This window comes from Anguilla rostrata, chromosome 9 (genome assembly GCF_018555375.3).
Source record: "Anguilla rostrata isolate EN2019 chromosome 9, ASM1855537v3, whole genome shotgun sequence".
Taxonomy (NCBI): Eukaryota; Metazoa; Chordata; class Actinopteri; order Anguilliformes; family Anguillidae; genus Anguilla; species Anguilla rostrata.
The window spans coordinates 46,641,968-46,713,215 of record NC_057941.1 but is presented as its reverse complement, the minus strand read 5'-3'; the positions used below and the strand labels follow the sequence as shown (position 1 = coordinate 46,713,215).

The 71,248-nt window shown below is 48.6% G+C and overlaps 2 protein-coding genes and 3 long non-coding RNA genes across 7 annotated transcripts; 1 reads left to right on the top strand and 4 right to left on the bottom strand.

The window, feature by feature from the left end:
* Positions 1-348: 348 nt before the first annotated feature.
* On the bottom strand, positions 349-7,388 carry LOC135263989 (uncharacterized). The gene is made up of 2 exons (XR_010332573.1): positions 7,126-7,388; positions 349-612 (listed from the first exon to the last, which is right to left on the bottom strand). It is a non-coding gene; the product is annotated as an uncharacterized LOC135263989 (long non-coding RNA).
* Positions 7,389-12,882: 5,494 nt separating this feature from the next.
* LOC135263987 (probable ATP-dependent RNA helicase ddx6) lies at positions 12,883-19,865 on the bottom strand. Its single transcript, XM_064352532.1, has 12 exons — positions 19,758-19,865; positions 19,392-19,496; positions 18,848-18,977; positions 18,530-18,676; positions 18,128-18,222; positions 17,900-18,022; positions 17,213-17,341; positions 16,588-16,704; positions 16,396-16,459; positions 16,065-16,166; positions 15,000-15,187; positions 12,883-14,561 (listed from the first exon to the last, which is right to left on the bottom strand). The coding sequence occupies exons 1-11, from the start codon at positions 19,773-19,775 to the stop codon at positions 15,012-15,014; spliced, it is 1,206 nt and encodes a 401-aa protein (XP_064208602.1). The 5' UTR covers positions 19,776-19,865; the 3' UTR covers positions 12,883-14,561; positions 15,000-15,011.
* Positions 19,866-21,426: 1,561 nt separating this feature from the next.
* Positions 21,427-23,925, bottom strand: LOC135263988 (uncharacterized). Its single transcript, XR_010332572.1, has 3 exons — positions 23,314-23,925; positions 21,864-21,947; positions 21,427-21,694 (listed from the first exon to the last, which is right to left on the bottom strand). It is a non-coding gene; the product is annotated as an uncharacterized LOC135263988 (long non-coding RNA).
* A 2,554-nt stretch (positions 23,926-26,479) lies between these two features.
* LOC135263986 (B-cell CLL/lymphoma 9-like protein) lies at positions 26,480-68,072 on the bottom strand. 3 transcript variants are annotated; one of them, XM_064352529.1, is made up of 8 exons: positions 67,282-68,072; positions 39,500-39,915; positions 36,936-37,061; positions 35,136-35,301; positions 34,273-34,357; positions 30,228-32,676; positions 29,538-29,792; positions 26,480-28,335 (listed from the first exon to the last, which is right to left on the bottom strand). In XM_064352529.1, exons 2-8 carry the CDS (start codon positions 39,810-39,812, stop codon positions 27,074-27,076), a joined length of 4,656 nt encoding a protein of 1,551 aa, XP_064208599.1. In that variant the 5' UTR covers positions 39,813-39,915; positions 67,282-68,072; the 3' UTR covers positions 26,480-27,073. The 3 variants fall into 3 exon arrangements, with proteins under 3 accessions (XP_064208599.1, XP_064208601.1, XP_064208600.1); XM_064352531.1 differs by having other exon boundaries at positions 36,936-37,058; positions 67,282-68,071; XM_064352530.1 differs by lacking the exon at positions 67,282-68,072 and adding an exon at positions 54,633-54,949.
* LOC135263985 (uncharacterized) lies at positions 43,782-49,403 on the top strand. Its single transcript, XR_010332571.1, has 2 exons — positions 43,782-44,678; positions 47,876-49,403. It is a non-coding gene; the product is annotated as an uncharacterized LOC135263985 (long non-coding RNA).
* Positions 68,073-71,248: the final 3,176 nt, after the last annotated feature.

The following is a 71,248-nucleotide window of genomic DNA, read 5'->3' as shown; positions in this document are numbered from 1 at the left end:
CTCCTTTGCTGATCCAGTGATGTCCTCCTACTCCCCAGAACAAACCCACCGCTACACTGACCTCCTTCAAGATACTGGAGGACACGGATATACTCCAACTCATGACAACTCATTGTGCAACCACCTGTCTGCTAGACCCCATTCCATCAGCGGTACTCCACTATATATCCAGTGAGCTCCTTCCTTACCTGTTCCACATCGTTAATGACTTCCACACCTGTGGCTATGTTCCCTCTGTCTTCAAGATGGCTCATGTTACCCCCACTCAAGAAACCTACCTTAGACCCCTCTGATGTCAAGAACTATCGACCTACATCGCTTTCACCATTTCTGTCCAAAACTCTCGAATGAGCAGTGCTTAACAAATTTATTATCTTTCATCCATCAGAACAACCAGCTTGACCTGCTCTTTATAATCAACGTGTCGCAGTTCATGGCCAGGGCTCATCCAAGATCCTGTGTTGCGGTGACCTGACCCAAGGATGCCATGTGGAGGCGCTGTGGTACTCTCGATGTGTCGCGGTGTCCAGGTCTGTCCAGTCCTTTTGACCCCTCCTCCAGGTATGCCCACGGCCTGGTCTTCCAGCCACCGTTTGTTCCGCCATATATAACCTGTGTCACCAATAACGGCACTCACCTGTGGCACCGGCCTACAGCAATAGAATTATGGAAGTCCAAGAACACTGAAAATTGCACCTTGCGGCAGATTTTTTGTGAGATTTGATGGATTATGCCCAACGTTGTCCTCACACAAAACGAACATTTGTCAGCAAAGAAAGTACTATATTTCACACAGTGCATGCTTTTATTATATATGTATATGTTTTCATTTTATGAATGAACATGAATAAACACAAATACATTAGGAGAAAATAATGACAGTTAGTGAATTTTGTTTCCAATGTATGCAGAATACTTTGGAACACAATTCTGGACTATTTTTGGATGGTAACATATTTTTGGATTGTAACATATGCAGTCACACATTTTCTTTACTAAATTTAATTAGCTACAGCACAACAACTGAGAACGCCTTTTTGTCAATAGAGAAACCTGCTTTTAAATATAATTGTTTTATGGATGGGAAGAGAATGCCCAGAGTCGTAACGGACACCACACAGGCTTTGCCGTGTTACGCACTGCACAGAGTCCTAACGTGCTCTCCTCTTCACCTCCTCACTCCTCTGTCTCTCTCTCACTCCCCCCCCCCCCCCCGCGGTCCTTCAGACGCCAGCTCCGTATGGTCCTACGTGTCCCTCCCCACCTGGCCACATGATTCACACCTCACAGCCACATCCACAGCCATGCGTCTTCCGGACGATTCCGTGGGAACGTTCCCCGACCGGGCTAGGAACAATTAATATCACAGATGGAGGTCTCCTCCCCCCTCCCCTTTCTAATGTACACTGCCATGCCCTCGAAGTCCCACCTTCCCTCTCAGAGACTAAACTATGGCTCCAATCTGGCCTCCCGCGTCATCACTGCCGTGAAGAATGTTCCTCGTCCTCCATCTGCTCTCTCTCCCTCACAGGTTCTTTCCTCCTCCCTTCTCTCTCACCCTCCCGCTCTTTCCTTCTCTCTCTCTCTCTCTCTCTCTCCCTACCTGCTTCGTCTCATCCTCCTCCTCCTCCTCCTCCTCCTCGCGTGGTTGACGGGCGCGTCTGTACGCCGCGGCGAAGGTCGCGGACTGTGCGGGCAGGGTCAATCCGAGTTCACGACCACACATCCGCCAGAGCCACCCGCGGTTTTCCTGACTGCCGTTATTGATTTTGAATGTGCACTACGCAGAGATTGAACCCTTAGATAATACAAAAGTCTAGATGAGAAAAAAAAAACTAAGATGGAATGTGTGCTGCTGGTCATGCAATGCAGATACTCAACTGCGTATGTGACCTAATGTCTACTGATAGCCCTCCTACCTCACCCATGTTCAATTACATTTATTTTCCCCAATACGGTGCATTTGATGGGCGAATAGTCACTGCATTAAACAGAGCATTTGAGTGGCCCAAGTGGTCTAAAATCTGACAGCACTATGATGAGAGCCAGTGACAATGCAAAGTCTGTCTGCTTAAAGCATCACCAATACTACGGGGATATTCCTTGAAAATGTGCTCTGTTTTTCAAAGGTTTTTTCCAAAGCAAGAGCATGCCTTCACAGAATAGCCACACTACTGCAATAACCACAGGTTATATTATTTTGAGGCATGAGGCGATTAGTTTGATCTCTGGTCCTCCTCAGGACCTTGACATCCAAGACAGCAATCTGTTATGGGCTGAAAGAAAAACACTAATGTGATCCACAATGGTCCGAGGGTATACACAGCGAGAACCACTCAATGTTTATTCATATTCTGGGAGTTAGTTCATGCACATCTCTCAAGGGTCACCGAATGCATAAATCAAAGTAGGAAAGTGAGGCCGGGCAAGTTTGATGTCTCTCGCATCGTTATTGCTACAGTCTCACTGGAACATATTGGTAACATAAAGGCATCACTAGAAGAGAAGAGAAGAATCTCACAGAGAGCATTACTGCCCCCGTGTGGATTACTACTGCGTAGCATTTTATTGAAAAATCATGGGATACACCCTTACCCGTCCAGGGGTCTGGCACCACTGACATGCTAGTTAAATCCAAATTAATTTACTGTCGATTTGCTTGGATTACAAGCAAACGTACAAAGAAAAAAGAAACAATTATTACAATAATACTAATAATAATAATGATTATCATTATTATTGTTATTATTATTATTATTGTTATTATTATTAATAATTATTATTATTATTATTATTATTACCATAATCAGCAACATCATCATCATCATGTCATCATGTCTGGTTTGTCACCTGCAAAATAGCAGTTTGGCAGCCGTTTACAAACCATTTTCTGAAACTGCCCCAGTACAGTTCCCAACATTAATCTTATATGACTACTGTAGCTGCTGTACCTCATTTCTTTAGATATCGTCCCTCCTGTGTCACCACTTAAATGTGGATTTTACTATGTTAATGGTCCTAGGAATCCTATATGAAAGCCATTTCAGTTTAGCTATGTATCAAATCTGTAACATCACACAGATGGATACTATGAACCACATCAAACATACATCATGCTCGCAAATATTTTCAATATTTACATAGCAAAGAGAGTCCATACCAAGCCAAACTCAATCATTCAGACTTAATGCCATATTGTAGAAGAAACATGTTACTTCAGACCCAAGCATGAACTCCTGTTTCCATGGTTACAGCAAGTTATAGCATCGCGTCTCTGTGCCTTTGTTCATAGGAGTGAGTGTGTAAGATGGAGCTAGATAGAGATTTTTCTACTATAGCACCACCATATAACATTTATGAGGCTATCTGAGTTTGAGTCTTCATTGAGAAAGGATGTCTTTCATATTTATTTATAATTGTGCATCAGTAACTTCAGTCCATCAACTTGTAAATTAAATGCAATGCAAAGGCAGCAGAACTTGAACTTGAGCTACACAAAAATTCTATGCATTTAGTATTGAATATTGTACTGTATATTATAATACAGTATTGGCTGATGACATACAGACAGACAAACAGACAGACATACATAGACCTGCATCAGGGTTGTTCAATTAGTGACCTCGGGGCCAAAAGTGACCCACCACCAATTTCCTCTTGGCCCTTTGATCCGGAGGAATAAATTCAAAAATTTTTAATGGTCACAACACCCAGGTCTGGATCACCACAGTGTCATCCTACCTCCCACCAGCGACAGAAAATTAACCCTTTGAGAATAGGCGCTTTAGTATGCTCTTTCAAAATGCTAAGTCAGTGTTCTAGAACTCCATTGCACTTTCAGTCACTAGCAGCAATTGCTACATCAGCATTAGAATGTTCAATTAAGAACAATCTAACCACATGTGTGATCCTACACCTTAAAGGGTTAAATAACACATGAATATGCAAAGAACACCTCAATGGTGTGTGTACACGTGTGCTTAGGCCTCACAGGAAATGTTTGGGCATTATGACTCATTTTTAAAAGGAGTCGGTCCTAGAGAAAGCAGCGTGAGGGAAATGGTTAAACCGGAATTGTACAGTCCCAGGACACCCAATCCTCTGGAGGCAAAAACGATATCCATATCTGACCCCGCTGATTATATAATAAAAGGCAGGGGAAACGTTTCTGCAGACGAATGACAGGGGGGAAGAAAAAAAAAAAAAAAAACTTTATAATGTATGATACCAGCGAAAACGAATAGATCCAAACGGCTGATCTCGCCAGCGGTCCGTTCCCCGAGCCGGGCGTTTGTGAAATGATGCGGGGAGCGCACACGGCTCGGCCGGCCCGTCTCCGGCGGCACCGGGATGCGCTCGCCATTTCTGGTCCCGCGTCCGCGCCTCTCGCCCGATCTGAAGCGATTAGCCGCGCGGCTCCGGGCGCAGGGGGGCGGGATTAGCCACGGCGCGGAGGGCGCGTCTGCGCCGGCGGGCCGGGGGGGGGGGTTCCTGAAGGCGACGAGCCGGGTTTATGAGGCGGAGTCGCGAAAAGGCGGGGAGTCAGCGGAGGGAAGGATTAATGAACCGGGGGATCCTTTTCCCGCTCTGGGCTTCTCCGGAGAGCGGCTAATTTACCTCGTCTTCCCCCCGCGAGTTTTCCCATCTCCGTGAAGTCATTTTCTGTGCCCGTGACTCCGGGGTTCGCCTCTTCTTTGTCATTTCCCCCAGCCATCTCTTTGAGCGGCTCTCTGGCCTCAAACCCGCTCACCAAGACAGACAAATAGGCTATTTGTGAATAAAAGTAGCCGGAAGGGTTGAATCTCAGATCGAACTTCATGGCCGTGCCCTCAAATAAAGTGCTAAAACATAAATGTTGTTGCCTAAAGCCGTGTAAGTGTAATATAGCGTTAAACAATGCAAGCAAGAGCACAGTGTGGCCATTTAGGAAATTAATATAAACATACAACATGCGGTATCATTGCCTATGTCCATATGTATGATACCATTCCTAGCAGAGCTAGGGTTCATGTTTACCTAGCCTCACTTGTCAGGCTCATTACCTACAGTAGCCTACTGTGAGCCTGACCAGGGTTTGAATTACGGGGGGAGCCAGGGGGAGCTCAGCCCCCCCGAAGAGAGACCTGAAACCCCTGGTCCCCAACACAGACCCCCCCCTCACCCCAAAAAAACAGAGCCAGAGAGCAATTCGAACCCTGAGCCTGACCAGGTCCACTGTGCCACTCCAATGTGAGGCGTCTTATCTGCCTGGCCTCCACGGATGTGCCTTGCTAATTAACCACATGGTCAGCTATTCCAGATGAATCAGAACCCTGCGTAGGCGGGCACCAATGGGAGTGGTGACTGAGGCCAATGGCCTATAGCATAAACACAGACTAAAACCTAGCAGAACTTTTCCTTTCCAGATGCCACATAAACAGAATGCCCTCATCTTGGTCAAGACTAATCTTCATCAGATTCTCTCTCAAAATTCATGGCGCACAACAGAAACAATAAGAGCACATAAATTGCATTTTGCCTATTAACCCGGGCAGTGTTGGTGTATGATAAAAAAAAACTATCAAAATGGATTTAAAGAGACTGTGATTAAAATGGCCCGTTCCATGCAATTAGAGGCAGATGAAGGCATGCAAATGCACTCCGCTCATCGCGGGAATGACAGGAAGCCGACACTGACACTGAAATTCAAATTAAGCTCGTCTTAATTTGCACACGGACCATTTAGAGCACACTCACATACCGCTAATGGAAACAGCCAATAGCAATGCATTTTCACCTTGCACAAGACTTCAGACTATTCTTTAGCCACACTGTTAAACCTCCATCAAAAAGCTCAATTTTTAGGGTTTATCTGCATTGTTATTTCCGACACAGTGAGCCCTTTTGAAAAGAAGCTATTACCAAACAGTAGACATGTGGAATCTGTAAAATCAGTTTATTTTCATCATCTTTGTGTCTACTTAGGTATAGAGCTTATGTGTTCACCTCTGTGTGTGTGTGTGTGTGTGTGTGTGTGTGTGTGACTGAACAAGGTAAGCAGGAAAAGCAATGGATGCTTTTGAAGCTTGGAGAAATGGCTGTCTTTGGTATAATGAAGGAAAACTGATAAGATTTTAGGGCTACTATGACAACATTTCAGAGGGGCATAGGTTTGCACTCTAATGAGTGCCACTCATTCCCTTGATGCAGCCGGGGCAAAGCACCCTTTTGAAATAATTGGACTCCGGGGACTATTTGTATCAGTTATCAAAGTGGTTACTAATCAAGTGTAGAGTGAATGTGCATGGAACTCATCCTGTTTTGCTTGGGTTACGGGGTTATTTGACTTCAATGACTGTTGAAGATGACCAAGCTTCCTGCTGTGGTCTGATGTAGACACACAAGTGGACTCAAATGCCTTTCATAAACATCATATTAAAACCCTCAATGAAACTGAAAAAAGTTTTTTTTTTTTTTGTCATTCATAAAGCAAGTTGTGCACTAATTTATGTTGTAGACTTCAAATATTATTTTAGCTGCATATCTTCTTTCGCTGGGCTTACAACTTCCTTCTGTCTTAAATTAATACATTAGATATATATGAAATAAAAAATATATTATGTAACAAGGAAGTCATTTGTTACCAGTGTTTCACAGTCTGGCCGCAGTCGTGAGCTCTACCATACTCATACCGGCAGGCACTCATACACAGAAATGAAGGCTCGCAATTCTATTTTGCATTCATTAGGTTCTAATTTTTTTTTTTTAAACTCCTTTGCAGACTGATGTACAGATAGTGAAAATTGATCATTGGCAAACTAGCCATTCAACCTACAAAACATTATGCACATTAAAAATCACTGACTCAATAGGAGTAACAACCTGACAGCCCACTAGCTATGAGAATACCAAAAAGGTACTCTCTTCACACTGATTCAAAATTTGCTTTACTGCTTTGTAGCGGCGATGATCAATGCCATGTAAGCTAGATAGTTGTTTGTGGACGTTAGATACAGTGAAATAAAAACATACACAACGTTAAATAAATAAAAAAAACTTGGTCTGTGAAATAACTTCACCTGTAGTGCAGATGAGAGTAAGCTTATATTCACTACCACGCGTAGTGTCAGCTGTACTGTGACTTACCAAGACGGGTAGTTATCCAACAGACCACATCGCGCCGATCCCCGTTAATTGTCCTCCAGGTTGCATGGATGCGTAGTAGAATCAAAATGGCAAAGCTGCGGTCCTTCGTGTCCACAAGTCATTGTACATTCTATCTTGTCTGTCCACTATGAGGCTTTTAGCTTTCTAGTTGTGCGCGGCGTTGTAGCAAGGCCTTATATTATGTACATTACTTCCGGGTTTTCGCCACAATCAAGTTGGGCGTGGCAAATGGCAATTATGGATTCTAGCTGCAATTATATTGTATTTAGAATCAGTAATTATTTATTTATTTGAAATCCAGTTCCTACGTTTTACCATACATGAATTTACTTGAGGTTCTAGGCTAAAAGTAGCACTTAAGCATTTTTGTCTGAACATAAGTGTGTCTGTCAATATGACAATGTCCCTCTGTCCACAGAGTAATTGCTCGTTGTTCGACGTTGATATTACGTCACGAAGAGTTGGAGGAATGCCATTTTAATTTAGTCAGTTAAGATGAACTGAAATTCAGTTCATGCGTTGAAAATTGCGTAATGTGTATATTTTTTCAATTGATAAAGTGACTTTCATGTCTTGAATTGACTGAAATAAAATAAAATTGACCCAAACCCTGGTATAATCTGTTTCCTCAGTCACCAGATGAACTCAATAGGCTATTTATGGAATATTCTAGAATGATGTACGAGGTGCCATTTTCCACTTAAATCAACAAAGCAGCGTTTCTCATGGAAGAGTGGTCTTGTATTGCGCCTGTCGAATTCCAAAAGCTCGTCGATGCCGCCGTGCATACACGTTACACTGGCCGCACAAGGTAGCAAAACAGCCTATAAACTGACTGCACATTAGCGTTTCCATTTTTCGTTCACTAGATATAGTGGAGAGTAGTTGGGAGAAGGTTGATAAATGAATTTGAAAGATGAACGTATTGTTATATAAGATTGTATTTGTCTGTACCTGGGTTAACCTGATACCAATCTGCTCTTAAAATGAGGAGTGCTTTAGATTTGTACACACTGAGACAGGCACGTTAGTCTCTAAATGTAATCCATGCCTTGGTAGTAGTGCTAAAATAAAGTAATACCATTTAGATCGTATATTTTACTCTCAATAAGCTGCAAATCACCTCTGGTAAGGGAATCTCCAGATAAACATTTAAATTACTACACTGCAAAGTTTAGTGGAGTGCCCAAGGAATTTCATTTTCCCATATTTAGTTTTATTTGTTCATTCATTCATTTTACATGATGGGAAAGAGTGGTTTGGCCATCAAATACAGGTCACTGACTGACACTGAATGAAATAAAATAAATAAAAATGTATAATACATTTTCAGCGTATTTCATGTTTCTTTGAATACCGTTGCAGATTGCACTGCTGTGATTTCATTCACAGTAAACTCAAAGTGGGAGTGCATTTAGTTAGCAAGCCCGCATGGGGAATTGCTCCCGATACGTTCATAATATTGCACACCACTGCTGTTCTGCAATGGCTGCCGTGATAACCTCGATCCCACAGGTGTGCTCAACACCTCTTCTATGCACTAATGATGCATGTCAAAACTTGAGAACCTGCTCTCACCTTCAAGAGCCAGTCACAGACCAGCTCTAGCTAGCAGAGGCATTTCCGGACCTCTTGATTGGTGCGACTCTACCTCCCAGCTGCAGTGATGGACAGCCAGCCAATCAAGCAGCCAATCAGTGCAGCAAATTGAGTGCAAGGCGGCACCAGGCTGACTGACGGCTGCCAAAGCAGTTGAGTCATCTGGAAATCCAACAGGCTCGAAAACAGGAACTCTTAATCCACCATTTTGCTCAAGGTATTGGTCAGCCGGTTAAAAGGCACCTCTAAACTCCCCAAAATGATCGGTTTGGGACTGGAGTGCACCCCACTCTGCTGGAGGGCTGTCTTTACTGAACCTGCATGTGACAGGTCAACCTTAAAAAGAATAATGGGAACGAAAGCTCTCCACCCATTTATAATCCTTCTCATCCATTATCTACATTGCTGCACCGATAAGAAATTTCCTTGTTCGATTCCACGTTGTTTCTTACCAGTGACACACTGACATTCCTACTGTTCTTTTCAAAAATGAAACCTTAAATGTAAAGAAAAAGGACATTCTCAATGTCTGCCAGACTTGGGTTAAAATAATTAATTTATACACAAAGCTTTTAGACATTTTTTTAAAGAACCATCTATTGTCATCAACACTCAGAACAAAATTGGAAGCACAAAAATAATTTTTTGACCCTTAACATGATCTGGATGGCTTGATCTGGATGTTGAGTTTTCTGAGTTCAGATTAATCAAAGGACTAACTCAAGGGCAAAATGCTAACTTAATTCTATGGTCTGACCACACATAAACCTGATACAGAGGGAGAGAGCTTAGGAAGAAATAGGAGTCCAAATGGAAGGAACCGGAATAAAAGTTAGCGTACGTGCAGCATACAATCTGAAAATTGGAGATGGTCTAAATGGGTAAGTGCACTTCAGTGTAATTGCCTTTATTTTATTCGTGCATTCAGATGGTCCCAGGAGTATCAGGGGTCTTCCCAGAATAGAAACTCCGCACCCGACTGCTAATTACAGACGCAAAGGCACTGTGCCCTGCAACAGAGCCGGTCTGCTTCGGCACAGCATCCTGCGCCAGCCATGTACCCCCTGGCAGGGGGGGGGGAGGCGGGCACTGCCCAGTCCGCCGTTAGACACAGCCACCAACTCTTTAATGGGCCCTTTAAAAGCAGGGTGGCTAACGGCTACTGCGGCTCCACCTCTGCCACAGTTATATACAAGAAGGCAGGGAGAGGGAAGCGCATGCGACCGCGGTGATGTATCCTTACTACACGCTGCCACCTGCTGGAGAGTCCCTGCGATTGTACACGCGGGACAAAGTTTGGATGCTGAAATGGAAATTATGCAAGGCAGGGCTTCTGTGCAAATTCCGGTGGCGTATGCAATTGTTCTTAAGACACTTTTAGTGTCCAATATCTGGCGGTATTACAGCCCCCTCATGGTGAAACCCCCTCTCCTGCTTTATTAACCAAAGAATGGGTGGAGCTAATGTGTGCCAATCACCAACTCAGGAACCAATCAATTTTCCCCTCCACTGATGAGGTCATGATGCATGATGAGGGGGTAGTGATATCAGGAAGTTGTACTTCAGAAACAGGATTATGTACATCATTGGGAAGTTGTAAACAGAACATTCCTTCACTGAACTTTTCATTTTTAACCTCATCCAAGTTTTATCCTTAAGTGGAACAACACATTTCCCCCCTAATGACCTCAAATAACATCAACTAGTGAATTTTAAAACAAAACAGTTCCCATTTAGTTGTAAACAAGTCGCTCACAAAATGAAAGCTCAAACCATGTTGGCTCCACCAGAAACCAAAAAAAAGAACCACAAGGTAGAATTCTAGTGAGCTTTATTTCCATACAAACTTCCAGTCACTTCAGATAGAAACCATTGCACTTACAAACCCATTTCTTAATAAGCGTCACTAAAAAACAGCCAATTCAAAAAAGAAAAGAAAAAACAGATCTTAAAATAAAAATCTGTGAGGAGTAAGCCTCACCTTAATTTTGGTTTGAATGTCAAGTTAAATTGAAACAAACTTGCCCTTTTGCTTGTTTTTAGACATTTTCTTCTGTTAACAGATAACACCAAATTGCCACATTTCAAACAAAAAATCTTCCCAAATCTTTTATGGGCATCATTTTTTTTTTTTTTTTTAGGTGTTTGTTTCCCAATGCCAGATTGTGCAGTGGATGCACACCCAGGTGTATTCAGATTAAAGTCCACTGCTCCAATCTCCCAAAAAATAAAGAAAAATCCGATGCATCAACATCAGAGGTTTGAGACTCAGCTTAAGGTCTTAACGGTACTCTCCATACAATAACTGCAGTCTGGACATGAATGCATCGAGGCAGATATCCCATAACCCCCCACCCCCCAAAATAAATAAAGAATGAGATGTATCTATAAAAGCTCATGTCAGGCTCAAAGCCGAATTTTTAACACTAATAAAGTGTAAGATGCTCCCCATCTCATTCTTCAAAATTGAAAAAAAAAAAAAAGAACTCTCCCACAGAAATGGAGACCGCTTCAGCTCCTTCCACGATATACAGACGACGGTCATGTTCCCCAAATGAGGACGATGCTTCCTGCTTCCCATTTACACAGGAAGGAGCACAGTGTTCCCATTTACACTGTGGGGGGTATTTAAAATAAAAAATAAAAAACAGGCAACTGCCAATCTGCCTGTAGTGTCGACCTCCGTTCTGCCTCCTGTGAACCACACAATTCCCCAATTTATCCCACCCCCACCCCCACAATTCCCCCACTTACAAGTGCGTGTGTGTGTGTATATATGTACTAGGGCCACTGAACACAGCAGGAGGAAGAGAGGTCTGCATGGTTCACTGAGGGTGGGGTCGGTGATTACACGAGCAGCCCACACCAAGGACTCAACCTTCACCTTCTCGTTTAACGACTCAAAGCTAGGAGTACAAGCTGCTGAACCAAACTTTTACCGATTTATACGACACCGTAGCAGAGGGCTGCTCAGAATAACCACTTCAAAACAACCCTCAGTGAACCAACCAAAAGAGAACCAAAAAAAACAAAAACCTAAAAGGAGCATCTTACCCAGTTAATTTGTTCAGGGGCTCCACCCAAAAAACCAAGCCAACCACACAGCCGTAGAGCAAGTGGCCACTGGCCAGTTAAGGTGGAGAGAATAGTAATACCGCAATATAACCGCTCCCAATCCCAGCCCAACCCACCCTCACCCACCCTCCCACCAACCCCTAGCCCACCCCAACCCACCCTCACACCAACCCCTAGCCCACCCCAACCCACCCACCCCCCTCCAGAGGGATCGGAGAAGCAGAGACGTCCCAGCTGTACCATCCCGACTTTTTCATTTAAATCCCAAGACCCTCCATTCCTTCTGAAAGTCATTTTCAAAACATTGCGTAATAGCCACATATTTACAACAGTCGCTCACCTGCTGGGCCTCCCACACTCTCGATCCCTCCGAAATCTCTCAGGAGAAACAGGCTCCTCCCCTTTTGGTTATCAGCCCCGCCCCCAAAACTCATTGCAAACAGAATACAATAAAAAAATAAAATAAAACCCTCCTTCAGTACCCCAACCCACCCCACCCAAAAACATTCCTCTGCCCCTCCCACCCCCCCCCCCTCCAGCTGACCCAAATGCAGGGGCAGCAGTGCAGCCAGCAATAATCGCCCAAACCCCCGTTACTCAAGTCTGCACTCGAGAGCAGCTCCGGCTGCTAACGCTATGTAGATTTTTTTTCTTCTTTTATGTGCAGCGCCGTCTGTAAACTGGTTAAAATTAAAAGCCAGCCGACTTACGACGCACCGAAGACGGCGCTCCCTTCCGCGCCGTCGGGAGGCGGCGTTTAAGCCACGGGCGAAGGCCGAGACGCCATTTTCTCACGGGACCAGGGGAAGAGAAGAAAGAAAAAAAAAAAAAGAAAAAAGCGAGCTCCCGTCCGTTTGCCAGCTCTGGTTGGGGCGAGAACTCGGGAGCCGCTGACTCGGGGCTTTGTCGAAGCGCTTCGCGGTTCGGTAGCGCGCCGCTAATTCCCCACCCGTCGCTAAACGAGCTGCGCTACGACGTGCTAACGGCGCTAAGCGCGCCGGTTTAGAGGCCCTTCCTTCCGTCTCGCGGGCCGCGCGTCCTTCGGTTTGTACTTCATAACAGGCGGAGATACTGGCCCGCGCCTCGCAAGTCAGACACACAAGCAAAGGCTGGATAATTCAAAGAAAATTCTCGTCCTCGCAGTTTACATATATAATTAGGCTTCACTTGACAGCCACCTCTGAGGGTTAAGACGTCGAGCGAACACTGGTTATGAGAAAGAGGGGGGGGTTACAGGTTCCACGATAAATGCGCTCATCAAATTTCTAAAGAAACCAAACTCTTTCAGTGGCACCAATAGCGCGAGTTTTCCCCCCGCTATATTAGCATCGCGGTTTTATGAGCTACGGGCAAACCTTAATCCAGTCCATTGTTTTTCCATCAGTAATAAATAAGAGAGTCCATTAAACTGCACTTGGACTTAAAGTGCAGTATTCAAAGTGGAATACTGCCAAAGCTTTCAGTTTTCACTGGGGTGGAAACAAACTAAAAATATCATGATCGCAAAATTGAAAATTTTGCTACATTCCCTCCACAGTGTTGACTAGAATCTTAACCCTCCCAGGGGCTGCCAGAACACATCACTGTCATTACGATAACCAGCCTCCTGACGCTTGTTTAAAAGAATCTTTAAAAATGAAACAAAGTATGTACAAAGTTTACATCGTGCCAAATAACAGCAGTCTACGGCACACGTAGGACAGACAGGGGTGGTGATTGAAAATAAAAAATTAAAATAAGATGACAAAGGGGACAAAATACTGATCTCCCCCCCTCCTCTCCTCCAAATGTTTCCTCTGAGTCGGAGAGACACAGCTCCCAAAAGTTCTGTTGAAGTTTCTTCTTCGCGTTTCGATGAGAGGAGGTGAGAGTCTGCGTCCTTTAAAAGCGAGCGCTCCTTGACGGGACAGGAAGAGGAAAAAGGGCGTCCAGTCGCTTCCGAAACCGGGGGCGAGCGACGCAAGTCTTTGCTGACTTCGGAGCTGGAGCGTTGCTGCGCACCAGCCAGGCCCATCCGTGCTGGTTTGTGTGTGTGCTACCATTTCAACACCTCTGGTACTTCTCTCTTACACAAACCTATACGTGGACCTATGTCTTTTTAAATGACGGGTGGAGCAAAGGGGGTGGGGGGCAAAAAAAAAAAAACTGATTCCTGGAAACCAGTGATGTGAATGGGACAGATCAGATGAAACTAAAAGAGAGTTATTACTTTGAACAAGGTCAACTGCTTCTTAAGGCACTTGATACAAATAGCAAAAAGCCTTAAATGAAATCCACAGAGAAGAGGGTAAGAGGAGGGGAAGCGAGGGGGGGGGCGGAAGGGTGGCTCACTGGGGACAGGTAGGTGCAAATGAAGGGGGAGGGGGAATGGGTGGGGCAGCAAGACGTGGGGGTGTGTTCTCTCCCAAGTCAGCCCCGCCCCCGTGAGTGTCTATATCCTGTGGAGATGGTAGTGCAGCAGTGTCCACCTATTTTCACGTGGACTCACAAGAGCTGTGGTCTCGCACTACGTCCTGCTCACACACGCACATGCAGACATACAAACGCACGAGCACGCATACACACACACACAGACAAACACACACACACACACACACACACTCCAAAGGTAGGTGGGGAGTAACAGATGAAAAGTACACATTTCAAAAATAAAGTCTTCCAGACATGAAAGGTGAGGTGGGACGGGGGGGGAGACACTGAACATACAGGGAGGAGGGGACGGGAATATTCTGACTGATGACCTGAAAAGAAAGGAAAGGCAAAGATCAGCCGTACAGCCAATGGAGAAACGTTCCACATGTGATCGCGTCATACAGACACGCCCATACAGTGCAGTGAGTAAGTATTTGCCCCTTTCCTGATTTCCTAAATTATTGCATGGGGCACGCTGAATGGTTTCAAATCTCTATAAACAAAATATTAGAAGAAAGGGAAGCAGAGCACACACAAAACAATTGTTTCTAAAGACACCCATATCACTCATGTGAAGAAGAAATGGCCCCTTTAAACTCATCAGCTTTAGCAGAAATAACCATGACCAAAGGCTTCAATTTCTCATTTCACATCAGCCTTTCACTCTGTCACTCTGGTGGAATTTTAGCCCACTCTTCTTAGCAGAACTGCTCTGAATTCTGACAATTTGGTACGTCCTCAAGCACGAACCGCTCATTTCACCTCACCTGCGGGCGCGCTCACAGCTTGGCCTCCTCCCCGCTCTCGCTGTGGTACTCGGCCACGTACAGGCTCTTGTCGATGCTGCCGGGGATGGGCTTGATCTCGGTGCCCAGCTGCTCCTCGATGCCCTTCAGGTTGAAGCGGTCGTCGTAGGTGATCAGGTTGATGGCCAGGCCCAGGTGACCGAAACGTCCTGGGAGAGAGCACGGGGGGAGACCGGGTTAGGGACCGAGGAGGGGGGCGGGGACACGCAAATGACAGGACACCAAATAAAAGCAAGAGGACGGAGAACACCAAGGCCAAATGAAAGATGGAAAGCAGCGTGGCCAAAAAAAATCAAGGAGCCATAACAATATCAAGAGCAAAAAACAATGACCAACCAAAGAACCAAAATCAAGGGGAGGAGAATAATAAAATATATATATAATGGCAATAAAAGGAGCCCAAAGTGAAAATCAAATGAACAATTGCCATTACAGCAGGGCCAAAGGAAAACATGAAAGGAGGACAGAATGATTTCAGGAGGAGGAAAACAGAACAGGAGGTTGGAAGGAAAGAGCTCAGCGTATGGGTGGGGGGGGGGGTGAGGGAGGAGAGAGCTCTGTGCATGGGTGAGGGGGGGGGAGGGGGGAGCAGAGAGCTGTGTGTATGGGGGAGGGGGGGGTGGGGGAGGAGAGCTCTGTGTATGGGTGGGTGGGCGTGGGAGCGGAGAAACCCAAATGCCAACAGAGCTTAATTACAGTAATCTCACCGCTGCCTAACAGTGACGCGTGAGTCAAGCGAATGGAACACTCACACTTTAATACGCGCAACACGCACTTATAGTAACACGCCAGGCAGCCAATCCTGGCAGCGGAAGACCATCTGAGGCTCAAAGGTTCTGAAGCATTAAACGGTTATCGCATCGAAAAGCCTGGAAACCAATTACTGGCTCCGCTCTCCAACCCATTTAAAACAAAAAAAAAAACATTTAAATTCAGTGGATTACTCTGGAGGTGCCATGGAAATGGCGGACGGCGCGCGACGCGCTAGCTGAAAGGGCGGGAGATCAGCGCGGGGAGGCCGCGTACCTGATCGGCCGATGCGGTGGAGGTACGTCTCGGCCAGCCTGGGGAAGTCGAAGTTGATCACCACGTTCACAGCTTGTATGTCGATGCCTCTGGTGAAGAGGTCTGCACAGAGACAAAAACACACAGGCAGGCGGAGTCACCTCTCTCGGTAGCGTCATGGTGGCGCGGGACTCGCTTGACTAATTACAACGCGACACGCACGCAATGCTCTTTTCCTTCCTCGTTATGCGACGGTTTGACTGTGTTAGCTCGTTTTACTCCACCCTGAGGCGTTTCGCGCCTGCGGGGCGGAGGAGCTTTTCCCCGAAACGAAAAACAAAATCAGGCGTACCGGTGCTGACGAGGTTCCTGCAGAGGCCGTTTCTGAAGTCGTGGAACACGCGGTTACGATGCTCCTGGAAACCAATTAAACAAAACAAAAAACAAACAAAACCCATAAACAAAGCACTCGGTCTGGATGGGTCTACCCAGACAGCCAATGATCAAAGCCGGTTCCGGGGCGGAGGCGGGGCCTCGGTCTGACCTGTCGCATCTTGGCGTGGATGTAGAAGCAGGAGTAGCCCAGCTGGGAGATCTTCTTGGCCAGCAGCTCCACGCGTTGGGACGAGTTGCAGAAGATTATGGACTGGTTAATCTGGAGCTGGAGCGGACAATGAACAGAAGAGGGGGGAAAAAAAACTAGGGTTTCACTCACAGATCACAAACAAAATCTGTAGTGTCTAAATATCCATTTCAGCACTCCTTAGCGATTGGCTTAAGTCGATGACTGGATAGAGGACATGAATCTTGTTTCCAAGGCCTAGAATTGGCTGCAAACTGAACAGAACCCACAATAACCAGCAGCTACTGGACTTCCAGGACTAGAGTTTAAAATCCCTTGTTTGAACAGGAAATGGTTGGAAACATGCAGGACAAACAGGTACAGGGAGGACAGTTGCTTGTGAGAAACCAGGGACATCTGCCTTCCATTATGGGCGGCGCAACAGAAAGCATGCACCTGTTTACACAGGGCTCACAGGTAACGGTCTAATGGGGCGTGATGGAAAAGCAGCCAAGATGGCCGCCATCCAACCGAGCGCAGTTTTTACAGAAAACTTATACAGAAACCGCCCGGCTCTGGGGCCCCCGCGGCCCGCGGCTTCACTCACCCGGGAGAAGAGCGTGTTAAGGCAGTGGACCTTCTGTCTCTCGGTCACGTAGGCGTAATACTGGGTCACCCCCTTCAGAGTGAGCTCCTCCATCAGGTTAATCTCGTAGGGTTTCTGCAGATGGGCGTTCTGCAGGGGAGAGAGAGAGAGGGAGGGAGGGAGGGAGAGCGCTAGCATTAGCGTTAGCTCATCCTTTGGACCGCTTCCCGACAGCTTCGACCTCGCCGCAGGAGTAAGCCCATTAGGGCCCATGTGATCCGCCCGCACGCGCTCGCGTAGGAGAGAAACAAACAGCAGGGATGCCCGTTCGCTCGCTTTGATTCCCCGAGCAGTGCAGCCCCAGGCATCTTGTGTAGGCCGAGGCTCTGTAACACTAGCCTAAAGAATTCTCTGGAAAGAGACGATCTGCCAAATAAATGTAATGTAATAGATGAGCTGCTCAGGGTTACTTTTAGGTAGGAAAACAGAGCAAAACCACTTCACAAAAGATTTAACATTCATAACAAGGACTACTTTGGCTTTCGTTATTCTTCGTCATGCTTTGACACTTAGAGACCCTTGCTCCAAAGAGCAACTCAGCCAAAACAAAAAAAATTCCCTCTTCATTTCTTATCTAAAAAAACGGAAATAAAAAAGACAAGTTTTTCCTTTACCGGTGACTGTGGTCGGTCTGGCGGGGGAACGTACCATGAACTTCTGCACGCTGAGGGGGAAGGTGGCCGAGTAGAGGAGGATCTGCCTGTATTTGGGCATGGTGCTCAACGTCTCCTCCATCATCTGCACAAAGTCCTGGGACAGCAGCTTGTCTGCCTGCTCAGCAAAGGGGGGGGGGGGGGTTAAAACAAGGCGTGGTGGTCACACAGCTGAAAGCTCCCAGCAATACTGAACAAGAAAATGCACCCGGGTTTCACTCACCTCATCCAATACAATCATCTGAATGTGGTTCACTTTGGCCACGCCCTTTTTGATGAGGTCCAAAATCCTCCCAGGGGTGGCAATTATTACGTGCACTGAAACAAAAACAATAACATTATCCATGAGGCCAGATCACCCACCGCATTCAAAATCGTTACCAGGGCCATTACACTTATTAGCTTTGCTCAACTCCTTAAGCCCAGCTATTCACATAGCTCACCCAGCAGATGAGCGGTTAGCATACAGCAGTGACACGGCTAAAGGCACATGTGTAACGGGGAAACAGGACTACTCGAACCTCCAGCACTTCCTGTCAAATATAAACTCCGGCCTACCATCACATGGTATTTTGGTAAGCTGACGTTACAGGAAATGCCAGCGTGCGCGTGAGGCCAAACTCACCCGTCTCGTCGAGCCTCATGATGTCATCGCGGAGGTTGGTGCCCCCCGTGGTCGCCATGACTTTGACCCCGCCCATGTGTTTGCTGACCTGGATGCAGATCTGGCTCACCTGGAGAGCCAGTTCCCTGGTGGGCACGATGACCAGAGCTGGCACATAGAACGGAGGAGAAGGTGAGGTTACCCCACGCCAACAACGCCACAATGCTCACCAAGAGACTTACTACAAACACACAATCTGCATGACTTACTTAAATTATACTAATTTCCTCAATTTCCCAGCAGCCCCGCTAACAAAGCTGAACGGCAACGGCTTCTCACCTTGTATATAGTCCTTCTTCAGGTCGATGCGTTCAAGTAAGGGTATGAGGTAGGCGCCGCTCTTGCCAGTCCCGTTCTTCGCCCGGGCCAGAATATCCCTCCCGGACAGTGCGATGGGAATGCTCTCCTCCTGCACGGGGGGGGGGGGGGACACACACGCCACACGAGCAGCTATCGTTAGCACGCGCGCGGAGGGTCAATTCACCAACCGGTTACTCAAACGGAACATGCGCGCGGGAGACCGCCGCGCTACTCTAATTGCTCTCGGCCGAGTTGCAGCGTTGCGAGCTAAAATGGAATCGTATTGAGTTTCAGGAGCAGATTAAACCGGGCTGCCCGAAGATGATGGTAGCCAGCAGCATTGCGAATGAGAATCATTGATTGCACATCTTCAAAATGGACTCGCGAGGACTAAGTGCTCGCTGGGTCAGAGCTCTCGTGTGATAGGGCGGGGGATATCAACCAGACTAAACTCCTCCCCCCCCAATCCCTTGGCGACCTCATGTCTACACAGAGCAGGACCATGAAAAACAGGCACACTGACCTGGATGGGTGACGGCTTCTCCCAGCCCATCTCGAAGATGCCCATCAGCAGCTCGCGTTTCAGGCAGTAATCCTCAAACTCGTTGCCCTTGGTTGCGGTCACATCCTGAAAACACCAGCCGCCAGGGATGCAACTCAGAACACATTTGAGAACGCGAGAAAAATGTGCAAGCACCATTTCAGCTTTCCTCAGAAGATCATGTAACCACAATTCTCTGTAACGCTTTGCATGTTTATCAAGTTTAATGACCTTAAGCGGGGTTCACAAATTATTTCCAACGTCACGTCAATGTAGCCTACAGCTTGCAGGTCACTCAAAAGGCGCACGTTTGACCATGTTAATTTTTAAAGAGCATAAAAATCTTACCGAAGTCCTCATTCTCATGTCTTTTGGAGGAAGTTTTAAATTCTTCTTCCAGTCATCACCAGGCCTGAGTGTGCAGGGGGGAAAATAAATAAATAAAAATAAATAAACAAACAAACACTGGTTTACATGATTCAGTACCAGCCACTTGCATAGCTGACACCAATGCACAGCCATATAACCAGTTATATAAGCATCCCAGGTTAGAATTAAACATTAAGTACACTGGAAATGCTTTAACTCTTGAGTTGTAAAATCAGAAATTACTTCTCCAGGGGTGTAAACCTCAGGATTCACTACAATAGGATACAATTCCAATTCTTGAGGCAACTGTTCGATATTTGGCAACGTCACAAATTTTGCTAGAACAACCCAAAACTGATATAGTAGTAAACTCAATCAATACACACGATTTAGCTGACAATCCTGTTACAACACACGTACAACCAAAATGCGGTGATTATGTAAAAACTTCCGCATTTGTGAAAATGCATTTGACCCAGGTCTGCAGAGAAGTGAAGCCATGGAATTTTAGTTAGCAGCCCACAGCCCTCAACTGCTTGATGCTGATGCCCAAACAGGCAAAGGTGAACCAAACCACGAGTGACCGATACCTACAAAATCTGTGCATTCAGTAAAGCACTATTCACCATCTTCATCCCAAAGTCTACGGTCCACAAATTTTATTTCACACGAAGACTCATTTTCTGGACTTCAACAGCGGCATATGTACACTAGTGAGCGATCACCTAATTAAGGTTTACAAATGAGCGATTCTGAGAACGCACTTCCCGGACAGCTGTTGTGGGGTTGCTGCTCCTTTTAGCATGGTCTTGCCACAACGTTGCCGTTTCAGAAATAACCAGGAAGACAGCAAAGAGCTGAATAACCGAGTCGAGAAGAGTTTGAGCAGAAGGGTGAAAAACTGTCGGTCAATTATGAACTACATTCTGAAGTGTCAAAAGCAAGTAAACGAGCCTATAAAACATGGAAAGGGTTCTGGCAGCAAAAGAATGCAGAAACCTCCAAATTGTCAGGTGAAATGTCGGGTGGAATGTTGGGTGGAATGTCGGAAGGAATGTCGGATGGAATGTTTGGAGGACCATGAATGTTTGGAGGAACGTCAGGTGGAACGTTGGGAGGAATGTCAGGTGGAACGTTTAGAGGAATGTCAGGTTTGTCGGTGGGCTGGCCAGAGTGGGTGGGAGTAGAGGACTCACTTTTGGCGGTGGCTGGCCATGGTCTGGGAGCTGCGTTTTTATTTGCGGCGTGACTGGCCGGTCTGGGGCTGTTCGACATTGGCCTGGCTCGCCTGCTGCAGGGCGGGGCCGCCCACTCCCCCGCCGGGGCCCACGGCCGGCTTCACCGACCCCCGGAGCTGCCCGTTCTGATTGGACAGGCCCAGGATCACTGGGTTCTCCGTTCTAGCGGTGCTCATGGCTGTGCCAAGTCTATTATAATTAATCCTTTTCTTTTTATTTTTTTCCCCTTTTCTCCCGCCTCCCCTCCTTAATTTTTTAACCCCCCCAATCCAGTGGAAAACAAAACGCCCCTACCCCCAAAAGTTTTGCAGGGAAATCCGTTTGCAAGAAAGAAAAAAAAAAAAAAAAAAAAAAAGAAGTCTTCCTCGATAGGTTCCACAGCGTCCGAGGCAGCAAGCCCAAGTGTGCAACGTCAACAGCTTTATATTTTCTCAAGCCACTTCTGCTGAGACTTAAAAACTCCTTCGAGGAATATTATTCCGAGTGTCGCTCAGCAAATGAGTCAGTGCTGCAATGCAGGAAAAAGTCGAGGGGGTACAGCCTGTCCTGCTTTCCTCATTCGTACAGGTATGGTCTTAAGTGGCCCGGGGCTGTCTCGCAACAGTCATTTAATATTGCATGTTCTAAAATCCACCCGTTTCTTCATCCTAATCATCTTCCAGATTGATGTTTTTCCTCCTGGGGAGAAAAAATAATTAATGCATCAGAGTTCCCTTGTTATAGAGGACATTGGGATTAACACATGACATTAATCTACATACAAGACGATCCAAGTGGTTGCCAACAGTCTCCCTCTCGTGTGGGTGTGTGTGTGCGTGCTTTGAGCATTAAGGTTAACATTAAGTACCTTGGTCAAGGGTAAAACGTAGTGCTGCTCGTGGGATTCGGATGTTTAAGTCCAACTCTCTGACCACAACTCCACACTGCCGCCCTGCCGCGGAATAAGAAATCATTTCTGTAAACCAAATCGGATAGCTACACCTCAATGTCCTAAACGATATGCATAAAGCGGAGAACCTGCAGATATTTCAACATGAGTCAAAGTTAAAACGAACAAGCTAAAGCGGGAATAAACCTTTACCACCCCCTCCTCATTATAGCTTAATGGGACCATCGGGTAAATTATCACAATCCCGCTATGTTTAAAGGGCGGCCGCTCAGAACAACTATTTTCAGTTAAACTGATAAACATACAGTAAACAAAACGCCACAAAGTTCGTTTAAATGCATGCCAAGATTGCCGTACATCTAGCGCCTTCCCCAAGCTGCTTTTAACTTCAAACTGCTAACGTCACCATTACTGACCACAAGTAAACAAACAGCGCTAGTCTAGACAGCTATACCTACTTCTCTAGCCAATTTGGCAACTAGCTAGGCGAATACGACCAGCCGTTATTGACTAGTAGGTTATAATTTGTTCACAACTCGAAAGTTGCCATAACCGAAAGGCCGCAGTGTTAACTGGTCTAGTTATAAATGTTTAAAAGCTTAGGTCTACTAACTAGCTAAATTCGCCAAATATTTGCATTTATGCCAAGCAGCAAACGGCCAGTCCACTAGTAACCTAATAGACTAGACTAAGCAAAAACACAAGTAAATTAGCCAGCTATTATGTTACTGGTAAGGTGGTAAATTAATTTACTTGGGTACATTGCGGAGTACGTTACTGTAGCAAACCAACTGAAAACTACCGGTAACTTAGTTACCTAACGTCAGGCAAGTTGGACATCATAGCGTAATGTGGGCAAGCTAACGACGTTACGTTAGCATGTCCCGAATAGCACGTTAACCTGGAAACCTAATGTTATTTCGACCCTTCATTAAAACAAAATGTTTCAAGTTACCCGACCATACACTCAAATGAAAATTAAATCATGACATGTCACGACGGAACTAAACTAACACTAGCTGACTAGCCAAACATCCTATTGGTAAAACCGGGCCATTGCTATGTTTAGCAAGATAACTCGATAGCCATGTAGCTGGATATAGCCGGCCAAATACTGCCGACTCAAACTAGATAGCCAATCTTACCTCATGCTTAAAACTTGTAACACATGGCTAGGTAAGCAAATTATAATGACACGTGTTAAAAACACAAGATCTTAATTAGTCCAATGGAAACATTAGAAAATAGGTAAGACTAAAGCGAGCTAACACTGGCTTGCTAGCCAGAAGCGTCAGTGTGTTAAGCGTACCAGTTAAAAAATAATAATTTAAAATGTCGGGACATACTGGCCTGCAAAAACATGCATAGGGAACCGAAGGTGAAATTTACAAAACAGTTGTGAACTTACCTCGGATGGTTGAGATAATCAGTACAATTTTGGTTGTATCTCTGGTATTTTCCCTATTTTGTTGGCTATACAGAAACCCCAAGATGGCTTCCTTCTGTCTTTAAACCCTCCCCCATATCGTCAGCTGACGAAGTCTAATAATTAATCAAAAATCAAATGTCGTGAAAGATATAAAGCAATTCGTTTACTTTCAGCTATAAATGCCCAACCAGAGTTACTAATAAATGTTACTACCTGACCGATACGATACTGCAGCAAATTTGTAACCGCAGAACTTGTTTTAAATTGATTGACGTGATACTCAAACGCTTTCAAGAACGACGTCAGCTGGTACAGCTGTAGACTGAAGTAGATGGCCAGCGCTACTGGTCACGATGTCAACCTTCTACCGGTTGAAGACTATTAATTTAGCAGACGCTCTTATCTAGAGTGATTTACGGTAGACTAGGTGAACACAAATGTATTCACCTGATTTCTATGGGCAACAGTTCCAGACCTGTGTAAACAACGTTCCCAGCGAGTAACATCACTTGGATGAAACACTAATAAAAATTCACTATGCCGAGCAAGAACCAAGACAGTACACACATTAACAGAATTAGCTGCCTATTGGAAAACTGACATTATTGGGAATATAGCTTACGGTTCATATAAGGTAGTCTTCTACGTATGGCCTTATACCAACCCCCAGAATATCCACTTTTGCAGGTATTCTCAGGTCATAAAACGGTTGCATCAGTTACTCACTAATTTCATGTATTTGACTATATTCTAACAGGCACTGATTCCCCATGCCCACACGACGACGGAGCCAAATGCGGGGCTATTTAAAGCTCTTGCTTGCGTTCCCGGTTTTGGTAGCTAAGACAAAACATGCTGTTGATTTCAAGTCATCAGCAAACGATTGCCATCCAGGTTAATTATTTTATTTTAATTCCCATTGCGTGCTGCAGGTGCTTAATAGTGATACCGTTATTGCATGTGCTTGATTATTGTATATTTGCATGAAACTTACATCAAATAGGCAAACTGAACGTGTAGGTCTTGCATCGTTCATTGCTTGTTAGTGCAGATGCTACAACACATTTGGAAACAAGCGCCCGGCCTCGAATAGCGCGTAGGTTGAAACTGTTACTCCGGTTAACAGAAACCTTGGGAGTCATGCATTTGTGCAGAAAAATTGAGAATCGCTATTAAATATCATTCTCTCATACACGTACCAACGACCCACGAATAAATGCGCAAAAAGTAACACCGATATGTCTGCCATTCCTTACTAATTCATCCATTCATTCATGCCCACTGTGAAACTGTCAAATGGTAATACTTGTCAGGCAGTCCAGGAAGTCCCTCCCCTTTTTCTCAGCTGAAATTTGACTAGGTACGAAATTCACGTGGCATGACGGCTTATTCCCAATCAGCTCTCCTGGTCCAGATAACTGAGATAAGTTAATGAAGCAATTGAGATCAGAACGACAAGGGCAGTCGGATTTGTCAGCAGCATAACTTGTTAGCATGCGCCTATGCGCGATTTACGGTACGAGAATAAGGCAAAATGTCGGACCATAATAAGGCAACAGGCCCTGTCCTGCTGCGCAGCCTCACCAGCAACAACAGGAACTTGTCTCGGGGCGCGCGGCTCCCCACCACCCTGCCGCTGTCTTCCTGCCGCTGGATCTCGTGGCCTACTACTACCCTACGGTGGTGGTGCCGGCGACGAGAAGCAGAAGACAATATGCCATGTGAAATAAGCATTTTGTTCTCACTATGGGCGAAGACACGCATTTCTATTCTGGTGTGTAAAGGGTGAAAACATGGGTCTGATACAAATAGCAGCCTTGTCTCAGCAGCTGGAGGCTGTCTGACACCCAATCTGTTGGCATGTATAGTACAATAGTTAGGGGAACCGGGGGTGTTAACTCAAGAGGATGTACTTGTTATTGTACCCTTGAACATGGTACTTAACACAAACTGCTTCAGTAAATATACACCTGTAAGAAACTGACTGTATGCAAAAAATGCAAGCTGTGTAATTTGGGAAAGGCAACGACTAAATGCCTAAATATAAATGTAGACAAACTCTAATAAACTTTGGGTCAGGAGACAGAAGAAAAAAAAGCAGTATTACTAAAAAATTATTCACAGACACACCAATCACTCAGCTCCTAAAGTCCTTTCATCCTTCATGCTTCTTTTAACAATACAGAACATCGGTACAGAACATCCATTCCCACAATGTCATGTCCTCAGTCAAACTAGCTTTAATTTACCCATAATACATGACAAATTGGAACATTTCAGCCTCAACAGTAATGAGAAAGAACTTGTCATGTTAAGAACATGGAATTGAGCGTCTGGGACTCCTAAAGAATCTGTTATTATTGGTACCCTGCACCGTCTGGGGAAACTAGCTTTCTGGTAAAACCATAATTTGATCCTTTTCTGTCAGTATCACCATGATGTTTCTGCTGAGGTGCTGTAAGTATAAGTATGCTCTACTGCTAGACACCGTCTTGCCAAGACACTGGGCATTTGTGCTAAGGTTGGGTCCTTTTCCTGACTAATGCAGTGCATTTAACTTCAGGTGCCTCACCAGACCTGGGTCAAATACATATTTGTTTTGGATTCAAATACTGATCTTGCCTGGTGTAACAGCCTGCCAATATGACCAGAAGGTAGGGTTTGCAATTTTTGAGAGTATTTCATTGGTTCCAATACACCAGACAAGATCAGTAAAGCGTAGAAAAGTATTTGTAACCAAAACAAATACGTATTTGACCCAGGTCTGTTCCTCACACAAAACAAACATTTTTGTTCACTGGCCTACTTTGCTGAATCATTTTGGAGTCTACATGTCAGTCCTTTCCACCTGTGTCCACATGTTGACAATGGAGAACATATCAACCACGGTCATGTATGTACAGTATGTATGTATGCATGTATACATACAGTGCAGTATGAACACAAGATACACAAGTGCACGAGGGTGCACACACGCGAGAGCGCACACACACACACACACACACACACGGGCATTAGACTCAGTGGCTGTAATCCAGCTTTAAAACTGTCACAGCTGAAGTGTATAATGAATCACCTCCGCCTCTCACATTACGACAGTGCACCTGCTCTTTGGCCACGCCCCCAAAAAAAGTCCTACGCGAAGTTCACAGATAGCTTTTTCATTTTGAAGCTTCTATTAAAACACAGTAATACAGAACATTTTGCAAACAATCACAAATTGCATCTTATTTACAGCACCCATAGAATCCCTTCGCACAACAGTTCGGTAGCCAGAGGAGAGAAAGAAAGAATCTGAATAAAAAGAAAATAGATCTAAATTTAAGTCTGCGTTCCTGTCCCTGTACGCACCCTTCCACCGACAGCACCCATCTGTGAAATGTACATATTTTACACGTATAAAAAAGGAAATGGCTTTGATAAGATCTGATTTATTGTTACACTATTCGTCACCAACTGCTCCTCAATATTTGAAAAGTGATCACAATTTCTTTTATTCATTTTTTGTTTCTTTTTTGAACCGCTTTTAAAAATTTTTAATCGGTTTTTACTCCGAAACTTAAAAACGATATTAACGATAGCAGTAATGATACAGATTGCAATAGTAATAATAATAATAATAATATTAATAACATTAATAATAACAGAACGTCATTGTGAAAATGAACCCAGAGGAAATGAGGTTTTTTTTTTTTTTTTGTTTTTTTTTTTGTAGTTTTTTAAACAGCAGTAGGCCAGTTCAGAAGGGCATGTTGGCCATGTTCCCAGGGCCATAGCGCATGGGGCCATCCAGCGGCATGCCCCGCTGCCTGCCGGGCTGGGGGCCCATCATGCCCGACTGTGGGTGCGGGCCCCCCATCATGGGGCCCGGCTGGCCGTAGGGGTCCCCGTGGACGGCCATGCCCCGCTGCTTGGCCTGCATCATCATCAGCCCCTGCTGGGTGAGGAGGTTCTGGGGGTGCTGCTGGGGGGACATCATGGCCGGGTGGGGGTGCGGGTGCGGGTGGGGGTGCGAGGGGTGGTGGAGGAGGCTATTGGCCATCATGGCTTGCTGCTGCTGCTGCTGTTGCTGCTGATGGAGGTGCTGCTGCTGCTGCTGCTGCAAAGAACTGTGGGACATCATGCCTGTCCTGCCCATCATGTGACCCGGGTGACACATGGGCCCCATGCCCCGGGGGCCGCCCTGGGGGAGGCCCAGGCCCGAGCGCATCTCCAGATGGGACGGGTGCTGGGGGGAGTGCAGGTGCTGCTCCACCATCATGTTCTGCAGGTTGGCGATGTGGGGGTTGGAGGAGGGGGCGGAGCTGTTGGGCGGGCCCGAGGAGGGGTGCTGCTTGAGGTGGTGGGGCGGCGGGGGAGGGGGCGGCTGGCCCTGGTGGGGGTGGGGGTGGGGGTTGGGCCCCGGCTGGGACATGGCCTCGCTCTTGGGGAAGTACTGCAGGGTGCTGCTGGGCTTGTCGGACGGGATGATGCGGGACAGGTCGAACTCGGGGATCCCCGTGGGCGTGGGGCGGATCACGTCGCTCAGGTCCGGCCCGTCCCCCATGGACATGGGGGGGAAGCCGTCCTGGGGGTGGGGGCCCCGCTGGTGGTGGAGGCCCTTGCTGAGGAGGTGCAGCTGGTGGTGCGGGATGCCCACGTCCTCGGGGCCCGGGTGAAACTGCTGGGGCATCCCCGGGTTGGGCGAGTGCAGGAGCCCGTGCGGAGGGTGCTGCATTCTGGGGAAGGCGCCCATCTGGTTCTGGGGAAGCATCGGTGAGATGTTGCAGGGCCCCATCCCGTCCGGGCCCCCGCCTCCGCCGCCCCCCATCATCGCCGGATTCATTCCGGGCATGCCGCCCATGGGGTTGGGGGAATGCAACATGGGTCCGGAGGGATCGTGGGATAGCTGCGGCTGGCCGTGGAGGACCATCCCCATGGGACTCTGCGACCCGCTGTGGGGGCCCATGGAATTCTGGGGCGTGAGGAGCATCTGGGAGGACTGATGGTTTCCCATGTTTCCTGGCAGATCGAAGCAGAAACAAACGACAAAGAAACCAGTTCAGACATCGGTACACAGTCAGATAGCCAGACCCCATTTAAGATAATACTACTAAAAGCCCAGAAGATACATTCATCCCCAACGGCAGCATCTGCTGAAGAAACATTAGCGGCAGAACAGAAATAGCGCTCGGGCTAAAAAAGCGGAGCGCGATGCTTTTCCTGAAAATAGCCGCTAACTTTCTCACCAGCCGGAGAGAGAGAGAGTAGGTGGGCGGTGAGAGCGAGAGCGAGCCGAGGTGACACGTTTTCGCCGGTAATTGAGTCCGCGCCCGCCCACGCCGCGAGCCACCAGGGGTCCCGGTTCGCCCGGGAGAAACTGTCAAGTGACATCATCTATTCCCGCGACGAGCCTGTCGGGCGTAATCGTCGCGCCGACGGAACCCGACGCCGTTACGGTCGGCGGATTCTCCCGGCTGTCGGGGCTTTTCGGGAGCAGAAACGCAAACCTCCGGCTCGAAACAGAAAAAGATACGGAAGCGTTCGACCGAGAGGGGAACTCCCCGTGCACCGTGATGATTTAATACGCAAATGCACAGCGAGACATCGCACTAGCTTCAAAAACGCCATGTTTATATTAAAAATGTTACCGTTCACTTCAGATTACACACAATGTAAGTAACAATAATAAATAATTACATACACTGATCAAAAAAGAAGCCTCACTATTGGTGCATATCTGCATTTAGAAGAATAAAGCATGCGGATTTAAAATGCGTAACATTTTTGTGGTTAAGTTTGCAAATGAATCACTGAATGACTCAACAGTTGCATGAGCACTAAGAAGTCAAGGAAACGATAAATCCTTTCAGCGTTTACATTTCCAGAAGCTTTTGGTTTACAGCACTCTGATCTCTAAGTATCACAGAGATTTTTAGTATAAACATTTCCAAAAATATTCCTCACTCCCAAACAGAAACATTGTACTTGGGCTCTATCGTGCTTCCATTTTAGAATTGTCTCTTGAAAATTGACGAGTACTAACAGAAAACATAATTTAGGAGCACATCTACTAATTGAGAAGCATTGTGTATTCCTAAGGAGCGCACATTCTCCTTGGAAAAAATGTTAGCGTAGAGCCCTGCAAACTTTTGACATTTTGAGAGACTTGCCAGTTTGTCTGAAGGATGATGTGGAAGATATGCGCAAAACATGCACGTTACCCGCCATGTTGGCTCCAGGCATCATGGGACGGTCCGGCATCATCTCATCGTCAGAGGTGGCGATGGTCTTAATCGCATCGTGGTACAGGGGGGTGGAGCTGGGCATGGCGTACTTGGACATCTGGGACATGATGAGTGACAGGGGATTCTGGGATGGAGGGGCGTCCGGAGACGAGGTGAACGGCATGCTGGGATTCATGGAGCCAGGCTGGCTGATGGGAGTTGAGTTTGTACTCCGAGGCGGCAACGAGGGGCCTGTGTTGAACATAAAGCAGGTAAATACAGACCAAGGGTAAAAAGGCCATTTCTGCAAGCAATTATGAAACACGCAGAGTACAAATTTCAAAAATAACCAGTAAAACTGTACATGCATTTACAATGACTAATTAATTTAGCTAACACAGTTAGCCTAAGTCAACTATATTTCAGGTTCAGTTACTCAGGCAAACATCAAGAAAAGAGAATTTTGCTCAATTAAATCTAAAGTATAAAGCCAAATGACACTGTGTCAAGAATTTCTCCACTGTATTTTCTAAAAGTAATCTTCATTTAAATTTTGACAAAAAATACTGTTTCCCAATTGAGACAGAAAGGGCCAAAGATAGACCCCTGTGGTACACCGGAGTGCAATGCTAACCAAGTTTACTTGCATCCCTCTATCTGCATTCCGAGTATGCGATAAGCCCATACCTGTATCAGTAGAGCTGCTTCCCCCGTTGCCAGCCCCCTTAGCCCCGGCCGGCCCACCTGGACTGGGCAGGGCGGTCTTGGGAGACGCGGCCCAGCCAGGGGAAGCGATGGGCATGGCCGGAGACTTGAGGCGCCCAGGAGAGCCGGACGGAGAGTGCAGCCCCAGGGAAGAGCCCATGACTTGGGGAGACTTGATGGAGGACGACGGGGTCCCGGCACCGCTGGTGACGGGCGGGAGCTGGGGAGGGGGGGGCCCGGCCGAGGGGATCTGCGGGGATTTGAGGCTCGGGGCGGAGGGGGAGGGCATGAGGGGGGACGGCGCCTGGCTGAGGGAGGGGGACTTGAGCTGGTGAGGGGGGGGCAGGGCCGGGGAGCCCATGGGGTTGATGTTGAGGGAGAGTTCGGAGGAGCAGCGGGGGCCCAGGTCGGCGCCCCGCGGTCCGGGCATGTGGCTCAGCCGGGACGTCCCGCCCATGGGAGACAGGCCCTGCTGGTCGGGCCGGAACATGTCCGGGCCGGGCTCCTGGGGAAGGTAGCCGCCCCCCGGGTGGCCCCCCGGGAAGGAGGCCTGGCCGGGGAACGACAGAGGCCCTCCCCCATCTCCTCTCAAGATCATGCTTTTGTTGCCCATCATCCCTCCTCCGTTCTGCGCCGCCCTGACTCGAGCCATGTCCTCGGGGCTCAGAAGCCCCTCCCCCCCATCTGGCCCCGCCCCTCGCGCCTTCTGCACCAGCATCATCTGCTGCTGCTGCTGGGCGCTCATCTGGAGCCCCAGGCCCATGTTGGCGTTCATGTTCATCTCCACCAGGTCCCGCCCCGAAGGACCGGCTCCGCCCATCGGAGAGCCCATCATGCCTCGGGAGCCGGGGAAGTCCATGGGGTCGCCCCTGGGCGGGGGAGGGCCTCCCCCCATGCCGGAATTGGGGAAAGCGCCCTGCTGCTGCTGCTGCTGCTGCTGTTGCTTGGCTAGCCGGTCCATCTCGAGTCGGTGAAGCCCCTGGAGCTGCCGCTTCTCCAGAGCGCGGAACAGCTCTTCCCGCTGGGAGGGCAGGAGGCGGTCGGGGTCCCCCTGCAGGTGCTGGGGGAGTCCCCCCGGAGGGTAGCACCCCTGAAACGGCCCGCCCCCTCCTCCTCCTCCTCCTCCCCCTCCTCCCATGTTGGGGGGGATCATGTCGTCAGGCCAGCCCATACCCGAGCGGGGGGGCCTCTGGTGTCCCATGGCCTCCATGGGTAACACGCCTCCCGGGTTGCCGGGGTAACCCCCAGGCCCGCCCCCGCCGCTGGGGGGGCCCCTCTGCATCTGTCCGAGGAAGCGCGGGCCCCGGGGCCCCTCCTGGTGCATGTCTATCAAGCGCCCGTTCCCGCCCCCTCCCATCATGGGCCCCGGCCCCCACTGCGGCTCTCCAGGCTTGCTGTGGTAGGGCGGGGGCGGGGCCCGCATCATGGCCACGCCCAGCTCCGACATCATCCTGTGGTGGTGGGGGTGGGGGTGCATCTCCTGCTGCCTCCTCTTCTCCTGGTAGTACTCCTCCTGCAGCTTCCTCCAGGCCACCTGCTCGGGGGTCAGACCGTCGGGCCCCAGCAGGGGCCCCATGTCCAGGCCGGAGGGGGACGAGAGGTGGGGGTGGTGGTGGTGTGGGTGAGGGTGGGGGTGGGGGTGGTTGTGCATGGGCGGCAGGCCCGGGTGGGGCCCCATCTGGGGGTCGTCGAGGCCCGGCCCCCCCAGGCTCTGCGTCTGCGTGATCATGGACTGCAGCGGCTCCTCGTACTTCTTCATGCCGCCAGGAGGGGGCGCCAGAGGTGCGTTATTGCTGTTGCAGTTCCCGGGGTTGCCGCCGCGCCCGGCGTTGCCGTCCAGGCCGCCGCCCCCCACGCCGCCGCCGAGGCCGTTTCCGTTGGCGCCCGGGCCGCCGGGGTTCCCGTTGGGGCCCCCCGGGTCCCCCGGCACCCCCCCGCCAGCCCCCCGCAGCAGCAGTCTCTCGATGTCACGCAGCGTCTGCAGAGACCGCTCCCGGTGCTCCAGCTGCTCCTGGGAGAGCCCCTCCGTGCCCCCCGGCCCCTCCCGCCCCCCCGGCTCCCCCAGGAGGTGCGCGGGGGTCGCCCCGGGGCTGGGGGACGGGGAGGCCCCGGGGCCCGCCTGGGCCAGCAGTCCTGGCCCGTCCGCCCCTCCGGGGCGGCCCCCTCCTGCCGCAGGGTTGGCCCCAGGGGGGTGTGGCCCCGGACCGCCGCTGTTGGAGTTGGGGGCCCCCCCGGGTCGGGCCTGCAGGGCCTCGTCCTCGGGGTGTCCCGTGGAAGACGGGGTCCCCGCGGAGTGGAGATGGCCCCCTGCCCCTCCTCCCACGGAGGCGGGGCGCGGCGTCCCGCTCTGAGATTTGGGGGTGCCGGTCGGAGGGGTGCTGCCCGAGCTTAGCTGCTCGGACAGGCCGGGGAGCTTCCCACCGGAGACACACTGAGAGCAGGCGATGAGGAAGAACGAGAAGAAGATGGAGGGAGCAAGAAAAAAAACAAACATTTACATTTAGATGACTTGATTTGAAAAACAGAACCGTTAAGCCAAGAAATCTTAAAAGCCCCTCAGCCCCCCTTCCAAACCCATCCCCAGTAATTTTTCTAGCACAGTTTCTTGAAGCACTACATGTGCACAGCATCAGGATGACAGCGTGAGAACGAAGATATCATCTTATGCACGTTGTCATCATCGGTGTAAACGGTGAACCACATTCGCAACCAAGTTTACAGCACTTACCGTATCGGTTCGAATCCAAGACAGGTTTTGCGTTTTGTATTATTACATTTTAAATTAAATTTAGCCAGCAGCATACTGAATACAGCGTGACTATCGAAGGGGAGATTGAGAACAGCGAGACAGCCATAATTCACGAATTCAGCTTTTCTGATTATGCAAATTAACCAATGAGTACTGACACTGCAAGTCATGGCACCAACGTGCCACGGTACAGAGGGAAAAAGAGCAATTATGTAAAAGCTGAAATTAAAGAGCTTGCACATGAATGAAAATTGTGAGTGTACAAATGAATGTAAAAATGTTAACACCCTCCTGGGCTCAGTAAAAATTGTTCTGAATACACAGCTACATTTGTTTTGTCTAATTTGTTTGACAGAATAGTCCATGGTGTATTTAAGGTCCTATATACCCATGACGGTATATCACAGAGTCATTTGAATGCAGAGTTACACATTTTGGTGGCTGGGATGATGAGAAACACCACAGCTCGCTTGCTGAGAGCTGACTTTCAATTTCCTCTTTGACTGGAAACTTAAAGATAGAAACAGGAACAAAGCTGGATATTTGCAGAGGAACAGAAATGTCACGGCAAGAAAATAAATTTTTTTAAAAAAAACAGCCTCCCATACCCCTGAGCACCTGCGAAAGCCCGCCCCCTCTGCATGACAGCCCACCCCCTCTGCCCGAAAGCCCGCCCCCTCTGTGTGACATCCCGCCCCCGCTGCCCAACAGCCCGCCCCCTCTGCCCGACAGCCCGCCACCTCTGCTCGAGACCCCCCCCTCAGAGAGGAAGCGAACGAGCAGTCTGAAAATATAACGGCCTTTTCCGCTTTTAATTGTCATGCAAATTGCATTGTGCACTTCGGACGGGCCGACGCGTCGCCTGGGGACTTATCATGTGGCGTATTATATGAAGACGTGTTAGCGGGAATGAGGGGAAGGTTAGGGGGCCTGTTATGAATAGTGTGTGTGTGAGTGTGTGTGTGTGTGCGTGTGCGTGTGCGTGTGCGTGTGCGTGTGCGTGTGTCTATGTGTGTGTGTTTACGTGTGTGGTGCATGTGTGAGTGTCCATGTGTGAGTGCGTCTGTGAGTGAGTGTGTGTGTGTGTGTGTGTGTGTGCGCGTGTGCATGTGTATGAGAGTGTGTCCGTGTATGTGTGTGAGTGTGTGTGTATGAGAGAGTGTGTGTGTGTGTGTGTGTGTGTGTGTGTCTGCGTGTGCATGTGTATGAGAGCGTGTCCGTGTATGTGTGTGAGTGTGTGAGTGCGAGGCCAGGGGCTCAGGGGTGCTGGATACTGACCTGGTCCAGTTTGGTGCGGGGGACGGTCTGCTGGTGGAAGAGCAAGATGGAGTCTGCGTGGCCGTGGATGACCGCCTCAGCCGCTCTGAGAAACACGAGCGCCCGTCAGAGCCTTAACCCTAACCCTTAACCCTTAACCCTAACACTAACCCTTAACCCTTAACACTAAACCTCAAAACAATCATTCACAAAATCCTGCATTACACTAACAGTTTCAATCAAGTATACCCCCAATATTATTAACAACAAAGATTTTTACATTTTAAACAGCAATACATCTTCTGGAGAAACGTCCGCTGAACGTATTTTCAGATGTTTTTCTCAAACATGTCCTTTCAAGTCCCAAACTGCTTGAGCGCAAAGCACACCCCGAAGTTGCGATGTTCAGGATCGATTTCATTGGTCAACACAGTCATCCAGTGACTAATCTGGTGTATTTGTTGCTGTAACAACTACTGTATCTGTTCAACGATTTTACATTAAAGTCATTCTAGACAGCAAGCACGTGCGTTAAACTATACATAGCGCAATTAATTCAAAAGATTTAACTTCAGCCTCTAGATCGCTGCTATTCTCAGTCACACCTAGCTTGCCAGAGGGGAAATATTGGTCGTTGTCAATTTGATACTGAGCAGTGACTAGCAAAATTTAACCAATCAGCACTCTCACGCTGTTGACCACTACAAATCGATCCTGGATGCCTGTCACAGCTGCAGGGTGTGGTTTGTGCTCCAGTAGTTCGGGAAATAAAATGGCACTTTTCAAACACTCTGATGGGGTGAGATACGGAATTTCAAATTATGCATCTGAGCCAGGTCAGGGGGGCGGGGCACACGTTCAGGGACATGGAGAAGCGGCCTTACCGATTGGCTAGGCTGGTGGTGAAGACGTAGACCACCTGCTGAGGAGGGCGGGGGAGGGAGGCCAGCTCCGAGCGTAGGCTGGGCCCCATGCCCCGCCCCACTACGGGACCGGTCGATTCGCCGATGGGGCCCATGGGGGAGGGGCCAGGAAGGGGCTGCCCGGGACCTGCCATAGATCGACCAATCATCTATCAAGCTCAAGAATATCATGAAACAAAGTGAAGTATAGCAATGATTTGACTCCAGGAATCCAGAAAAAGGACTGAACTGTGTTTTAATCACAAAAATTCCTAATATTAACCACATGCAATGCCTATTCAAGTAACTTAAACGTTTTATTAATACATTCTTAATACATGTCGGTATAAATACCTTAGAAACTGTTTGAATGCATAACAAAAAGTTTAAAAATATTGTTTTCATAAATTGTGCAATATTGCCAGCAGGAATTCCACATTGCGCCTGGCCTCAATCTCATTCCAGACACGCAGTTCCGCCTACACACCACTAGATGGAGTCAAAACACAGAGAATGCGCCGTTAGCCTCTTCTTCGGGCTCACGTTCTCGTCCCTGTGCCGGACGCTTCGCAGAGCGGAGAGACAAAAGTCCTTTGTGCTCAGAGGAGCATTCTGGGAGCCGGTCAATACTCGGCCGGTGAATAAATGACTAACTCCCGCGGGTCGGTGGGCGTAATCTCGCCTGCGTCACCGGCCCTGGCAGGACGTTCGGCCTTGGCCTTGGAGCTTCTCCCCCCGACGCCTAACGCCGGCGTTCGCCGTCTGCGCCGCAAGGCCCCGGCGGTACGGAGAAACCCTGAGGAGAAGACGGCCCCCCCAGCACTGGGAGCTCCGCCGCCCCAGCTGACTATCATCTTTCTCTGCCCTGCGACAGGACGTTTTTATCGGTTTTCTTTTGTTTTGCTAACGGTGGCGCCGCCGCCGGGCTAGGCCGGGACGACTGCCGACGCCCCGCCGAGACGTCGCGTCGGCCGGCTGGGCGGGACGAGGCCGCGCGTATCACCCGGAACGGGTGGCCCACGGCCAGCGAACGCGCGTGCCAACTGAGAACGGAGAAGTGGTTTTCAGACCGACCGCACTTGACGAATCCAGCGGTGGGGAACCTCGAATTACTAAGCGCGGCGCGCGGCGGATTAGCCGGGTCGTCTCAGCCTGTGGTGCAAGCGCGCGCGGACGCGTGTCGCGGTGAGGATTAGCACGAAGTGGGCCGCGTGCTAAAATAAGGAAGCTCTGAGCGAGCGAGGCTACAGAAATGAGTGGGCTGCACTTAGCGCATGCACACAGTGAAACGGTGCAAAGACATTCGGGCAGCTGGACTGTATTGAAGCCAACGTGCTAAAGCTACATCTCGTCAGACGTGCTGGAAAACAGGAAAATCATCTCTAGCCCAATATACAAATTCGACAAACAAAATAGGCACAGAATGTTCTGCACCTGTAGCCTATCATCTGCATAAATAATGATAACTGATAGCAGAAATAATTATACAAACAGTGTACTGCAACAATGTGTTGCCGCCACGGTCTTGCACCATAGGCGGTGTACCACAAGGCTCTATATTAGGACCGCTGTTGTTTAGCTTATATGCTAATTAACTCGTTTTTTTACCTCAGCTGCTCGCTTTTTGAAGGTTCAGGCTTGTTTCTTGCCCAATGTTCCTGTTATCTTCTCACTGGATAAGAGCGTTTGCTGTACACCTGAATGTAAATGTATGTGGTCGGCTAATAATGTAGCGCAGACTGAGGCATGTAATTGGGTGGGGGTGGGGGGAGGGGCACTTACGATGGGGGGCAGCGGGCGGCTTCTCCTCCTCTTCCTCGGTGTCGCCCCCGGAGCACCACTCGTCCCCGCTGTAAGGCTGCTTCTTCTCCAGCACGCAGCGGCGCTTGCTGCGCATCACGCCCTCTACTGGTTGGAAGACCAAACAGCGAAGGGAAAAGGGAGGGTCAACGTATTACAGCAACCAACCATCACCATCCATCTCTACTTTTACTCACAGCAATGTTCCCCTCCCCCCCCCCCCCAATAAGAATTCCTGCGACCGGCAAAAGGCACACATCGGGCTCCCGTGACCTTTAAATTTCTGTGCAAATGGAACGATCCGCTGAAGGTAAAACTTCAGCATGACAGCGGGGCGGACACGTCTTAGACAAAGTGCAATATGAATGAGATCACAACGCTAAAAATTGTTTCCATGGTAGTGCGGTCCCTGATCTCATTCGTTTTATACTTCACATAGGACCAGCACCCAGTTTCATTCAATATACTGAACTGAGCGCTTTTCCACAAAATGCAATGTAACATCTTTTTTTAAAAGGCTATTCCCCATTTGGTGTTTTTCTCCCGGCCAATCGTAGGCGTGTCCTTTTACTGCCACGCCCCCGCCCCTGCAGGAGAGCCTGGACTGGCGGGCGTATCCTCGGACGCGAGCCGGCGGTTCAGCTGCGCAGCCGCTAGGTCTGACGGACTACACCACCCAGCAGGCCAGGCGGACTGCAGGCGCCACTATGAGGGGGGAGGAGTCTGTTGAATAAAGCCCCTCCCACTCTGGTTGACTGGGAAGGGGAAGATGGGTGGGGTTTCTGCTCACAGGGGCCAGAAAACTGCGGTCAGGGCCGTGAAAGACGGCCAATCCTTCCTGACTCCATCTCTCCATCTTTCTCATTCTCTCTCTTGTCTCTCTCTTGTTGTCTCCATCTCTCTCGCAGCTGGACTCATCCATCGCTGGTCCCCTCTAGATGTGGGTTTTGCAGAGACTGAGTGGAGTGAGTACTTGCATTACACTGGAAAGTGCACCTTGGTGACTTGCATGTTTTTGGGATGACTGTAAAGGAGATGGGAGGGGACAGCCAAAGACACGCCCCTCTCTTCCTTTCCTCTCTCAGACTCCTCCCTCCTTTCCTCATCACACCTATCAGGTACGGAGCTGCGTGTGTGTGCGTGTGGGAATGTGATTGCGTGCGGGAGTGTGTGTGTGTGTGTGTGTGTGTGTGTGTGTACATGCGTGTGTGGGAGTGTGGTTGTGTGGGAGTGTGTCCCCACAGGTTTTCTCTGTGCTGCAGGAAGTCTACAATGAGTCAGGAAAATGGCATTTCTCACTCACACACACACACACACACACACACTAGGCACATGCACATTGCACTCTCTCCTCAGATGAATGTACACACTCACAGGAGCTGAACGCACACTCTCTTTCTGCCCCGCTCCAGTGAGTCTCTCACCCCCGCATCCTGAAACCGCCCCCAGCTCTGTCATCAGCCCCCCCAGCCCCCCCCCCCCCCCCGCCAAACGTCCTCCGCGCCCTCCACCGCCGTCCCAACCGCACCACCCACCCACTCGCCCATCCCAGCACCGCTCGTCCTCACCTCCCAAATTTTAAATAAGGGTTCAAAAAAAAAAACCCCAACGCCACCTTTTCACTGCATTTGAAACGCTTGCATTTGAAAAAAGGGGGGAACATTAAACGCGTTGTAAAAACAGTCTTTTTTTAACGAGACCTCTCCTCTCTCGTTCAGAAGAAACCCTCCGTCCTCCTTCACCTCCGGGCCGATCGTTTCTGTGACACCTGGCAGTTTTTTGCGCACGGCGAACGAATCTTGTAAAATTTTTGAACGGGGATTTCACAAAGCCCACAGCGCAGATTACGAATCCACGCGTGGACGGGCGGCCAGGAGTTTTTACACAGCGCCCAATCAGGCAGATTGAGTCCACACCTGAGTCAAAACGCCAGCCTCAAATACCTCAGCTTATGGGAGACAGTAAAATTTTAAAACACTTCCACAGATGACCGAGAACTTAGTCATGTGAAAAGAAGTTCACCTCTTCGGATGGCCGTAAAATTTAATGAACTCCCCCAGATGACGGAATTGTCAGCGAAACACATTACCGGGCAAAAAGTTAGTCATCTGAAAAAAACTTCCCCGCTTCAGATGCTAGTGATATTAAAAAACTCCCACAGAATTTTCAGCAAAACACATTACCAAGCAAATACTTGCGTATCGTAAAATTTGTAAAAGCTCCACGATGATCCCTGAGAACGTTCAAAGAAATGTGTGTCTAACCAAAAACAAACAATGAGACGAAAGAATTTGGTTCTCAATAATGGTGCTCTGTTCCTGGAGATCTAACTGTCCTGTATTTTTTCAGTCCAGCCCTAACAAAGCACACCTCATTCAACAGCTAGGGATATCGTTGAGCTGCTAATTAGTAGAGTCAGGTGTGCCAAACCAGGGTTGGAGTGAAAACCTAGAGGACGGTAGATCTCCAGGATCAGGGTTGGGAGGCACGGGGCTAAAGCACCAGAAACAGGTGTGAGCCTCACTGTAGCACGCGCGCTAGCTCACCTTTGGCGTCGGGTTCGAGGGCGGGGCCCAGGGCGTCCCTCAGCTCCCCGGAGTCCATGGACACGCTCCTCTCCCTCTTCGTCTTGCCCTTCAGCGGCCCCCCGACGCCGCTGCCCGATTGGCTGGCGCTCTTCACCCCCGGGTTGCCCGGGGAGATCTGATTGGCCTTGGTCCCATGATTCCCCGCCCCCGCCCCCTTGGACCCCAGGTTGCAGGCGGGTCCGGGCGGCTGCTGGTTCACATTGGGGACCTGGGATTGGGCGCTGCTGATAACTTGCTTGCCATGATTGGTTAGCTTATTTTCCTGGTGCATTTGATTGGCTGGGGCAAAAGAAAGGGGGGCGGGGGTGGGGGGGGTGTTGATTGAAATCTTCTGCTGTGGTCCTCAGCGAAGCTCACACCACCTATGAAGACCCCTGATAACACAAACACACACACACACACATACACACAAATTAAAATACAATCAGCAAAACAAACCACAACAGTCCAGTCTAATAAGAAATAAACCTGAAATAACACACAGTACATAACCTGACAAAGAATCACAATATCAGCTAAGGAGAGCTGGGCCTATAGGCAAGGCCTGTGTCCATGCTACAGTCAGCTGTACAGCATGGCATGCAAGTTTCAGAGGATGCCAGAGCATACCTCTGCAAAGAGCCAATCAGAAACACACAAATATCTTCCAGCAGAGGGGGGTCACAAACTTTCCCACACACTTGATGGGTGCATGCATTTTTTATGACTCCTCCCCCTTTGTACAACGCAGCCTGACATATGCTCAAACGCGGAATTCCAATGCTAACGTACGTGAAAGCGTTACCGGTAACCAGCAATGCCTATGTGATTACAGCAGTGTGTGTTTATTCTGATTGGTTCAGTGCAGTTTGCGAGTTTAATCTGATTGGTTTGCGAGTTTAATCTGATTGGTTTGTGCAGTTTGTGAGTTTAATCTGATTGGTCTGTGCAGTTTGTGAGTTTAATCTGATTGGTATGTCTATGGAAAATGTGTCATCAGCAGCCTTTTTTCCCATGTATCAGTTTCCTGAGCCACAGTTTGAGCACCACTGCAACACAGGGCTCTACGGTGCTCCATTTTAGGAGCATGTTCTCCTGAAAATTCATGTGTGCTGACTGGAAAAATAAGGAGCGCGTCTACTAATTGGGATGCATTAGCGTGCTCTTAAATTTTTAAACTTAGGAACACAAGTACTCCTGGGGAAAAACCGTTAGCGTAGAGCCCTGCAACACAGCAGCAGAAGCCCGTTAGCATAGAGCCCTGCAACACAGCAGCAGAAGCCCGTTAGCATAGAGCCCCGCAACACAGCAGCAGAAGCCCGTTAGCATAGAGCCCCGCAACACAGCAGCAGAAGCCCGTTAGCATAGAGCCCTGCAACACAGCAGCAAAAGCCCATTAGCGTAGAGCCCTGCAACACAGCAGCAGAAGCCCGTTAGCGTAGAGCCCTGCAACACAGCAGCAGAAGCCCGTTAGCGTAGAGCCCTGCAACACAGCAGCAGAAGCCCGTTAGCATAGAGCCCCGCAACGCAGCAGCAGAAGCCCGTTAGCGTGCAGGCATTCGCTCTGTCTATAAGCAGCTTTCCGGGCCCAGTAGGAAGTGAGTTCATTGATCTGCTGTTAAATATAGTTTGAGGCTTCGCTGCCGATCTTCGCGTAGCCAGCGCCACTGGCCGGCGTGCTAAAAGCGTATCGCGCCTCTGGCCAATGACAGCCGTCCGACGGGCCTACAGCTACTGTTTCAGAACCTCCGCTAGTTTTTTTTTTTTTTTTTCCAGGAGGTCTCTGCCGCTGTGTAGCAAAAGGGTCCGGAGAGGAAACCGCTCACGGTGTCGCCTCCAACACACGACCTCCCCACCCCACCCCACCCCGAACAAGCACTAACCCCTCCACCCCCCACCTCCGAGCAAAAGTCAAGGGTTGCGGCTATTAATATTATCTCGCTGACGATAAGGGTGACGACGTCGCTGACATTTTCTGCGGCTTGGCGGGAAAGCTAGGCTCTCTCTCTCACTTTGTCTCTCTCTCTTACTCTCTCCCTCCCTCCCTCTCTCCCTGATCTCCGCCCTTGTCAGTTTGCGTCCCGCCCCGTCTCTCCCACAGGCCCGCCCTGCTCCAGCTGTGCTGTGCACCAGCACATCTGCCCCGGAAGATTCTATAAACACCACACAAACTAAATCTCCACACGCTATCTAACCCTCAACATAAACTTCAACACACAATCTAACCTCAGTAACTCACACACAATCTAACCCTCACATGTAAACTTCAACACAATCTAACCTCATACTACACACATTAACCCTCACTGTAAACTTCAGATTTACCTCCTGAAACTTCAACACAATCAACCTCACTGTAACCACAACAATCTAACCCTCGTAACTTCACACACATCAACCTCAATACTTCAAATCTAACCCTCATGTAAACTCAACACAATCAACCCTCACTGTAAACTTCACAACAATCTAACCCTCACTGTAAACTTCAACACACAATCTAACCCTCACTGTAAACTTCAACACACAATCTAACCCTCACTGTAAACTTCAACACACAATCTAACCCTCACTGTAAACTTCAACACACAATCTAACCCTCAATGTAAACTTCAACACACAATCTAACCCTCAACATAAACTTCAACACACAATCTAACCCTCACTGTAAACTTCAACACACAATCTAACCCTCAACATAAACTTCAACACACAATCTAACCCTCACTGTAAACTTCAACACACAATCTAACCCTCACTGTAAACTTCAACACACAATCTAACCCTCACTGTAAACTTCAGTGAAAACACTAATGCGGCATGGCGCTCAGCCAACCAATCAGAATAGCCCCATTAACTCAGCTAAGAGCCACGGCAAATATCTCCACAGGAACTAGCACAGAGGCGACATTTATTCTGTCTTGCTGCTGCAGATGAATTTGGATTTGTAAATGTTAAATGAACAGATATATTAACCTTTTTTAAAAGAAGAAAAACAAAAAACAGTAGCTCTCTCATGGTGTCCAAGAACTCTCTAGAAACATAAACAATGTTTCTCGCACTCAGAAAAAACAGAAGCAAAGGCAGACATCTCAGATTTCCCTCCAGGGAATCCATGAGATGTTTTTTTCCTACATTGGGTGAAATCATTCCTTAAAACAACTCCTCAAAGTTTTTAAATGTTTAGACAATTATTTACATTTTCTCCAATAGCTTAAATGATGTAGCTACAATTACCACCCGTACTGTTACGTTGTTAAATGTGAAAAGGGAATCAAATTATTCCAGTATGCACTGTTATTAGAGTAGGTAATGAATCATTCCTTGCTTGGAATGAGTATGATAGAGCTACATTTGATACAACCAAAAAGGACTACACATTCTACAATGGATAAAAAGGCAATTATCATAGATTGCATGCATTTGCACACATCTTTGCCAAGCAAAGGCATACCAAGCGCCAATGAGCGAAGATAGAGCCTGTCACTTTAAGAGAAAGGGGCAGGGGTTTTCGGGGGGAGGAGCCTCTGGCTCCAGGAGTGCGTTGCCAGGACACACTGCCCCTCCTCCCCGGTTCAGCAGCACATAAACCGCAGAATTCCACCACATTCCACAACTCTTCCTCTCCCTCCTTCTCCCTCCCTCTCTCTCTCTCTCTCTCTCTCTCTGACTCTCTATTACCCAATTATAAAAACCAGCAAAGAAACACAAAGCCGCACACATACTTTTAATGTCACTAACTCACACGAGAAGGTTAGGAGACTTTGGGGGAGTTTGGGGAAAGTTAGGGGGCAGAGCTGAGTTTCAGGGCCCCCATAGAGAACAGAGACAGATTTCTGAATGAACACAGCTGCTACTGGACTTGAGGGAAACGGGTACGGGTACGGGGGGGGGGGGGGGGGTGTCGATTTTAGGGCTCACGTCCGTAACCGCGACACGCGCTTCTCGACGGGCCGCTCCTGACGCCGCCCCGAACGGCGAAGCGGGCGCGAATGCGAGCGGGAGCCGAATCGGCGCCCCGCCCCGGCACTCCAGGTGAACGACCCGCATTAACCTCGTCGGCACGGCGTCGGCCACCGCCGGTTACCGGCCCCAGCCTTCTAAGAGCGCGCTAACGTAGCGCCGCGCTAACGTAGCACGGCGCTAGCAGCGCCCTCTCCGATCAGTCATAGGATCGAGGCCACGGAGATCGGATATCGGGCCTCGTACGAAACATCCGCGTAGCGCCCGGGGCGGGAAGGGAGGGGAGGGGGGGAGGGGGGGAGGCGGCGCATCTGGGGAGGCGATTACGTAAGGTGCGAAACTGGCGCTGTGAAGGCGCGGCGGAGCCCGTTCCGGCGCATGCACAGACACGCACGCAAAGAGCCGCCCGCGGGCTCAAACCGCAGGCGGGCACGCCGACCAGGAAGCGCACGTCCCTCAGAACCACCTGCCTGTGCACGCGCACACGCACGCACGCACACGCACACTCACTCCTGCCTCTGTCTCTCTGCCTGTACACACGCACGCACACACACGCACACTCACTCCTGCCTCTGTCTCTCTGCCTGTACGGAGACACGTGCACACGCACGCACACACACGCACTCCTGCCTCCGTCTCTCTCTCTCTCTGTCGGTCTCTCTCTCTGTTTCTCTCTGTCTCTCTGGCTGTATGTCAGTCTCTCTCACTCAGTTTATCTTGCTATCTCTTTGTCTGTCAGTCTGTCTCTCTTTCTCGATCTCTCTGTCACTGCTTCTTTGTATCTGTTTGTCTGCCTCTCTCCCTCTGCCACTCCTTCTTTCTCTCTCTCCCTCTCCCGTTCAGCTACCGAAGAGCTGCACCAAAACAGAGGCCCGGTCGGGAGGCCCCTCGACAGCTCGGAGGTGCAGCTGCGCGGATGCCTTCCCAGCATGCAGCTGTGCTTCAACCAGGCCCTTTAACCTCTGCATCTGTCTCTCAGACACCCCCCCACCCCTCACCAGCGCCTCTCAGTCTCAGTCAGGGAGGGCTAAGTCCGGCCCCCGGCTGCATCGCACCGTCCCACGCTCCAAGGCCGAGCCCGCTCGTGTGGACGGACGTGCAGGCAAGCGCCGCTATTGGACGAGCCATCCGCATGCGATGCACGCTAGCAGAAACTACAGCCGATTAGCAGCTGAAATCTTACCCCCGGCCCCAGGTAATTATGGGAAATAATTACCTGTAAACAGTACAGTGCATATTTGGGTGGTTCTGTTAAAATATTGCCCACTTAATCAGCAGCAGAAGCGGGGGGCTAAGGAGAACTGATTTTAGCGCTGTTGCCAGGGAAGGCTGGATATAGAGCGGCCAAAGAATCCTGGGGTTCCACCTGAGCGGCGGCGTGGGCCTCGTTAGGGAGGGGAGCAGGAGAGAGAGAGAGAGAGGGAGAGAGAGAGAGAGAGAGAGAGAGAGAGAGGGAGAGAGCTCATATCCTCTGTCCCATGGCATGTCCCGTATTTTTAGTGCCAGAACATATTTATAGCCAGAGTCCCAGGGGGAGGTGGAGAACAGGGAAGGAAACACACACACACACACGCACACACACGTGCACACACATGCACACACTCACACCCCCCCCACACACACGCACACACACGTGCACACATGCTCACACTCACACCCCGCCCTCCCCACACACACACACACGCACACACACGTGCACACACATGCACACACTCACCTCCCCCCCCCCCACACACACACACACACGTACACACACAGCAGGCTCTCCAGGACATAGGGCACAGAGCTCCTCTGTGCAGCAGAAGAATAAACAGTGGCAGCTCCAGACCCGAGCACCAGTCCAGCTCCAGAGCCCCAGCCCAGCTCCAGAGCCCCAGTCCAGCTCCAGAGCCCCAGCCCAGCTCCAGACCCCCAGCCCAGCTCCAGAGCCCCAGCCCAGCTCCAGAGCCCCAGCCCAGCTCCAGAGCCGCAGTCCAGCTCAGACCCCCAGCCCAGCTCCAGAGCTCCAGCTCCAGACCCCCAGCCCAGCTCCAGACCACCAGCCCAGTCCAGCCCAGTCAGCTCCAGAGCCCACCAGTCAGCCCCAGCCTAGCTCCAGACCCCCAGCCCCGCTCCTGAGCGCTCTTAGTTGGCGTAAGTAGAGCAGAATGCTGACAGGCCATGAACAGCAGGCGCTCACACAGGGCGCATTATAACACCCAGTCCCCCCCGACCAAACTGCACGGACGCCACCCAACACAGGCAGCGGGGGCAGGAGGAGGGAGGCCACAGCGCAGGCCTCAGTGTGAGACAGGGCCTGCTGCAGGGGGAGGGGGAGGGGATGGAGGGGGGGTGGGGGGTGGTTTCTGTGACAAACCTGGGCCTTTTCGCAACTTCACAACCGCCCCCCACGCTGCCAGGTTGGTCTGCCACGCGAGGTTTCGTTTCCATTCCCACCGCACGCTCCAGCCTCGTCACTATTTTCTCCCCCGCGCTGCATCATGGGAAGTTTTTTTTCAACCCCCATCCCTGAATGTCTGTTCCATGACGTTCCACAGCTCGATTTTAAAGCATTTCTTTAAATCAGGTGGGGATATGTACCTTAACGTAAGAGAACATATCAACCCACAAGAAATTGATACAAATTCTGGTTAAAATAAATATTTAATGTGGCCTTTAAAATTCTCACAGGGTCCCTGTTATTGGTTTGGTGTGAATTGACTGCCAGGCCTAACTACCTCAAATTTGTACTGAATACATTCAGACATCGCTGCTATTGAACTGTGGTGGGGGATGGGGGGTGGGGGGTGGGGGGGTTACCCTCTCAAGTCAAGCCTGATCACGACAAAATTAAATTCAAAAGGCTGCTTAAAAGCCTTCCTGACGATGGCAATTTCACACGATAGACTCACCTTTCCACACAAGCTCTGACACACAGTATAACTAACATTTACGCTGTTCACACCCCCCCCCAACACACACACACACACACACACAATGCTATTTCAGACCCAGGGGGCTTTCTGGAACTCTCTATCAGCCGCTCAGTTCCTGTCTCCCACGCAGCGGGGTCGAAGGTCACCCCGGGGGAGCCCTCGTTCGTACCTGAGAGACGACGTCACGGCGCCACCTGACGCGCCGACCTTTGAACCCCCCTATCTGCTGACGTCGAAAAGCAAACAAGGGGCGGACGGGTTCGCCAAGTGCTCTCCTGCGGCGTGTAGCGCGAATCCCCGAAAGGATTTCTCAAAAACAAAAGTCTGTCGACAGCACACCGCAGACTCATGGCCTGAGGGAAGCGTTAGCGATAACGGGAGTGATAGCAGTAGTGTTAGCGGTAGCGACAGCAGTGGTGTTAGCGGTAGCGATAGCAGTACTGTTAGCGGTAGCAATAGCAGTAGTGTTAGCGGTAGCGATAGTAGTAGTGTTAGTGGTAGCGATAGCAGTACTGTTAGCGGTAGTGATAGCAGTAGTGTTAGCGGTAGCAATAGCAGTAGTGTTAGCGGTAGCGATAGCAGTAGTGTTACTGGTAGCGATAGCAGTACTGTTAGCGGTAGTGATAGCAGTAGTGTTATCGGTAGCGGTAGCGATAGCAGTAGTGTTAGCGGTAGCGATACTCGCACGGGGGGCGGCCCGGCAGGCTGAACGGTGCGCATCACGCTCGCCTGAACGAAGGCGTATCGGCTCAAAAGGTTTCGCCATGGCAACCACAACCAAAGGTCACGGAGGTATGCGCATCCCAGCATGCTCTTGACTCAAAGAGCTAACCCCCCAGCTGGGCCTAAAACTGAAAGCTCCATTCAGTTTAACGTGCCTTCAGCTGAAACTCTAAAGGTCTCTCTCTCTCTCTCTCGTCTTCTTGCGGGGATAAAAAAACCCGTTTTGTCGATTCGTCGCGTGTTTGGAACTCTCTCCCGAAGCGCTCCAGACAGGCGTTCCGGAAGCGGGAGCCGCGAACGCCGCGGACGGCGAAAAATTTCCGGCTTGTCTCTCGCCTGACGCCCGCGGGGCTTCGCGCCGAGAGCCTGGCTGGGCTCCACCGGCGAGGCTGGGAGACGGGGGCGGGGGGAGGGGGGGGGGTTCCGTCGTGTTCTTACATGCTACACGCTCTTTCTGCTGAACGCGCGCAGTTCCTCCACCATGAAGGAGCCGGGCTGTTCTGTCCTTCTGCTCTCTGTCTGTCTGTCTGTCCGTCCGTCCGTCTGTCCGCCTGCCTGTCTGTCTGTCTATACATCTGTCTGTCAGCCTGCCTGCCTTTCTATCTGTCTGCCTGCCTGCCTGTCTGTCTGCCTGCCTGCCTGCCTGTCCTTCTGTCTGCCTGTCTGTCTGTGCAGAACTGTAATTACCTCAGTGCACGCAGGGCTTGCCGGGGAGAGAGAGCTCCTATTAAACGTGACCTTTTTTTCCCCACAGAGAGCAGAATGCGGAGAGATCGTCAGGGCGATGGACTGATTAATCCTCCGCCTCTGGTGATTCGCCGAGCCCGTCGTCGTCTGGATCAGAACCGGGGGGCCAATCGCAATTAATTACACATTGGTTATGACATACTAGCTCGTTTCCATCCATCAAAATGGCACCCGCCATGTTTACAGTCATGCTGCATCCTCTCCACCAAAGGTAGCCCATGTAAGGCTGGAGCAAGCCATTATAAATCTGTAAGGTGTGCATGTGACAATGTTATAGGTATAGTTGCATAAAGACAGCTTAGCTGTATAGTATTGCACTTTTGTTTATGATCTTCACTTCTGTTTACAGTACTAATTGTTGGTTTGTTCATTTAACTTCACGCTTATAATTATAAATGGGCCTTCTTGGTGATATCAGACTTTCGTATTTCTCAGCCGAACACTGGTGTCGTCCAATTCTGTGAGTCACTCTGGAAACAGAGGCTGCCAATTTACTGCAATGTAATGTAATGTAATGTAATGCAATGTAATAGGAGAATAAGGCTTCATTAAACAAAAAATAGGCAGAGCTTTTATGAGTGAGTCACTGAATTTTGCTGTGGACAGAAAAATCTTTTGACTGGTTAAAAAAATGGAGCAATTGAGAGCATAACGTATATTTATTTAGCCTATTTGTTAACGAGGACCACGTCGAAGACGGGGGCTGTACCAGTTAGCTGCTGAGCTAACATATACCTGCAGTCTGTGGAAGACATTCCTCAAACCCCTCTCCCATCATTAGATACCCAAATAGATTTTCGGGTTTTTGAAATTGTACAGAGCTGGGTGGCAAAAAAAACAAGAGAATTTTAAGGACAGCTGATTTTACGGGAGAAAGGTTTGCGTAACGGCTATAGAAAGAAACAGTTTAGTTAAATTGTATTTTAATAGATAATTTAATATTAAAGTCGCATTTGCGGCATACATAGCGCTTTCGCTCTCAACAGATTTGAATTATTTACACCATACAATTTTTCATTTCTCGAAAACTAAGCGCATTTGACACATTTATATATTTGATTTTCCCAACAGAATGCGTTTCATAATTTGTCTCTGCCCATTTTCGGAGTGGAAAGTATTATTTTTTCCCTCAGATTTAGGGAAAGCGGAACAATGGAGACGGGCGAGAGAGAGCGAGAGAAAAAGGCCGTGTACCGCCGTCTGAGCCTCCGGCAAAACCCGCTACAAGTTTCCGCGCTCACCCTCCGGAGACGCCGCGTGTGTCTGCCGCTCGGTTTCATGTAAAACGCCTGTACGAAAAACCGTCATGACATGCAGTGTCATGTCAGCGAGCTGTGTCATGACAACGTGTCACGTCAGCTAACTTATCACAGTGCGAGGCTCAGAAAGCGCTACCGCCGCGCATCGCTGCCACGAGCGTCTGCTCCCGTTTTCAAAGACACTTCCCCAGTAAACATCCAACGCTTTTTCAGAGCTTTGCGTTCTGCAAACACGCATCATTTATTTTGAAATGTCTTTATTCTACTGTTTTTTTTTAAGAAAAAAAAGAAGAAGACGGCAGTGTAGAAGCACTCTCCCTGAATTCCTAGCAGTTTATATGAGGTCCATGTAAAACTGTGATAGCAATGCATGAACTGCTTTTTGAAGGAAAATGACTAAGCTTTTAAAAAAAATGAAATGTATTAGCTTTGTAGGCCTTACAGATTTCACAACAAAAAAATAAGAACATGAATGAGACCTAAATTTTGTTTCATTAACTAAAGTGCCTCTTAATAAAAGTATTTCATAAATCTTTACTTTTCTGCTTATTTTGAAAAGGCGCAATTAAAATTGCAATTAACAGAGATTTCTGTAATCGTGTCATAGCCCTACTAGATAGCACTACTTAAACTGGGATGCCTGCTTTATGCTCTTACATACGTCAATCGGATTAACTCACACACTAACACACACACTCTCATACACACACACACACACACACACACACTCTCTCACATCCCCCCCACAAACACACACACTCTCACACACATGCACACACACACACACACTCTCACATCCCCCCCACAAACACACACACGCACACACACAGACTCATACACTTGCACACACACACACACACACACACACACACTTGCACATACACACACACAAACACACACACAAAACTCTCTCTCTCGCCATCTGCTCCATGTCTGCTCAATCAACAGCACAGGAGTCCAGCCCCCAAACCTGAGACCCCAGCACCCCAAAATAGCACAACAGACAGATGGGGAGAACGGATCAGGGACCACAGACACAAGCAAGGTAGTGACAACCTGGTAGCGGGAACAGAGAGGGAGAGAGAGAGAGAGAGACAGAGAGAGGGAGAGATACAGAGAGACGGGAGGCAGAGTGAGAGTAAGGAGTGATAAAATGTGAAGAGAGAGCGAGGAGAATAAGAATGAGAAGAGAGAGAAAGGAGAAGAAGCATCCCGCGCGGGCACACAGACTGAGTCCGAGAGCGCGCAGTGCGACACACGACACCGCGGACCCGAAGCTACGACCGGGCAAGGGGGACTCGTAATGAGTGTCTGTGTGCAGCCATCCTTCTCACACCCGCCCCCGTCCCCCCCGGTGCACTTCCTCCCTCCCCTGGCCTCCCCTGCGTCCAGCCGACCAATGATTTGTCAGCGCTGTAAAACCGCCCTGGCCCTGCGGTCACCGTTCACACCGCAGACACCGGCCTCATATCGGAAAACCGCTGCTGCTGCAGCGCCGCCGGGGCTGCATTCAACCAATCAGCATTCTGCGAGGCAGTGCCTTTAACCAATCAGCATTCTGCGAGGCACTGCCTTTAACCAATCAGCATTCTGCGAGGCAGTGCCTTTAACCAATCAGCATTCTGCGAGGCAGTGCCTTTAACCAATCAGCATTCTGCGAGGCACTGCATTCAACCAACCAGCATTCTGCGAGGCAGTGCCTTTAACCAATCAGCATTCTGTGAGGCACTGCATATAACCAATCAGCATTCTGTGAGGCACTGCCTTTAACCAATCAGCATTCTGCAAGGCACTGCATTTAACCAATCAGCATTCTGCAAGGCACTGCATTTAACCAATCAGCATTCTGCAAGCCACCTGTCATCGCGCTTAAAAATTCCGGACGATAATTGGCAATGTGCTTTCTGTCCATATCCATGAGGTTTGGCTGTCCATAGCATTTAGCATTGTGTATCAGCACCATATATACGAACCAGGCTGCCCTTAGCATTTAGCATGGTGCATGAGCAACATGTATAAGAACCAGGCTGCCCTTAGCATTTAGCATGGTGCATCAGCAACATGTATAAGAACCAGGCTGTCCTTAGCATTTAGCATGGTGCATCAGCAACATGTATAAGAACCAGGCTGCCCTTAGCATTTAGCATGGTGTACCAGCACCATGTATGAGAACCAGGCTGTCCTTAGCATTTAGCATGGTGTACCAGCACCATGTATGAGAACCAGGCTGTCCTTAGCATTTAGCATGGTGCATCAGCAACATGTATAAGAACCAGGCTGCCCTTAGCATTTAGCATGGTGCATCAGCAACATGTATAAGAACCAGGCTGCCCTTAGCATTTAGCATGGTGCATCAGCAACACGTGTGAGAACCAGAACCAGCAGGCCGTGCCGCGCACAGAGAAGGCCCCGGTGGCAACAAATGGGGCGTAAGAAGAAAGGGAAAAAAAGAGAGGGAAGCGTAGCGGGCGCTAGCATCGGAGTGTCCCTCCGTCGTTTGGGAGATTTATCGTCTGTCTGCTCGCTTCTGCCGCCTGACAGATGGGCGTCTCGCAATGACGTGGATCAGCGGCTCGATTTGAGACTCGTTCCCAGATGAACTCCCCCCCGCCCCCGCCTCCCTACCCACGGAACCTTTTTAAATTTAAATCCAACAGCCGCCAGCCGAGACAAAGCGTAAATACTCCGAGGCGGCGGCGGCGGCGGCGGCGGCGGAGGAGCGGCGCGTCTCCTCGCGGTTTCCTCGACGCGGCGTACGCGCTCCGGAGGCGCCGTCTGTGTGCACGCCTCGTCCGCTGCTGCTCCTACGCCACGATACCAAGCAGGGCAGTCCTCTGCATTTCATTTGCGGGTTCGAGACGGAGAAGGGCGTACGAGCTTTACATTATATTACATTAGCCTACATTACATTACATTACATTACAGGCATTTAGCAGACACTCTTATCCAGAGCGACTTACACAACTTTTTACAAAGCATTCACATTGCATCCATTTATACAGCTGGATATAGGTTACAAGACCAATTCCTTACTCATTATACTACACTGCCGCCTACACTACAGTACAGTGAGGACTAGAGCTGTGCACAATGTATACATATGGTAATATATGAAAAATGACCTCTTAACGATCCATGTGTCATACAGTGATTGCCAGACTGATATATTTACATTTCTTGGAAAGGAATTTCCATTAAACATGCGCATTTGTGACCCCGAGATCAGGACATCTATTATGTTGTGACCACTCTGTCAGGATATGCATCACATCGTGACTATCTATCAGGATATGCATCACATTGTGACCGCTCTGTCAGGACATGTATTACATTGTGACCCTGTATCGAGATATGCATTACTCAGACCCCTGACAATACCCAAACCCTATTATCCAATAGGCATCGGTGGTATGTTGACATTTACATTTTACATTTCTGTTTCTATGACAACAAAAACATGGCAAGATAGTAGCCAATCGGTCTTCGGTAAACAGACAGGCAGCAAGGCCATGTCAAGGTATTGTTCATGGTGGCGAAGAAGCGTATCTTATCATAGACGTGACCCCGCGTCCAGTCTATTGACTGTGGGTGGCCCACAAGGTCCTGCACCAATAACAGGCTTCAGGGAAACACAAAGACCTTGTGCATGTCTACAGCATGTCGCCCGAGAGTTCCATTTCCCTCTTTCTGTTTACAGAAAAGAGGATGGCTGTCTCCTTTCTGTGGTGAGAGGGGGAGAGAGAGAGAGAGAGAGAGAGAGAGAGAGAGAGAGGGAGAGAGAAAGAGAGAGAGAGCATAAAGGAAAAGAGTACGAAGCAAAGGGTGATTCGGCCAAGACAAACAGCCAAATTGAAATCACGGGTTTGAGCAGGGGAGTAAATATCCATCTCTTAGCGTCTCGCCAATCACTGCTATGTGCGCCCGAGTACATGGAAATGCCTGCAGTCCATGCGCTCTGTGTGTGTTTGTGTGCGTGTGTATGCCAGTCTGTAGTCACGGTGTGTGAGGCCGTCTCACTATCTGTGTGTGTATGTGCGTGCGTGTGAGTCTGTCTGTCTGCAGTTAAGGAGTGTGTGTATGTGTCTTTCTATCTGTGAGTGCCTGTCTGTCTGTGTGTGTGTGTGTACCTTTCATAAAGCATTGTCTGAGGGTTTGCAGGTGAAGTGGAGCATGAATTGGGCGTGCGCTCCAATGTAATCTCTGTGCATTCAGAACCGTGGGTGAACCGGCACACCCGACCGTGCCTGACCACACCTGACCGTGTCTGCTCATACCTGACCACACCTGACCGTGTCTGCTCATACCTGACCACACCTGACCGTGTCTGATCATACCTCACCACACCCGACCGTGCCTGACCATACCTGACCGTGTCTGATCATACCTCACCACACCTGACCGTGTCTGACCACACCTGACCGTGTCTGACCATACCTGTCCGTGTCTGATCATACCTCACCACACCTGACCATGTCTGATCATACCTCACCGCACCCGACCATGCCTGACCATACCTGACCGTGTCTGATCATACCTCACCACACATGACCGTGTCTGACCATACCTGACCACACCTGACCGTGTCTGACCACACGCAGCAGGCACCCAGAGCACAGCACAGGCACGGGAGCACTGCAGCGGAGCTGGGAAGAATGTGAGCAGGGGAAGGGAGGGCTATTTTTACACAGACAGAGAGAGTGAGGAGAGATTTATACACAGAGGAGAGGACAGGGAAGTGAGTCAACAGTGGCAGCGTAACCCCCGAATGCCATAAACACTCACACACACACACACAAACAGATATGCACGCAGGCGCACACGCACACACAGGTTTCTCCTCCTCACACGCACACGCACACTGGCTTCTCCTCCTCACACACACACACACACAGGCTTCTGCTCCTCACACACGCACACACATACATACACACACACACACGCACATACACACAGGCTTCTCCTCAGACACACAAACATAAACACGCGTACACGCACACACACAGGCCTCCTCCTCACACACACGCACACACATACATACACACACAGGCTTCTCCTCAGACACAGACACACACACACACACACACACATAAACACACGTACACGCACACACACAGGCTTCTCCTCCTCACACACACACACACACACACACACACGGACACGCGCACACGCAGGCCTCCTCCTCCTCCTCACACACACGGATACACGGGTCTCTGGTTTCAGCGGAGCTGGTTGTTTGGAGGGGGGGGGGGGGGTGGATGCTAGGGTGGTGTTGGGGGCGGAGCCATGAGTTGTACCTTACAGAACACATTCTGGGAGGATAGCCAACTACGGTGAGGCACAAGGAACAAACTTCAATCCGCAGCAGAGACTGCTGGGAGGGCCCCACACGAATGGACAGAGGAAAAAGAGGAAAGCACTGATGCACAGTCCATCCCTCGCTCCGCAATCACACAACCCCTTCTGCACTGAGGCGTGGCAGGGAGGGCACCGGCAAAAGGAAATTACCTTGCAATCTGGAGGCTGCCAGCTCAAATCCCAGATGGGGGTACAGCAGTTGGCATGCCCAGGAGAAAAGCGCTCCGTCGCTTTATGTATTCAGCTGTACAAACAGCTGACGCGCACGCCGTGTCTGGCGTACTTCTGAGAGGGTGGAGGAGCAGGGAAGGCCCGTGTTTCTGCATAGTTCCAACTGCACGGATTAACTGCCACAGCCAACAAAATGAAGTCTTCATAAAGCCTGGAAGGAGCAGTCCCCGAAAAAATGCAGGAGCCTTACAATCGACATTTCAGACTTAACCGTAGTAAGGCTCCAGGTAAAGGGGTAAGAAACACCCAGTTTAATAAAGCAGGAGGAGGAGAGAACACGTCCTGACCGTGCTCATTTTAAAAATGCACCTTACCACAGACACTTCAAACAAACCCTCAGTAAGACACTGTAAATAATACACAGTTTAACAAAACAGCAAAGGGCAGGGTGTAAAGACTACATTTCCACATTACCAGGTCTTGGTCAGGGCTAGCATGACATCAGCAGGTGTTTCATTAGCCCTTTAAGGTGTGACATCACAAATGTGTGATTAGAATGTTCTTAACTGAACATTCTAATGCTGATGTCACAATCGCTACTAGAACACTGAGATTCCAAAACTCCAAAATAAAGAGGCCAGCTCTCCAATGGGTTTTAAAGCCCACCTTCTCCCCCCCGGCCCCCTCAGATGCCCCGCTCAGACCCCCCCCGTGCTCGGACGGGTGCACGCGGGCGTCTCGCTCCTCTCCTTCTCCGTTTCACATGATTCTTTAATGGGCCACCAGCGGTGCGGCCCGTAACCCAAACCCCCGCGCCTCTCAGATCGCCCGGCCCGATAAGAGGCCGCGTTTCGCCCGCCGCCCCAAATCCGCCCCGTCCCTCGCCTCCGCCCGTCCCCCGCCTCCGCCCGCCCGGGGTCAGAGGAGCGTCCCGGATCCGACAGCATTCGAACGGCAGACGGGGAAAAAGAAAAAAGGAAAAAAAAGAAAGAGTTGTGTAAAATGCAAACGCTGCGTCGTGCAGTAAGGGTAGCCGTGGCGATAACTTGCTGTGGCACTCGTCAAGACTCTCACGGCTTTATTTCAATCCTGCAACTGCTCTTCCAGAAATGCAAATGCCGCAGTCAAATGACACGCTCGGGCGGGTCATCGGAGAGAGGCTGCCGGAAAGTTCTCTGTTACCCTTTCGGTTTCGCCGCCGAGGAGGCCTTTGTCTGCGGCGCGGCGTCTTGCGGGTTCGAATCCAGATGTGCGCGGCTGCCGCCGTCGCCCCGGAAACCTCGTATTTATTCGAACCCGAACTCCTTCACCAAACAAGCACGACTTGTCGTACGAAACCTAGGCCCAGCTACGTGTGACTCACCCAGAAGGCCATCGCTCCTGAATGTGAACGCTTTGCACCATGTGAACTCCACTGGTGCGGCTGGCCAGAACATACTGTGGCCTCAGCCTGTTCCTGAACAGCGACAAATTCAGCTTGTTGACCTCAATGCTGTATTTTTAGTACGTAGTACTTATTGGTACACGGTATGCCATTATTGTACAATTTATTGTACAATTTGTGCCAATTTACTGGCACAAAGAGACAAATGCTCTTCTTAACGTTACAAATAATTAGGAGACGTTTTGTCTAACATGACAAATAAAAACCAGACAATCAACACAGCCGTAGTGCTACCATGCGATTGTGTCACTGCCGTCCAATAACCTCTCACAGTAACAGGTTTGAAACGTTTTCTACAGAGCGAAATGCAAAGCGAGGTGAAGACAGAGGGTACTGTTAGAGAGAGCGATCGGCTCGAAGAGGATCGGTTTGGACGCCAGGTCTGCAGAACCAGCTCGCCCGGTCCCAACACTGCCGCTTTTTTGGGCGACGGGCAACTTCCGTAGTAAAGCTCGTGCGCGATCGCACAGAACCGAGCAGGAAGATGTTCTCCTTTTTTTTTTTTTTGCCGTACAGAGTCAACCGAAGAAAAAAAAAAAAAGTGTAAATCGAACGAATAAAAATGGAAGTGTGAAAAGCGGGGGCCGAATCTCCGCCTCTGTTTCAGCGGCTCCAGACGGGTGTCACGCTAACCGCCCCCGCCACTCACCACCCAACCCCCCCACCCCCACCTCGCGAAGAGGCGAAAAATATGACGCTGGAGTCCCCCGATATTAAAGACGCTCTTAGCTCTTTAATAGCGCCTGAGAGAGGTGAAACCAGTACGTGGACCCGATCTGCATATTTACAGGAAGTCTGGGGTTCGAGGTGAGAACTCGGCTTCGCGCGTTGGGTCCGCACCTCCGAGAGAAACCCGCAAACAAACGAGCCAATAAATTACTCTGTCTTTTTTTGTTGTATATACCCTATAACTCATTAAACATAATGTCTCATGGGCATTAGCGTCATTTTTTCTTACATAATATAATACGTCTACGTTAAAAACAGTATGCGTACTTATCAATGACGATAGGTGCTATAAACAAACAACAGCAAGAACAGCGGTGGCGTTATATTGCGTTTGCTCCCATTCTATACATGCCATTGCACATTAATTGCAATGTGTTTGGGATTTGGGAAACTTGTTTGGACACATCATAATCCTACGTGAGATAAAGATGTCTCTCTCTGCGGATGTGAAGAAAAGAACTGCATGAGATCATATTTTAAATGGTTTCTGTTTTACAGTAGAGAAAGTCTAGGGGGTGCAGTAAGGGCCTTGCTTTAAGAAGAGACACAACAAACTTTTTACCAAGTCACACACACCCTGAATCATACTACACGTGTGTTGTGCTGTGTTGAGCTGAGCTGTGTTGTGTTGAGCTGTGCTGTGTTGTGTTGTGCTGTGTTGTGTTGAGCTGTGCTGTGTTGAGCTGTGCTGTGCTGTGTTGAGCTGTGTTGTGTTGAGCTGTGCTGTGTTGTGTTGAGCCGTGTTGTGCTGTGCTGAGCTGTGCTGTGTTGTGTTGAGCTGTGCTGTGTTGTGCTGTGTTGAGCTTTGCTGTGTTGAGCTGTGCTGTGTTGTGTTGAGCCGTGTTGAGCTTTGCTGTGTTGTGTTGTGCTGTGCTGTGGCTAAAGTGCACCAGACAAGTACAAACATAGCAGCAAACTCAAGTTTCAGTTTTAGCCAATATAAATGATGGCAGCGAATTTGTCGCAGGAAGTGAACCCACGGCTGATTTTACAATCAGAGACAGAGTGACTCTGCAGTATGACAAAACAACGGAAGCAGGAGAAGCAAAGGGCACTTTTTGACACTACTTACACAATCATTAGCGTTGCATCAATTGTCAATCAATAGCCTAAATGGCCACTTCTATAGCCATGAAATTAATGTGCAATTCAAGAGTGAGCTGCATCCTGTTGCTCACATGATCACCATGTGAACGACATGATTGGACGCTGAGCGACAAAACAAAACCCTTCCTCATTCTACAAGTTAACCGTGCTGCCATGGAATTATGTTCCATTATTCTCATTTTTCCTCTCGTGTTAATATCCATAATTAGCCGTGCACTTGGTGCATTGTTGCTTTGCAGGTTCAGCAGACTGTAACACAAGAGGACCACGGGATACCAGACAAAAGGAATGCTGGGACATCGTGTACCGTCGGCGGAAGAGGGCTGAGGACCCGGTCCAGTAAGCAGATCTGTCGTTTTCATCACTATTTTTTAGAGAACGAGTGAAGATGAGAAAGAATCCAGCAGGGCGAGAAAGCAACAATGTTTTCACCAGACCTGGGTCAAATAAATATTTGCAGTACTAAATAATATATTATTCCCTTTCATTAATTTTAGAAGAAATATCTAGGCCCCTTTTCACTGATATTCAGATAGGAATCATTCTTTCAAATGACTGTAATGATAGCTATGTGTTTCTGACATAGTAGTGTCATCGCACGATAATTCCCAGGAGTGTTACAGTGTCAAACATTTCTGGCATCTAAGGAGTTAAAGCAGTTAACATACTTATTTGAGCCCTGTGTGGTTTTCAAACTGCAGTTACTAGTGCAGTACCAGGGGAACAGGGCCTGAGGTATTTACACCACTCTGAGAAATCCTGTCCCACGCGGGGACAGGTCAGTGAGAGCCACAGACACAAGCGCTGGATCCACAGACGCGAGCGCTGGATCCACAGACACAAGCGCTGGATCTACAGACACAAGCGCTGGATCCACAGACGCAAGCGCTGGATCCACAGACACAAGCGCTGGATCCACAGACACAAGCGCTGGATCCACAGACACAAGCGCTGGATCCACAGACACAAGCGCTGGTCCATAGAAGCGCAGCTTGGCTGGGTGGACACCGACGTTTGGCATGACATGTATGCCCGGCGTGTGTGTGTGTGTGTGTGTGAGCATGTGTGTGTATGTATGTGAGTGTGTGTTTGTGTGTGTGTGTGAGTGTGTACGAGCGTGTGAGCACGTGTGTATATGTGTGTGTGAGTGTATGTGTGTGTGTGTGTTCCAGCATTGAACCGCCGTCAATACCTCGTTAATGAACAGTAATTGTGGCCTCCACCCATTCAGTATAACAGCAGACTCCTTTTCATTCCCACCAGCAAACAGGTTCACTTTGACAGCCCAACACACCGGGGTCTCCCTGGCAACCCACCAGCTAATTCTGCGGCTATCCGATTCCGACTCGGCCGCCGGTGCGTTGATTCCAGCGGACTGTTTCTTTAAACCAAATTTAATTAACGAATAAAATGAAACGCTTCCATCTGCTGCGGCAGACCGCGGCCGTCCTGTTCGTTAACGTTTCGGAAACGTCGCCTGTCCGATCTGGCGACCCCGGAGCGCTCGATACCGGCCCGGCTCCCCTGCCGGCGCGTCCCGGCCAATCAGACGGCGGCTAATGCCGAAGCGTGGCTGTCGTGGTTACTGTCAGTGCGCCGCTGACAGGGGTTCGCCACTGTCGATCTGGGCACGGGGGCGGCACGGTGGCGCAGCGGGTAGCACAGCTGCATCACAGCAAGAAGGCCCAGGGTTCAGGAATATATAGCAATAAAGACACCCCCCCCCCCCCCCAAAGGATGCATCTGCCCAAGCACAGCGCTCAACATGAACTCTGCATGTTCTCCCCGTGTCCGCGTGGGTTTCCTCCAGGTACTCCGGCTTCATCCCACAGTCCAAGGACATGCAGGTAGGCTAATCGGAGACTCTGAATTGCCCACAGGTATGGGTGTGTAAGTGAATGGTGAGAGAAGGGTGTGGGTGCCCTGCAATACCTTGGACAGGTCCCCAGTCTCTCTTCCTGCCTCCCGCCCAATGCATGCTGGGATACGCTCCAGCGCCCAGGTGCATTAGACTTGCATGCTGGGCTCATAAACCAACAGCCCTATGAGCCTGACCGGTCCGACACTCTGAGACCCAGCTAACATTCGTCTGCCCAACTTCCAGGGACATGTTTGACCCCCCCAGGTAATACCACATATTAGGGAAGGGCCGCATTTCCAAACTTGTGACCCGTTCCCCTAGACGCTGTGCGGAGTGATATAAACATGCAAGTGAGAGAGTGACACGGGTGAGAGGGGTTTTTCACGTCAGAGCAACAAGCTGTTCGGAATAAAATTATTTCAACTTTCCTTGTGAATAAAACCGCCTCCTTTGGAAGGAATGTGGGAGACAAGCATAATTAATGCCTTTAAGTAAATTTCATATAATATTCAGGAACTGTTCAGTCGTCGCCCCCCTGCAATGATGCTATAAATACCATGGCATAATATGACACCCTTACAGCACACACTGGCCAGAGTCCTGTGGCTCTGAACATACTGTAAAGAGTTTGTTTGGCCGTGGTGTTCATATATCCCAGCTTTGAGCTGGACGGTGCCCAGACGGTCCTCTCGGTGGCCTGACACGGACGGAGGAAAAGACACACCGTCAATCCCTGAATGTGTCAAGGGCAGCCGTGCACACTGCAGTCTGTTATGGCTAACGCACGTTAGCAACACACACAGAACGGAACAGTGCCTGCGTTCTGAAAGATAAATGCATTCCTGACAGACACATGCACATACACACACACACACACACACACGCACGTGCACACGCGCACACACAGGAAACTTCAGATTTAGGTTAAGAAAATGAAAAAAAAAAAAATTATGAAAGGGAAAATGATAAAACGCATATAAAGTGTAAGCACACCCTGATCACACTCTCTCACACACGTTCACTCCCCCCACTCAGCAGAACACAGGACTACTGTAGTCAGTAGTGCCACCCGAGTCGTCCAGTACTTGTTGCACATTTGGTCTTAAAAGTGAGATAGAATGCTTACTGAACTGGACATGTGACCAGATGTTTGTGAGACCCAGTCTCTTCTGCCAAAGTTAGCACTTGGACACGGTAGTATCTTTTCCCCCCTGAATTGTCTTTTTTAACAGATCAGCACCACCAATATATCCACAGGCCCTGGCAGGGCTGCAGGGAGGTCGGTCTTTTTGCTTTCACCATGAATTCAAATACAGTTTCTGACCCAGGGAACCAGACGGGAGGAATTATCCGAGTATCGATTGGCGTAATTGATTAATTAGGTGCTGAGTAACGACGGAATCCCGCGCGCGCTGCAGCTGTCCAAGCACAACAGCGGAGACGGTGTGTGACGGGCGGCGTGCAGGACGCTGGCCGCGCGAAGCTCCGCGGATTTTATCCTAGGGGCTCGTCTGCATTGACCAAAAAATTCGTTTTTACAGCAGAAGAAAACGGTGCCTACCCTCAACTTTTCCAAAGTTCCCCCAAAACGTTTTTTTTCTTCTTCCTTTTATCGAAAGTCAAGCGATTACAAGCTATTCAAGAACCACTGGAAGAATATATGTGACGAAGAAATAAAGAAGAAAAATCGACCAACTCGGGGCAGGAACGATGAGAAATAGCCTATTTATTTATTTTATTAGACCGAAGCAACGGGCAAACAAATTATTACAGAAAGACTCACAAAAGAACGCGCAACAAACTAAACCGATCCCACGCACCGCTTTTCTGAAGGGATAGCAAAATCATTTTGAAAGACGCGACAAAGCCGCAAGAAGATATGAATGCAGTTTCACCTTGATCTATGATAAGAGAATGACTCAAACTGTGATTCTGCTGTCTCATACGCACACGCACACACGCGCGCATACATACGGGCCCATTTCATTTGCGTCATGGACAAGGGGCTCTGTGCAGGAAACGGATTAAATGGGCCTGTTACGACAACGTCGCTTTTAATGTTTGAATAGGACGGCTAAACAATGCGGATCGCTCGAGTGCCACTCCAAACTCAAATAAATTAGCGCGGCACCTATCGGGATTAAGTACGGTGGAAGACCGGCAGTATAAAAAAAAACCCTACAAAGTTCACGCACCCGCAACTTCAATTTCAGTAAGCTCCTCTCCGTCGTTCTAACAGGCTTCTGAGAGCCCTGATTTCAATTAGCACTCCACAGCCTCTCCAAACAAACAGCAAGCACGGGAACAAACATTCGCTGTGAGAATGTTATGCGCACAACACCCTGCAAAAACCAAAAACAAAAAAAACAAGTTAATCTCAACAAGTAATTTAGCTTTATATTTAGGCTCGACATTTCATTTCTATTACTTTTTTTGCTAAATAACAACAAACATATTACCGATAAGGTGAGACAGTTTGACTCATTTTAAGAAAAAAAAAGATTTTAAGACTCAGTACAAGACTGAAACACTTGCTAAAACGGTCTTTTTTTTTTTTTTTTGCAGTGTTTATGAAACCAAGTTTTTCATTTTGAATGTGTACCAATGTGTGATCCCCACCCCCCTACCCCTCCTCCAATATGGTCTTCAACTACCAGCGTAGAGATTAGGTTATTTGAGAGCAGCTTTCAGATACTTTACATCAAATTATAAAGACAGAAAAACTACATGTGTTTGATCTTTAATCCAGCTTTGTGGTTAAATGCAATGTAGGAAAGTCTGAAAACGGCTGTTTCTCCCCCCACAGCATACGTACTTCATGCTAATGTGTGTTAATATGCAGTAATGATATGCTAACGAATACGCCTCTACCCACTTTCCACTTGGAAACTCTGCAGATGAAGCTATCAGATATCACACTCATCTCGTTCAGTCTCTCTCTGCTGGCTACAGCTGCAACTGCAAACTGCAATGGCTGTACAAAGCATGCATCTGCCCAAGCACCCCCCCACCCCCCCCCCCCCCAAAGCATGCATCTGCCCAAGCACCCCCCCACCCCCCCCAAAGCATGCATCTGCCCAAGCACCCCCCCACCCACCCCCCCCCCCCAAAGCATGCATCTGCCCAATCATAGAACCCCGCCCCCCCCAAAGCATGCATCTGCCCAAAGCACCCCCCCACCCCCCCCAAAGCATGCATCTGCCCAAGCACCCCACCACCCCCCCAAAGTATGCATCTGCCCAAGCACCCCCCACCCCCCCCCCCAAAGCATGCATCTGCCCAAAGCACCCCCCCCCCCCCCAAAGCATGCATCTGCCCAAGCACCCCACCACCCCCCCAAAGTATGCATCTGCCCAAGCACCCCCCACCCCCCCCCCCCCCAAAGCATGCATCTGCCCAAAGCACCCCCCCCCCCCCCAAAGCATGCATCTGCCCAAGCACCCCCCCACCCCCCCCCAAAGCATGCATCTGCCCAAGCACCCCCCCCCACCCCCCCAAAGCATGCATCTGCCCAAGCACCCCCCACCCCCACCCCCCCAAAGTATGCATCTGCCCAATCATCCCCCCACCCCCCCCAAAGTATGCATCTGCCCAAGCACCCCCCCCCCCCCCAAAGCATGCATCTGCCCAAGCACCCCCCACCCCCCCCCCCCAAAGTATGCATCTGCCCAAGCACCCCCCCACCCCCCCCCAAAGCATGCATCTGCCCAAGCACCCCCCACCCCCCACCCCCCAAAGTATGCATCTGCCCAATCATCCCCCCACCCCCCCCAAAGCATGCATCTGCCCAATCATAGAACCCCACCCCCCCGCCCCCCCAAAGCATGCATCTGCCCAAAGCACCCCCCACCCCCACCAAAGCATGTATCTGCCGAAAGCACCCCCCCCCAAAGCATGTATCTGCCTAAGCACCCCCCCCCCCCCAAAGCATGCATCTGCCCAAAGCACCCCCCCCCCCAAAGCATGTATCTGCCTAAGCACCCCCCCCCCCAAAGCATGTATCTGCCTAAGCATCCCCCCCCAAAAGGATGTATCTGCCCAAGAACACTGTTTATAGACCCCCCGCCCACCTGCCCAACCGATGTATCTGCCCAGGCACACAGCTCAGGACTCCACCCCCCTGCCCCCCACCGCCACATCCAGAGACCGGCGGCACGCTCCTGCAGAAGCTTATTAGGCACCACATTCTGCCCATCGAGCCATTCAGAACCATAGAGGCTTGACCGTCAAATCGCCCTGCTTCAAAGGCACCGATGGTCTTCATCGCATATTAAAATGACTGGCTTTCCCCAGTAATCTGCATCTCATACTTTGGGAAACATCGGATTTCTATTTGTGTTTGCAGTATTACGGTTAGCACACATACAGCATGAATCACCTGTGTTCCAGCTAGGCAGTAGACACCTTTGGTATGGGGTTAGGCTGTATAAACATGTAACCCATGTTACTCATGCCTCATTAATTAAATATTTAGATAACAGTTTAAACGAGTAACTAATTGGTCACACTCGCGAGGATTAACGATGTATTAGGCCGAGCCTAAACGACAACCAGTGTTTAGGAGAAGTGAAAATTCATCAATGCCTGAGCGTTTCAATCCAGGCTGCGCATACGACGGTACGCAAAGGTGATGCCTCAGAAGGGAAAGCTGAAGCCTTAATATTCTCAGGTTATTCACTCGGCAAGGTAGAGCGGAATCCTTCAGAGCATTAGCCCATCTCACAGCGTGCGATTTCGCCTCTTAGTTTCTATGGCAACATTTTATACAAAGCAAATATTTTATCATCACACACTCGGCTTTGTCTGACCAATGATCCGTGTTTGTACAGCCCAGGGTGTATGTAATATATATTTTTAAAAAATGGAGTTACATAAGACTAAAATAAAAAGACATTTTGGCTATCGCGTTACAAAAACCGTTTAAAGTCCCAAAGTTTGAGCTCTGTTCACTGAAGTCAGTTCTGTACGTTTACTGAGACTCGTTTCTGCAAAATGATGAGTGCTTATTGACAAGACGGCACAAGTTTTCTATAATGCACTGATTTTGTGTGGCTTTGGGGACACTATGCAAAATTGCACTTTCTGATAACGTCCCTGGTTAAATCATTTATGAACGGCGAGACGTCGTCAAATCAGCTGAGAATGGAGAACATAGGTATTCAATGGTGTAATACAGGGCATGGATCCAAAATAAGATTAAGTAAAAAAATATGATTCAAACTGAACTTGGGGAATCCCCTTTTCTTATAGCCCATGTGTGTGCCTATCTCATTATGCAACACAAATTAAAACACAAAACGACAAGTCTCATTTGCGGAAAGAGACCATTACGCACTCCCAACATTAAGCCTTAAAAAAAAAATCAAGCTGCTGCATTTTTTGAATGTCGTTCCTAAAACAGTATAAACACTTGAAATGGAGTCTGAGAGTCTTATCCATTAACGTTCAGTCATTTATTATCGCTATTACACAAATTAGATTGGGTAATTAGACTGTAGGGAAACACTGACATATTTACCTTTCTGGTTCAACTATTGTCAGTTAGGCTTTTAATGCTTTGCTCCCAGGAGCTTAAAGTAATCTGTAAATATCATTAGCCATCAAGCCAAAAATTTATTTTATTTGAATCTTATTTCAATTTGAGAGGGTGTATCTTGATTTAAATACAGCTGTATCCTACACCAAAGGTTGAATATGTTTCCCTATTCCTTCATCATCTCTGACTGAGGCAATCACCAAAAGCAAAGAAATTTGCTGTCAAAAGTGAATCGGTCATTTAAGGAATTAATATATATTTATCAACGATGGACAAACAACATTAATGCTAACATAATAAATACACTTTGTAATTTTTGAAATATTCATGTCACTGGAAGCCAATGTCTAACATCCAGTGATGTTGAGAAGGGATACGGGGATGATTTTCAGTACAATGCAAACAAAACAGTTGGCCTAAAGCAATACAAAGCAACATCTTAAGCTTGTTTTCCCATATTTTTCCCAGATATGTCTGAGTCGCGCACAAAAAAAAACATATACAGACAAATGCTGACTGAAATATTTAAAGAATTACACAGCAAGACAGCCCAGCCAAGAGTCAACCTAGACTTTAGGGCAATGCATCCTGTAGCGTGAGATTACTGCACCACCCGCTATACGCGGTGACCTTTATAACCACTTTCATACAGATCAGTGGTCATAACAAGATCATGGTGTCGAACACCAGTGGCGGAATAAACATTTTTTTCAACGGTACCGCCCCATCACATAGAAGTCCAATGAAAAAACGGAGGACTATGTGTGCACTCCAATTACAAAAACGAAAAGCAGTAGGTTATTCGGTCCTTACATCGGATCTGGATCCTTATTACCAGCCACTTGTGAGGCCATGCATTTAAGAAACTGAGCATGTCCTGGTTTACGCAGAGACTGTGAGAGGCACACACGACACGATCGTAACTCCCCTGCTCTCTGTCGCCCAGTCCAATGGCTCAGACACTGTCATTTTACTTAATGTCAGAAAAATAACTACTTTCTGCTATCATAATTTTCTAGACATTATGTGAAATCTGCTCTTGGAACAAAGGACTGTTCGACTTGCAACACAAATAACCCAAATAAATTATATATTGTAAATTTCACAATCTACTGTAACAATAACTACCAAGTGACACTAAAGCTGAATCGGCTAATGTTAGCTGGCTAGCAGCTACACGGCACAGCTAACTTGTCTTCAAAACTTCTGATCTGCTTCGTGCGGAGCAGCAAGCTTGCTGGCTCCATACATCTAACCAGCCAACTAACTAGCTAGCTACGTCCAGCACGAGCTGTGCAAATGTGGGAAGCAAGGAAGCTAGCAAGCTGCTTTGTTGAAACATGTTAGCTAACGTTACAGCAATACAATAAACGGCAGGAATATTGCACTGAATTCGCGCTGTCTGACACATTGCAGAAGTCTTGCTGCCACAACCAGTCCCCGCTAGCTTGCTAGCCAGCAATACAAATTATTTGCTCATTTGCAAAGCTAGTCCGCAAATATAGCTAGCGACCAAGCTTGCCATGTAGCTAGCTAGCTAATTAACCAGGAAGCCACCTCGTCGATTCTGGATATGAAATGCTAATCGCGCCGAAGGTTTGTTTTCCATTGTCATTATTAAAATATCATCAGGTAGCCTGCTAGCAAGCTAACATTACATAGGTAGCTATCTCGTTAGCTTGCGAGCACGCTTTGCTAGCTCGCAACCTATCAAGCACGGTTGATAAATGAGACTACAGTAGCTAGCTAGCAAGCTCAATCTGAATTCGCCACTTGCAATCAATGCGAACGGGTGTCACATGGAAAGGCCTAATTTACGAGCTGCTCGTAATTACGCATGAAGTGTTTTGTTTCATATAAGAAATGACAGTCATCTTAGCAGCTAAAATGAAGTGTACGACCGGGTGCAGTACATGCTCTGGTTGTGCAATTAAAGGAACTGCCGTCTTACCTCATTCCGCCGTATCTAAGCGAGGCCGATGTCAAAAAAGTGACGGCCAGCAGACGTGCCCCGAAGTCGCCTTTTATCGTGAACCTCAATGCCGTTGCTGCTGTGCTAGACCCTCCTGGCTTTCAACAATCGGCACCGGGCGTCACTAGCTACTATTCCACGTCCCCTTCGGCACTGGCCGGTCCGGTTGCGATAGAGAAGGCGGCGTTTCAAGGCTGGTGTCTACGGCTCAAAAACGGAAGACGAGTCCCTGACGCGAAGAAAGCGGCTCATGACTCCTCTATCGGAGACAGGGAAGGGCAGGTCGCACGGTCTGCTTATTACGAAGAGTGGAGTCCATAGCCACCACTAGCTACTACAGCTAGGTACATAACACACGCACACGCTCACACGGGTTATTGAAGTCACCAGTGCAATTGACTGACACAGCGCAGCCACATGAAATCACACACTTGTGAGCGCAAGTAAAAGGTGTAGTCTATCTAGCGTTTCAGCGGGAACATTTTGTCACTCCGTGATATTGAAGATAATAGCCTAATAATACATCTTGAACATTTTGTAACGAGGGAAGAAATATGGCAGCATTACACGGAGCATATATTTTTTTATATGCCTTGTGCGTTAAAAGTGGCTTAGTGCCATCAACCTAACAGTAGCGTTATTTGTATTATCTTTTAAATTGCGATGTTACTGTAATTATGAAATGCAATGGCAAATGTGGCTATAAGGATGATGCTGAGGTCACCAAAGTTGAGGAATTTTCCATGGCATTAAGGCTACATAGAATAAGCGCCGTACTGTTCCTTGTCTCCTCGATTCTGAATAATTATTCATGGAAAACATCATTTTTCACTTCGCCAGCGAGATGCTCGTGTCAAGTTAAGAGCTCCTATTTAGCAGACGCTGGAATGCGCTCACGCTGCAACAGGCTCGCCAACGTCAAGCCACAATTCTGAAAACGTTGCTTTTTCCTCATAATTTCTACTTGATGTTTTAATCACTACCAGTTCCTGTTGCAGAGCAAACAACGTATAACTACAAGTTATTTTAATGTTATGTAACCTGGCGCTTGAAAAATTATCATTTTTTGTGATGATTGTGAATGTCTTTTTTAACAGAGAAACGATTAACAAATTGCCATAGAGCGCAACAAAATCAGCAGCACCTTATTCTAAATACTAGAAGTATCCAGGTGCCATTCGGTACTGAGACATCATCGTCGAATTTATGCATTGTGTGTCCATCCAATAAATTATACCAAGTAAAAGGTATGTTCAAAAATACAAAATTAAATTTCTCTCTCTCTCTCTCTCTGGCACACGCACACACACAGGTACTAATATGTAAACATAAAATATCTGGATCTCTGAAAATATTTAATGAGACATTTGACCTTGTTATTGACATGAAAAAAAACATTTTATCATGTAGTATGTAGAAAACCAATTCAACGAAGTGTAGTAGGTTTAAATGGATGGCTATGTCAAAGACACCACTCAAGTCGTTGTCCATATATATTCTTAGCCCCTCTTACACAATCTTTAAAAAAACAAACAGATTCTGGTACATACAGATGTTGGAGAGACTTGTAGGTGGATACGGTTTCTAATAAAATCAATTCAATTTACGGTGAGTTTGGATTTCAAACGTTCCCTGCTTTTGAATGATTTCTGGGAAAATTATTCCCTCTAGTGGTAAAGACACACAACTGGCGTTCCATACAATCTCTGGGGAGCCTGACATCCCAAAAAAAAAAAAATTCCTAGTTGTGATTCCCGTTACCATTATTTCTGCTCTTTAAATTGAATGTCTTCAGTTAGCATGAAAAGATGTATACACAGAAATCATATTGACAAATATTCCGCAAAGCAGGACAGTTGTCCTGGTAGGTCCTTTAAATTGGTAAATTAATCTAATTGAATCGGCAGTACATTGGCAATACTAGACATGTACATTACATCATTCCAAGGAATGACTTGCCCTTAGAAATGTGCAGTTAGATTTCACATGCATTTATCCAATGTGTATTTATGTGTGTATTTTACGCTAAACAAGATGCATGTTTTCAAACTGCGAAAAAGACGACCTTGTCTTTCTCAGTTCCATGCTTCTGGATTTCAATTATGGTTATATTTCAGACATACTAGAAAGCTATGGGTTCTAAGTCTTCGAGCAAATAAAGACATGTTTTGCCATTGTCCCAGTATGCATTGATAATCAGAGAATGCTTATGGCTTAACATCAGCGCTATTTAAAGGGCTGTTTCCTGTGAAGACCCAGGGGAGCGCCATAGGTTGTTGTTGAATTTTGTGCTAAAATGTCAAACACGCATTCCAGCTGGAAAACAGCCACATTCCCTTCGGTGCTTGTAGTTGGTGTTCTGTTACATTGCATTCAAAACTCAATTTGCTCGTGCCAAGCCCAGAGGAGAAGGAGTTTTGGGGAGGGGGGGGGCAGCGAAAGAGGGAGAGATAGAGAGAATGTGATAGAGGGACTATGCGGGTAAGGGAGGAAACGAGAGAGGGAGAGCTTGGGTAAATAAGAATTTTTTTTTTTTTTTTTTTTTTGAACTGAAGGGAATGGCTGGAGGGGGGGGGGGACTCTTATTGTGACGGCTCAAGTCGCTGCCAAGCGGAGCATTTGGAAATACCAGGAGAAGGAGGAGATGAAGCCTCAGCCCTGATATCACAAAGCAGAGCAGAAAGGGAAGGGAGCCAGGGAGATGATACCAGAAATAATGAAATAATGACCGCATGCGATATACCGTGCCATATAATATCTGTCGCTATTTGTTGCTCTCTACTCAGTTGTTACTTTAACTGTGCTGCAGAGGGTTTGTGTCGTGTAAGTTTGTCCTGTCATTGTATCTTTCACAGATCACAATCTGTGCTTTACTTATAATAAATAACCCCCCCTCCCCCCCAACTAGAGAGAGAAAGATGGATAGATTAACAGGAAGATGACGTTACAGGCACGAGACAATAAATTAACAAGATCGTAAAATTGGAATGAATTGCAGTGGGACAATTGACAATTGATTTCTTAATATTTTGTCCTGTTTTTTTTTTAGGTATTGGTGTATTTAATGGGGGGCAGGGTGGAGTGTCATTTTCACCTCTTGAAGGAACATCACCCCTCCTCACCCCACCCTCCTCACACACTTTCTGAACAACAGTCATTAGCTGTTAGTAACACCCCCTCCCACCCCCTCCTCCCCCAAACCACCAAGCAACAGTATAATTTCTCTACAGTGCTTTGCCTTCTAATGTTTTAGAAACAGTGAGGTGTGATCAATTAGCAGAGGAAATGAAACTGGCGAGGGAAGAGAGCAAGAGAAAAATGTGACAGCCAAGGGGAGAGAGGTCAACGGAGGCGAAGGGAGAGGAGAGAGCGGAAAGTAAGAGAGGAGACAGTGGGGAATGAGAGATGCGGCAGGAGAGAGGGAGGGAGAGGTGGTGATAAAGGGGTGTTGTCATGGAAACGGCTCAGGATTTGAAGGCCAAAACAAGAATGTAAATTGGTTTACCCTCGGAAAGTGTGACGGAATCGGATAACTACACAAAGAAAGGAAGAGAGGGAGGAGGAGGAGAGGGAAATGGAGAGAAAGAGGGAGAGAGGGAAAGAGAGAGTGTGAGAGGAAGATGTTGCCCAGGGAGGAAACAATTAGAGCAATTAGAACACCAGTCACCGAAGGCTAATTATTTCTGCAAAATAAAAATAGAAAGAAGCAGAAGTTTTCCCAGTTCCTCCAGAGAGATTCTATTTTTCGGCCGAAAATGTATCTATAATAAGTGAACCAAATTATAGTGGTGCATAAACAGAGAGAGCCTCGAAACACCATGGCTGTCAAACTGTAAAACAGAGGTAATTTGAAGAAAGAGTGTCTAATTACCGGTGGAAGCCATGCCTTTCGTAATTAAGGAGTGTGTTTAATTAGGACTGGGTGGAATTATGGTGGGTTCATGAG

What these genes read in the sequence shown, in the direction of transcription:
- LOC135263987 (XM_064352532.1), bottom strand. An exon ending in CATGAGGCTCGACGAGACGG is followed by an intron (nt 18,223 to 18,529) that starts GTGAGTTTGGCC and finishes TTTTTGTTTCAG; the next exon opens with TGCACGTAATAATTGCCACC. An exon ending in TCAGCGTGCAGAAGTTCATG is followed by an intron (nt 17,342 to 17,899) that starts GTACGTTCCCCC and finishes TCTCCCCTGCAG; the next exon opens with AACGCCCATCTGCAGAAACC.
- LOC135263986 (XM_064352529.1), bottom strand. Translation starts at nt 39,812, where the DNA reads ATGCACCAGGAAAATAAGCTAACCAATCATGGCAAGCAAGTTATCAGC. An exon ending in AAGCAGCTCTACTGATACAG is followed by an intron (nt 29,793 to 30,227) that starts GTATGGGCTTAT and finishes TGTTCAACACAG; the next exon opens with GCCCCTCGTTGCCGCCTCGG. An exon ending in GCCTGGAGCCAACATGGCGG is followed by an intron (nt 28,336 to 29,537) that starts GTAACGTGCATG and finishes TCGATCTGCCAG; the next exon opens with GAAACATGGGAAACCATCAG.